The 72,089-nt window shown below is 33.3% G+C and overlaps 1 protein-coding gene and 1 long non-coding RNA gene across 3 annotated transcripts; both read right to left on the bottom strand.

Moving 5' to 3' along the window:
- Nucleotides 1-1,510: 1,510 nt before the first annotated feature.
- Nucleotides 1,511-1,985, bottom strand: LOC142225400 (uncharacterized). Its single transcript, XR_012719264.1, has 2 exons — nucleotides 1,766-1,985; nucleotides 1,511-1,708 (listed from the first exon to the last, which is right to left on the bottom strand). It is a non-coding gene; the product is annotated as an uncharacterized LOC142225400 (long non-coding RNA).
- Nucleotides 1,986-39,843: 37,858 nt separating this feature from the next.
- Nucleotides 39,844-71,871, bottom strand: LOC142227429 (T-box protein H15-like). Of its 2 annotated transcripts, none has more exons than XM_075297981.1 (6): nucleotides 70,101-71,871; nucleotides 57,589-57,884; nucleotides 57,397-57,527; nucleotides 44,276-44,561; nucleotides 43,141-43,385; nucleotides 39,844-41,563 (listed from the first exon to the last, which is right to left on the bottom strand). In XM_075297981.1, exons 1-6 carry the CDS (start codon nucleotides 70,489-70,491, stop codon nucleotides 41,026-41,028), a joined length of 1,887 nt encoding a protein of 628 aa, XP_075154096.1. In that variant the 5' UTR covers nucleotides 70,492-71,871; the 3' UTR covers nucleotides 39,844-41,025. The 2 variants fall into 2 exon arrangements, with proteins under 2 accessions (XP_075154096.1, XP_075154097.1); XM_075297982.1 differs by having other exon boundaries at nucleotides 57,601-57,884; nucleotides 70,101-71,870.
- Nucleotides 71,872-72,089: the final 218 nt, after the last annotated feature.

The following is a 72,089-nucleotide window of genomic DNA, read 5'->3' as shown; positions in this document are numbered from 1 at the left end:
TGTGAAAGGTAAGGATTACATTTCCAAGCAAATAACCAATTCCTCCTAAGCACGGTTCTAGATCTGTAGTTTGTGATATCAAAACGTACTTATTCACCGGCTGTTGGTACGGGAGGAGGGCCTCCTGAAATAAGTCATTAGCAAATTACAATCAAATTGCACCAACACCACAAACCACACGTAATTATAAATATATTACAAAACGATAAAAGTCAATGTCAAGCAGCATTGGACTCCTCCCGCTGTTGTGGTGCAGATGTTAGTCCAGTGGTTGGTATTCCCACTATTGGTGGCAACGTATGTAGGCATAGTGGCCGCAATAACAACAGGGCGAGTAGCCTAAAATGCGTCCAGATAAAAATCTCCCCCAATATATGATGGATGGCTTGAATGGTTGTGGAATATTAAATATTCCCATATTAAATATTCCTATTAAAATAAAACAAACACCGTTGGTCGGGGTCGGGACTTGTTTAGCCAAATAGCAATGGGATTGGGGTCTTCGTTTTTTGTTTGCATTTCAGTTTCAGCAGGATACCAAAAACACAAAGAAACATATCTGGCAGACAATAATTCGAAAACAAAGCCAAATGGTCATTTGGTAATTTTCAGGTGTTTTGTTTTCTGAACTGACCCCCTCCTCCATTGGGCATAGAATCCGCTTCTAATTAAGACAGCTAACTATGACCTTACTTTGACAACAAATGTAAGAGCCTTGGCCAAGAGACCATTAAAATGTTTGTGTGCTTACGAAGTAGCCCATGTCTTAGCCAGTGGGTATCGTTTTCGCTTGATCTTTATCGTTGATATGAACTAGGCAGAATTACACGGAAGTTCCTGTACTTGGAGTTAATTGAAAAGCAATTAGATTTGGATTGTAATAACAAATTAACGTCCGCTGAATGATGTGAATTTAGTCAAATATTGAAATTCACTAGGGACTTCACTCCTAGAGCTCATCTATAATAAAATCATTAGTAATTCGAAGATCAGTGTATACACGGATGAAAAAGACTGTTTTTCATATGTTTGGCTATAAACATTATATGTTTGGAACACAAATTTTTAAACACAATATTTTTGAGTGCAAGCATATAATGTTCATAAACTAGCATAACATGTTTGGGACATATATGTTAATATGTTAGAACATATTATGTTTGGGACATAAAATGTTTGTAAATATAATATGCTTCGATGCAAACATATATTAATTTAGAAATAGCCTATAAACATATACCCTGCCAACATTTTTTGAATTTGGGGACTCTTTTGAGAATCCCCACTACGTCAAAAACAATCATATACGACATCAAAAACTCGTCGGAAAAGCGCCGTCACTATTGAGAAGTTGTACCACGCCAAGTTACTACAAAAATGTTTCGCATGAGTGCAATTATTAGGTGCCTTTATAGATCAATTTAGAACGACGCCAATAAGGGACCCTCCAAACAATCAGAAAAAGTGCATTTTAAGATAGTTGTAAAAGAATCATTGTGGTCGAGTAAAATACGTTTGTTTAGATATTTATTAATTTGATTAAACATTTACAAATTCTTAAAAATATAACATTTATACCACTATCACATTACATTTAACATAATTTTTGGCATTAATGATGATGTTGAGTTACAAGTAGCGAGTTACATGTTGCTGCGTCTATCAACCAGTGTTTTTATTCCATGGAGGCAGCGTGTCTGTAAAATATCTGAAAAACAATCACTTTATTCCATTTGGAAAATCACCAAATTGTTCACCAATATACCTTTCACAATTTTAAGCGTATAATCTATGTTTTCAGAACTTTATTTTCGTTTTTATTTAATTAAAATATAACAAGCTGGTTGCGCTTGGCGTTTCACAAAAAAAATGGCTTTTTTAACAGTAGGGATGGCAAATTACTTGCATGTACTTTTTGATGTACCTTTTCATGATGGTTGAAGTAACATTTACGAGTCTGTGGTAACGATGAGGTTGAAATGGAACTTTGAAATGCTGGCAGGGTATGTGTTTAGTAGCTTGGAGCGCTATTTAACAGGGAGCGATATTGAATTAAGTTGGTGGTTGTTGCTTGTTATTACAAAATTAACATTTTATTTTCCCTTGGGCAATTGATCAGCTACTTCTTTGATCCTTACAAACTGTGTGGTCCGCTGTTCGAATCCCCGTCCGGCAAAAGGTAAAATTAAAATAAAAAAAAAATCATAAAATTGAATAATTTCTTCTACAATGTTTGTATTACAGAAAAAGGTGCTAAGAACTAAAAAATCTCGTGGAAGTGAGAAAGATGTCGGGGAATATACAATTGGGCAGAAACAAAATTGTGAGCATTCAGGTTGAAAACCTATGATGTTAGCACCTATATTACCTGTTTATTTTCATAATTCATTATGATTGTAAATATATAAATAAATAAATAAAATTTTGAGCACAATATTGCTTGGGAGAATTTTTTTTAAGCATATAATATTTTTGGGTGCAAAATGCTTCCAAACATATTATATGGTCACATAATAACATATTGTTTTTTGGAAGACAACATTATTGAATTTGGATGCAAAAATACAAAATGTTTGGAACTTAGACTACCCAAACATATATTGTTTAGACCAATATGCTTTCAAACATATTATATATTGGTAGAGATCAAACATATAAATGTTTGGGCAATACCCAAAAATGTATATGCTTGAAGCAAAATATGTTTGGGAGTATATGTTACAGAAGTGATTTTTTGTGAGGGTGTATGAGTCGATAAAAACATCCTCAGAATGCCAGTTTATGTTTGACAAGTAAATACAAACGTCGACAGTATGATCACCGTATAATTATTCAAATCTGTATCAAGATGTGCCTATTGTAAATATGGGTTCTGGAAACCAGATTATACATAGCGAACAATTCTAGCTTTAGTTGACCATCCATTATTGTAATCTTTTGATCCCCATGGCAGTGTTACCAGTATTTTTCTGGCTCTTGTCCCAAATTATGATGTTTTCGTCCCCAAAAATCCCCAATTTAAATTTACATACATACATTTTTGACAATTTTTTTGAAAACAAAAATAAAGCCAAAGATAATTGAGAATAACAAGATTAAGCCTTGTGCTCTTATAAAGAGAAAACAAATGGCAAGATGTAAAGGGCTATGAGAAAAAAAATTGTTTTATTTGTCAATTTTTTCCAAGGCAGCTCTGCCCAGTAATAAATTAAAGCAGCAATATTCACATAAAACCATAATAAATATTCGCTTTAACATACACATGCGTTTGATTTTAATTTTCTATAATCGTTTTGGTATTGCTTTTAGGGGTTTTAATTCAGAAATGTATGAAAAACACAAATGTTATGATATTTTCCGACGCAAACGGCAGTATATTTGAGAGACACGTCGACGCAAACTTCATGATATTTTGTTGGCAGAGTCCTCTGGTGCTTCAGTTTTGCAATGAGAAGACTGCGTCTTCTTCTAATTTGTCTATGATAAAGCATATACTTAGGGATGCCAGACGTGCTCTTTTAAAGAGCACATGTCTCTTTTTTACAAAATGTGCTCTTAAAACAAGTTATGTTAGTTAAGTACTCTTTTTGTGCTCTTTGTATGCATCTCAACAAATATTACTCCAACGCGATTCAATAAATGGTAAAAGTAAACTGAACATACACTGAAAAAAATATTGTCGTGAGGTCAAAGACTTCATGTCTTTAAAATACGAATGCAAATTTTGCTTAGCATAGAAGACGCATTTCTCTAGTATAAAGTTTTTTTCCTTGACCAAAGGTCGATAAACTTTTCAATGAAGTCGTATTGTCCTTATAATTAAGTGATTTGATTTTAAAATGGATATCATAACATGAAAGAAAAAATATTTGGGCTTTAAATTTGTTGTCTTTTTGCATCTTGACTACAAAGCAAAAATTCGTTCAAATATAGGACATGTTTTTCAACACTTTATTTTAAAGACGTTTTTTACTTGAAACACAGCATAATTTCTACTAGAAGTCGAGTCTTAATTTGGAAAATAAAGTCGTCGTTAACTTGTTTTTAAAGGACTTTGATAGCATACGAAGAAAAAAAGCTGAAAAAGCGAAAAATTAAAATTTGCTTCCTAGAAGCAAGTACACAAAAACCGATTTTAAAAGAGAATTGTGTCTTAAAAGTATCCTTACTTGTATTCTCCGCTTCTTTGGCTCGGAATCAATACCAAATTTTTTAAAGTAAAGACAAAATCTTTGGAACCGGATATGCTTTTTTTTCAGTGTACGTAAATGTCACACTACGAGATTTTCCTACGACGTTAATTTCTAATTTTTGTTTAACTTTATATATCAGAGTCGAAGAAGTGCACGCCGATGTTGCTTCTTCACTTTGTACTCTGTTCTAAATGTAAACAAACTTCTTTCAATAAAATTTTTTAACAAAAACAACAAAAAAAATGACAAAGTATTGTAAGAAAATTAGCTTGAGTTGAAAGTGGTTTAGTTTATGTAACCTTTTTATGTTTAAATTAATTATTATGGAATTAAATCTTTTTATTTTATTTTAAAAAGTGTGCTCTTTTTTTCGTATGTGCTTTTTTTATAAACTGAATGTGCTCTTTTTGGCCCTTCAAAATCTGGCATCCCTAATTAAGCTACACTTGTAGTTTAGTCAATGCATGGTTTTAAGCTGAAATAAAAAAAAAAAATAAAAAACACAGCAACAATGATTAAAGAAAAAAAACCAACAGTAACAAAACAAAACGAATGAAAAAAAAATTCTATAGAAATAAAAATTTGACAAAATTTTCTATAGAAATAAAATTTTGATAAAATTTCCTAAAGAAAAAACATTTTGTTAAAAAAGATTAAAACGATTTCTGGAAAAATCCCCACAAAAATTCCCAAATTTATGGAAATTCCCCATCAAGTCCCCAACTCAAACATTTCGTCCCCCATATCCCCAATTTGGGGGAAAATCCCCAATACTGGCAACACTGCCCCATGGAATTCGATTTGAACGATTAATGGAAAATCGAAAATCGGATATACAATTTTCGCCAAACATTTTACATGTCCAAAAATAGCATTTTGCTCTTGAAAGATTCTAGACGGCACACTGAAATAAGAAATATTTGCGTGTGCCTAACTAAAGTCCAAGACAGTTTCATCCAAATTTTGTGACCTACGAAATAAATAAAAGTTGGATAAAAGTTGGATTTGCAACTGTTAAAACTTTGCATTATTGCAACTTTAAATGTATTATTCAAAATTATTTATGCATGGAATATGATGCCAAATATGTCCATAAATGTAATGCGACTTGTTTTCAAATACAAAACATTTTGACTTGTATATATTGATAACAAAAACAGCCTAGACCTTATCAAAACAGGAGCAGATAATTAGTCCATCGTATAGCGACGCTAACGACACTCCTAACTAGGAAAACGATTTTAATTTGTTTTGAAATAATTTCTAAAAAGTTGACTAAAACAAAGTTGAGAAAGATCTTAAAACACATGAGCAAATATTTTTCTTTTCCCTGATGATTTCGAAACCAGTAAAGTGAGTGTATCTTAAGCCATGGTCAATGCTCTGCATCATCCCATGGGAATGGTTTTGCCCTCTACTGTGATTATTCACGTCCAAGATGCGCTATAAAAATCACATTAACTATGGTTGAGATTGAATTCAATTGAAATTAATTTAATTAAAATGTAATTGCATCCATATAAGCACCACCATTCCATTGCAACAATCACCAGTGTAAGTGTAAGATGTGGATGATAATGAGCATGATGATCCACGCTTGGAAATTTCATGCGTGTCAGCATCACATTCTGCCATAAAAAGACATTTGGTTGGTTTGGGTGGGTGCCACATAATCCAAAAACATCTCCATCTCAAATTGGCCAGCAAGCTTACATCAACCTTCAGACAACAATAAAAATTAGCACAATGCAGTGTAGGGTGTAATACGTTTAATAGCAATGCAATCGCACACCCGCCCTTTCAATTTGTTTGATTTCCACGAAAGTACGGGAGGAGGAGGCTATAAAAGTTGTAGAGTAATGGTAACATTAGATCGACACGTGTCTGACCTTTTCTTCTGGGCCATTGTCGCAAGCTCCAACCTGTATAGCAAGATACCTCCGCTTTTGCTGGTAACAAGATGACACCGTAACAGTTGCCGCCACGTGCTGACTGCTGTACGAATCCTGACGTCTAACAAATGACAAAAATTCAGGCGTTCTTCGATGGGCCGTGTAAATGTCTTTACTCCACTTTGTTAACTAATTGAATTCTTTGTTCTTTAGTTTGGACTTGGTCAAAAGATCTCCAAAATTTCAGCTGTTTTTGTTTGTTTGTTGTATCATCAGGGAAACTGCAGGGACCCCTTGTGGATTTTTCCTAAAAATCGTGCGCGTTAAGACCAGAAGGAAGAGCCACAATGTAAATGCCAACATAAATATTTTTCATTCCATTCGATGGAAGACAAATTGATTAATGATTCGATTGAATTGAATAATGCTCCGTATGTGGATATTTCCACCACCAGAGACAACTACCCACTTAGCCATTTTGCTCCTATAAATGACAGATTTCACCTGTCCTTCATATAAGGGATAGAGAGGAAGGGAAGTATCTTTTTATCTCTTAGCTGAAGGAGATTATTTAATTAGAATCCTATTAAAACTTAATACAATGCACCACGTACAGCCTCATATGTAAATGGCTTGAAAGTGATCACATGTGATCGAGTTTCCATTACCATGTTGTATGTCACCAAAACCATCATGATGGGCTAATAGGGTTGTCACTTATTCCATTTTTTATTTTCTTGTATAAATGCTCGGAAAACTCCATAATGCAAAGTCATATTGATTGATTTCATGGAATCTCGAGTATAGTTCGGGCTACACACATTTCATTTGTTCGGACTACAAAACTTTTTACAAATATTGGAAAAGTCCTCTTTTTTTCAACTTTTCCAAAACTAATGCCAAGATTTGATTTGGGACAAATCGACAATTCGCACTTTTACAAATTTAGAAAAATCGACTTTTCGACATTTTAAAAATTTTGAGCAGTGGTTAAAATGGATAATTTTACACATTCAACTGTTTGTATATACACGCAGAGAAGGAATATGATCACCCCAAGCATGTTCCAAGAGCAAAATGTTACTTTTTCACGGAAAACATGTAACGTGTTTGTCGAAACCATGTTCTTTTCTCGGAAATTATGTATCTGTTCTCGGAAAGCATTTTATGTTTGACGAGAAAAGAATATTTTTGCGACAGAAATGATACATGGTCGCTGTGAAAAAGTAACATGGTGCTCTTGAAACATGTTTGAGGTGATCATATTCCTTTTCTTGGTGTACACAAAAAAAATGTTGCCCTAATATGAACAACAATGCTACCTAAATTTTTGTGCACGTAATTTCACAATGTTAGAGATACATTTTTTTCATAAAAAAAACAAAAAAAATATATATATATAAGGTTTGCTATATTCAAATTCATAAAATAAAGTTCATAGTCGTTTTTTAATGTAGGACACAAATCTTTGAAATTTGCGTCCCTCCTAAAAAGTCGTATGAATTTGAATATAGCAAACCTTAAAGTAAAGAAAATCTTTGAATGAAAGGTATAAAAACGTCATATATTGGCTAAGACTAATTTTAAGAATTTTGAATCTTTGGTTTATAATTTGTTTGAAATTAAGAAAACATTTTTGACTTTGAAGTGTATATTAAAATTTGGATTTTTAATCTGACAATTATACGAACATGAAAAACTTTGTTAATCACGTTGTTAATCAAGAGAATGAAATTATGTACCCTAATTTGTATATTATAGAGCGAGATTTAAAGTTAAATTTATCCGTAAAGAAGGGATACGTTCAGTACACTTTTTTGTGTGTGCATGTTGTCATTTTAAAATAAAAGATAACGTCAAAAATCATTTTAAAATAAATGACTTCATTATGCTCCCTGTCCATCCAATGTCAACTTTTCCACTTTTTTGTTAAAATTCGATTATTTGCAGTTTTATGTGAGTACAAAGTTCGAGTTTAGCCGCTAAAGTGAAAACTAAATCAGAAAAAGGCATACAATTATACATATTTGTTGCAAATTTTATTATAACTTGATGGGGATAGCCCAAAGCTAATGGATTATAGTAAAAGAGAGATAATGAAAAGTAATCGTGAAAAAATTACTATTTTAGCGGCTAAAAGTTATGTACCAGTAATTACCCTATTATTAGTGCATTGTACAATTCTACACTTCATTCCTGATACCATCATCGCTTGTCCATACATTTTCTTTGTTGTTGTTGTTTATTGTCTCAATTCTTGTATTTGCGTATACTAATCATATATATATGTTTGTATGTCAATGCTGTTTGGTCTAAGTAATTAAACCACGTACAAGCATGATCACTGTCGAAGTCATTGATAATTTAACTTACTCCCATACGAACAACAACGTATGGAGACTTAAGTACGAAAGAGTAATATCTCTACACAATGTGCCTTTATGTATTGTTGTTGTTGGCTTTGGGAGTTGTAGGTGTCGAATTCTGCCAAAGTTATCAATGAAGTAGTTGGTTTTGAGTAATGAATGGAATTGCATTGAGCAATCAATCAGTTAGACAGCGAGAACATTCTGAGTTGTAAAAACATGTGCTCAATGAAAAACTAAATGTTTCAACAAAATATTATTAATAAACAATATATTAAATAAAGTGAATACTGTGTTTCATTAAAATATATAATTGTTGGTATTTTAATAGTAAAAATACTATTAAGAACTTATTTGCTAAACTCGAACTTAATACCCACCTTTTGGGTCAACATCAAGAGTCTACATATAAGTCGATATTCAAAAATATCCAATGTCGATTAGTAGAATTTGAAAATAACAGAAAGTCGACTTCGTTTTTGGTATCCCAACACTGACCCTATAGAAAAACTCTTTATCCACACGCAGAGTAGGATTATATTCCTTCTCCTGTAACATGTGTCAAGAGAAAATGTTATTTTTGGATGGTGACCATGTAACATGTTTGTCGCAAACATGTTGTTTTCTCGCCAAACATAACATGCTTGCCAAAATCAAATATATACTTTCCGAGAAAATAACATGATTGAGACAAACATGCTACATGGTCACCATCCAAAATTAATTAATCTTGAAACAAGTTTGAGGTAATCATACTCCTTCTCTGAGTGCATGAAAAATTGAATGATTTGTTGTAAATCCCTCATATCGTTCAATTCAAGAAAATGAGAAGCCCTACATCCTTTCTCTCAGCAACTGTGTGAGCTACATACTCTACTAGCAAGTCTTGGGTGGCCAACATTTGAATTTGTTTATTATTCTTCGGAACTGGAAAGAATCTTTCAAATTCCTTTTTGATTTTTGATAAATGATGCTACCACCCGTCCGACACATATTTAGAGACTTAATGAGAGCGTTGAAATTTATGTTATTTAGCGTTGTGAGTTTTATAGGTTCCCGAGAAGTTTTGACACATTTTGCATTTAAGCAGAAAATGATTCTCACCACCACCACCACCGTCGCTGCCACCATATGTTATTCCTCCCTAACATCCATGTTGTCGATAACACAGTTTCCCCCTTCTCATGTGTTGTAGGGACAGCACACAGGAACTTCTGAAATATGTGTCAGACATGTGTCATAAACATTAAAATTGTCAAATATTCGGCGACATACAATAAATTATGTCATTCCGTTCGCTTGCTTTGCTTTCTCGAGTATGAGACCGAGGATAAGTTACTTAAATGGCGCCAAACTCTCAAAACAAAATTCTTCAGGACGATCTGAAATTTCTTCGAACAATATAATTAATATCGAACACTCCCCCTTAGTCAGAGAGGCTAAATACAATTGGAGCATTTAGCCATGCCGGGAATGTCGTCGGGCAGCGAGTTGTGTGGCCCCATATGCAGGGCAGGGCAATGCCACACAAAGTATATCGATCGGATATTATTCTGTCATGTATTGCAGTTTTATGGGTTTTTGGTATCGTTGAAATCAATGGCTGTAAATTTGTCCCCTCATTAGGAAAAAAACACTGGAAAGTGAGAAAGTTTCTCATTCAGCTAATAATTGATTCTTGTAATCTGACTAGGGAAGGGGAGTCTTTTAAGCTTTAAATCGCCATCAAATAATGATCCAAAACACACACATTAAGAGAAAGGAAATTGACTTTCAAATTCAACTCATGTTTAAATTATCATTAAAATTGAGATAAAAGTCAAATTTGTGAACATTTTAATAATAACAATGCCACTTAAGTTCCAAGTGACTAAATAAATTACAATCTTACTAATGTTATTTTACTACGGTTATGATCAACTACGGATGTAAAGAACCAAACATCCCAAAAAGAAAATTTTCTCTCATTTTTCAACTTTATTTCAAAAATGTGGTATTAACTTGAAGCGAAAACGTATTTCTTTCTAGGCGTTAAAAAAAATCATGTTGGGATAATATCCCAACAGAGATGACAAATAACATAGTTGAAGTTGTACCAAATTACCTTAGAAAAAGGACTTTTCTAAGTCATCCTTGGGATAGTAATACCCGCATAATGCTAGAGATGGTAAAGAGGGCCTCTTTTAGGCAGAGATGGTACGAATTTTTTGTATTTTCGATAATTTTGCTTCAGTTGGAGACGATCAAATTAGTCTCGATTCCATATCTTGTCTCTGAATCGAATTTATGAAATTAAAGAACCTTGAAAATGGTTCCAAATATGTTGACTTGTACTTTATTTACTAAAAAAATTGTCAATTTTACGAATTTGTGTCCCAGTTGCTTGCCACTAAATTGCAAATATTGAATATTTATGCTTATTTCATTTCGATCGCAATAAGTATGTACCAGACGTTGAAAGGTAAAAGAAAGGCTTTATTAATTAAGTACTAGACCCAATTATAGTAAGACAACCATAATGTAGTCTCCGTATTAAGTTTTGCCAGTAACTTTTTACATAACTCTATTTTTGAAGCTTTTTTAATAATTAGTCTGAAAATTCTAATTCCTGTTGTACATTTGCTTTGCAAAGATTTTGGCGGTGACGGTGACAAAAATACGTTACTTTATCTCTCTTTTAGGTTAAAAATTTTCAGTGCTCACCATTCATGTGTGGCACAATTTGACTGTAGATTTGTAGTTCTTCGCTATGCTAAACTTAAAATCGAGTTGCACTCATTGATGTGAGAGCATCCTTTTTTGACGCAATGAGGTGTTCGCGAGAGGAATGTATGATAATGTTTCCTTCATTCGTTTACTTTATTTTCTTTCACAAGAACTAAATTAAATGCAGCTATTGAAGATTTTGCTAAATGCATTTACTTAGTTTATCTAAAAATATGCATTATAGCACGTGTGCAGAAATCTTTACCATATTTAATTCAAATCAGTTAATCAATGAAATACTCCATTAAACCTTTGCCATATATATGGTCATCCTTCGGAAATTTTGTGGGTTGTGTCCAACCCTCGCATTCAGCGCATCATATTCATTGTGTTGTATGTCTGTTCACATTCATATTCCCGATAAAGTGATTCTGGCTGAAGTGAAATGTCACGATGTTAATTCGGGTAGGCTTAATTGACACAATCACTGACATGTGCACGTTCGCCCGTCCCGTGATAACCTTGCTGTGATGTTGTAATGATTGTAAGTACAACACTTGTAAATTAGTGATATTGAAGTGTTACAACCCACCTCCCCTGCTTGTCAAGAGAGTGCAGTAAGTGGATGCTGTATTGTTGGCACTAAAAGTGAATCTGCTAAATGAGAAAAACAATGGCTGGCGTTGATTTTTCGTTTCACATTCTGCTGTTGCTGCGACAGCAACATGTACGCGACTCTGAAGTTGAGCGACAGAAATGTCAACAGTAATCATAGGCAGCCCAGAACCATTGAGAGTTGCCAGGATTTCGTTTCATTTTGTAAAATATTTTCATTACCGCCAACCTCGTCCCGCTCAGCAACCACCAACCCACCAATGCGAGGACATCACATTAATAAGTAAAAATTATCCAAAACCATCTGTGGAGGATGTGGTACAATGTATGTATTCTGGCAATGGCAGACATGTATATGTACGAGTGCCAGTATATAAAATACATGGCCCTTGTCCAGTACATAATTAAGGAACTGGTACAGAAATTCCCACAAAATGAAAAATGGGACATTCTTTGGCAGCGATTCAAAGAACATTCTTCGAAAGCAGATGTCAAGAAAGGCAACCAGAAGCAAAGTAAACACTTCGTCACTCGGCACATGCCACCCAAGCTGAGGAAAGTGACAATTTGCGAAATGCACGTCCCGCATGAATCATTGCAATGTAAATTCCAATTGTTATCCCAATATTCGATGCACCATCGGAAACATTTAAATGGCAAGTATTTCCCAAACTGATTATTTATATACAACTATTTACGGCAAATAAATAAACTTTTTATGTATGATAAACAAAGTGAATGAAAAAGGGGGACAAGTAGCATGTTAAGATTTAAGTTTCATTTATATCTGTAAATAAAGACTCTACAATAAATGCCTCAAGTAAACATTGTGCTGAGTTAAGCCGGCCCAAAGGTTATGAAGGATTTGAATCGTGCGAATCTACCGCAGAATATTTTAAAGCGGATTGAAAGTGTTTGATGAATCGAAATAAAATGGCGATTCCTTCTACGTGTAGGAAGAATATGATCACCCCAAACATATTTCAACATTTACGCCGCAAACATTTTGTGTTCTCAAAACAAGCATATACATGCACACAACAAAACATGGTTGCGACAAAGATGTTTCATATTCCCCGTCCAAAAATAACATTTTGCTCTTGAAACATGTCTGGAGAGATCATATTCCTTCTCTGGGTGTATAAATAAAATCAAATCGTGGTACCAACTTTTATAGGAGCGACATCAAAGCATGTTTCCATGAACTGTTTAGGGTAGGTATAGTAGTAGGTAGCAAATATTTGACCAAAATCAGTGTCAGGTTTTTTTTCAGGAGCTTTTTCCAAATAGCAGAATAACAGTTGTGGAATATTCTCCTGCAATAACATTAAATACCCAATATGAGATACAAATTGTTAATTATTTGACTGGGAAGGCAAATTCCAAATTTGCCCAGTGTGACCGTACCGATGAACTATTCAGCAGCGTTCCCAGAATTGTTTCACCAAAAACCGCTAGATTTGCCCAAAAAATAGCTAAAAAAAGCTAAAAAATACTAAAAATAGCTAGAAAAAAAGCTAAATTTTTTTGTATCAAAAGTCGCATTTTTGATTGAAATTTAACAAACTTAAAGGCTTTATTTCACTTACAATGCATATTATTTTCATTTTAGTTCCATTTCTGTGAGACTGTAACAATATCTAAGGCATATTAGCTCTGTTTGCGTATTCGATACATTTTGATACTATTACAAATTTTTTACTGGAAGTCCTTCGTTTTGTGGGAGCTACCTTCCCAACACCTCTATTTTATTTACTTGTTATTTTAAAATAATAAATGATCTAAGCATGCTTTGGATTTGGTAAAAAAATGATTTGTCATTTTTTTAAATAAAATTTTAGTTTGGATTTGAAATTGTGAAAAATTCGAAATACATTACTTTTATTTAAATTGTAGAAAATACTATCAAAGTGTCTATCAAAGTGCTTTAAAAACGTGCTAACGCCAACTTAAATTTCCAAATTCAGACTCGACTTCAAGTAGAAATTATTGTATATATACGTTTTTAAAATAAAGTGTTGAAAAACATCTTCTATTTTTGAACGCTATTTTGGTTTGTGGTTAAGATGCAAAAACTCCTCACATTTAAAGACTATTTCATTAATTCTTCCTTCTTTCATGAAAACATACCCATTTTTAAGTTGAATCACTTAATTATAAGGACAAAACGACTTTATCGTCTTTTGGACAAGGAAAACATAAAAGAAATTCACAAATGCTATTATAACCAAAATTCGCGTTCGTATTTTAAGGAGACGACAATATTTTTCAGTGCACAAAGCTATTCACATCTACTATTTTAATTTAGTAATATCGTAATAACTTTAGAATATTATAATAACATAAAAAGGATAAACGAGTCAAATGATAATATTCCCAATAATTTACTGACAGTTTATCTAACAAATTTGTATGGTAATAGTAGATTTAAAGTTTACGATAACTTTTATGTATATAATGAAAAAACTTTACAACAAGGTGTATTTGCTACAAAAATGCCCGCATAATGGCTGGACTCATTATTAATGTTTCAACTGTGCTTTGAAATATGTGGAAACCCTTATACTTGCAGCAAGGCTTAGATAAAAACGACGATTTATCCATATTTCAATAGAAACATGTCGAAAATAAAAAAGCCAAAAATAGCGAAAAGGGTCATGAAAAAAAGCCAGAAAAAAAGCTAAAAGCTAAATGCATTTTTTTCCCGGTAAACGTCTTCAAAAAAAGCCAAATCTAGCGGGAAAAAAGCTAAATTGGCAACGCTGCTATTCAGTCCGTTGTGAAGCCAAAGGTATTTTACTTCTCTCTTATCAATGACAACCACCCGATTCTACGTACATGGATATAGCCCATTTTTATTTTTGTTCTCCCTGCAGACAAAAGATGATCCGGCGCTAAATTGCACAATGGACTGAATAGTCTAAGTGAGTCTGAAACTTAACAGGGCTGCCACTTAAACTTTTTGCAGAACAATATATCAATTAAGAAAGGTTACACATAAACAAAAATCTTATTACATTTGAGATAAGGATTTTCTTTTTTTCATTTCAATTAAAACCAGGAAAATATTCGTTTTGAGTTTGCATTTATCCTGCTACTAAATATAGGCGTAATTCTCTTGTGATATTAATTTTCAAATGTATGTAAATGGAGACCATATGACTATTCCTCGTTGACTTAGATTCGTTAATACAATGTAGATATACGTTAACGCAACACAATTTTCCGTTAATACAACGAAACCAATCATTGACGGTGTTTATACAAATTTCATCAACCGTTATATTTACGAAATTATGTTCACTAATGCTAATATTTGTTTTTGATAGTGTCAAGAAAATTGTTGGAAAATTCATCTTATTTCCAAAAACAAGAGGTTTGTGGTCTACTTCTTCAACTATTTTCTGGTGGTTGGAAGTTTCACTCACGAAAATCTTACATTACATACCATGAACAAATTATACGTTAATATCGACCGGTATTTTTCGATTATGATTTGAAACAAATTATTTTTGCAAAAATGCATAGTAATTGTAAAAAGCAGTTATGTGTGATCTTGAAGAGAACGTTTTTTGCAAAGATTAAAAATGACACTAGTTTACACTGAAAATGTACACTTGATGAGAGTCAACTTTTCTGATCTGCTGAATTAAAAAAAAAATGTTTAAAACTTTGTCATTTTTCGGTCGCTTTTCTTCTACGACCATGGAGAGAAATCCTACGTTTTTTCCAATCGTTTATACTTTTTTGGTGGAAAAGGTCCATTGTAAAATTTGGCCTTTTCGCATCAATATTGAACCAATTAATTTATCACAGATCCAATAATACACGATTATTCGTCATCTTAATACCTTTCATTTAAGTACAAACAACGATACAATCGGACATTTCTAACTCGAAATATAATTTCTTTAGTGAAAAAAGAGTGAAAAACTAAAAATAACGGGATATCTCAAAAACGGTTCCATACAAAAATTGTTTCGAATTCAGCAGATCAAAAAAAAGTTGCCTCTCATTAAGTGTACATGATTTTTTTTGTAAACTAGTGTTATTATTATTTTGATTTCAGGCTAAAACCATGCTTTACAAGAGTAGCTTACTCAACAGAGGATAAGTACGATTGCCAAATTTATTTGGGCAAAGCCCTTTATACTGCAAGATGGTCGGATGGACGGCTGTTTCGGAACTACCTCTTTTTTCTTCTTACTGGCAAACTATCAACCAATTATCAAATAAATTAAAAATATTTTTATTTTTTGTCTGCAAAAAAGTTAATTTTCTAATAAATATAAGCTTTGCTAACATTGAAACTATCAAATAAAATTATAAACAAATCCATTGAGTATTAATTTTTTAGTTATTCCTTATCTTGGAAGCAACTCCACACAATTGTTTATGCGTCCTCTGTTGATGTGGCGAAACATTTTATTGGTTGGAAGCTGTCAATTAAACAAACTTGTTGCCAATTTAATGAAAATTGTGAAGAAATATGCAACCGCATACATGCACACACACACACATGCACCCATGTATATACAGCTACCCTTGCTCATACGTCTTGCAGATTGTTGGCTGACATACTCGTTTCGAGCTGGAGATGCTTGGAGCCCACAACGTCAGCAACATCGTCATTTTCATCATCATTATCGTCATCAGCGTCAGCGACTCTTTTACTCTATGAGTGGACGACAGCCATTGTTGCAAGTAAACGCCTTTCGCTGAAACCTTCCTTTTTTCTTCAATGGTTCCCTGGCTGGGATGGTGATTCCGAGATGTTTCCTTTTGTTGTGAGGACTGGAGTATTTTGAGTGTTACTTTGCCTCAGTTTGAATGCTCTTTGCGCAGGGAGACTTGGTATTGGTTTACAGATATGGCCACCAAACATTCGTTTAGTGGGTCGAAATACGCCTTGTCTCTCCTCTCGATTTTGGCCAAAATGGCTGCTTGTTCAGACTTGAGATACTTTGTTTTGAGCCACTTTAAACCGGTCAATGGGAAGGGGGATAAACTTGATGCGATGCCAATGTAGCAAGTTTTGTCAGTTTTCTTTTACTTTATATTCGCACTCAATGCCAGATGTGGTGCTGGCGGAAAAGTGGAAAATTTTTATTTTCGTTTAAAGTGTAAAATTGGCTAGAAAAATAAATGTGTTGCTTGGTTGACGGTGCTAGTGGCCATGATTAAAACGAATCTCACACCCAATTAAGAATTATTTCACACGTGATTAATTTTCGAATTCAACGGCCAGTCTGACACTAATGAGCAACGAGACTGGGCTATACATCATGGCTGTTTTCAAAATTCACACATTTTATTAATCCCATTCACCTACCCACACACCGTTGGCCCGGTCGAATGGAATTTATTCGCGCGACTCATGGACAGTGAGCATTTAGCATTAAAACAAAGGTCTATTCTCTGGAAGGTGGCAGTATTTTTGGCTTACCTCACTACCACTTCGCATATCTCTCTTTACCAGATACGTTTGCAAATCATCACATGAACATTTTCATAAATGTTCGCTTTATTTGAGGACTGATGGAAAACATCAGTGTGTGTCTGAATATACTATGTAAAATGTCTATGTATATATCTATACATATACACTCACAAGTATATTTGTGTGTGTGTATGAATAAAATCTGCTTGCAAATGTGTCGACATTGCCTTAATGTAAATGAAAAACAAGGTGGAAAATCCAATATGTGGAGATGGATAACAACACACTGACAATCCATTCTGGAACCGGACTATCAACATGTAATTACAAAAAAGAAAAAGTAAATCAGTCACCAGTTGCCACCCACTTATATATCTTGCAAATGCAAGCGACATAATGTGCACAGTGTCGTTCCAAAATATTATCACGACTGTTATGGAAATTAATGAGTTGCAATAACGATTGACGAATTCAAAAACATATTTCAATAGGATACTTGAAAAGAAATTTGTTCGTATAAACATAGAAAAAATACTTTCTTCCGGAACAAAATTTTAGGCTTTTTAAAAGCAAACATAAATCAAAATTTATGACAAACTATGTAACGACAATCTTTAGTGTGTTTTATTTGATCCGAAAGGAATGTTTATTGTTTGTCAAAAATTTCGTTACTCAGAAAGTGTAAGTTTTCTCTCCGTGTAAACAAACACAGATATCTTCTAAAACAGCAATACTCGTAATGGTGAAGACTAAAAAATTTGGCATAAAAGTGTTTTTGGTGCAATGACGATTACTATAGAATTAAAACAAATACGTTGTTTTGCGAAAATTTATATTTTATATTATGCCGTAATACTTGCTCTATCATAGACAGTTAATGGCTTCTGTGCTCTTATCATGATTGTCCCTCCCAACATTTCCATTCACACCATTGGAATATTTTCTAATCCACCTCATTCTTGCGTTAGCACTCCGTTGATCTCCATTTCATTGTCTATTTTGTGTGTGTGTGTGTTTTTTTTCTTGTCTAGTGTCCCTGGCTTTATTGTACAAGTGGTTAAGAGAGTTTTCGTTAACTGAGTACTCTACTCCAACATGGAATGTATTATTAGTTACATAATATTTTCAAAAGAATATTCATACATGGCATGGACATTTTTCTCCCACTTTTCCTCTGTTGGTTAAGCTACACTTGTAGTTTAGCCAATGCATGGTTTTAAGCTGAAATCAAAAACAACAATGATTAAAGAAAAAAAACCAACAATAACAAAACAAAACGAATTTAAATTTTGGTTAAAATATGTTAAAGATTTTTAATACCACTTGAAGAAAAAACGAATAGATTCGAGTTTTTTTCCACACCCAGTACGCAAAACTTATATTGCATTTTAAATGCAATGAAAAATTAATTAGCTTAATAAAAAACAATATTAAAGATATAAACAAATTCTTTCGATCTAAAGGTAGTTCAATTGAAATTAATGATAATAAATTCTGTTTTAAAGATATTTTCATTAAACTAAGATATTTGCCTTTATTTGAGTCCTTCCGTTGAAGTTGCATGTTGCAAATATCAAGGTTTATGTTAAGATTAGGTGGCAGCCCGATATATCAGGCTCACTTAGACTATTCAGTCCATTGTGATACCACATTGGTGAACTTCTCTCTTATCACTGAGTGCACGCACAGAAAAACCATGTTTCGACATGGTTGCCGCATCCATTTAATGCTTATCTAGAGCATATAATTGCCGCGAAAACCATGTATTTTGTCTTTGTAAAAATAGTTTTCGAGCGGAGAAAAATGTATGGTGGCAATAAGCATTTGAATGGTTCTCAAATACCGCAAACATGTTCTATCATTTAAATGATAGAATTTGAGACTATTAAATGGTCGGGAAAATCATGTACCTGACCATTCAATTTTTTTACTTTTTTACAGGGAAAAATGTATTTTTATAGGTTAAGTATAGATATGTCTAGAACCATTACATGGCCATAAAGACCATTTACATTTTTTTCGTGACCATTTAATTTTTTAACTTTTTTGCAGCGAAAAGAATTTTATAAAAACATTGAGCAGGTACACACGATTTTCATTTTGCGCGTCAGTCATGTGTTGATTGTTTCTTGGAATGGACGGAGAATACGGATTTACTGTGTTTTGTGTTAATTTAGTTATTCATAAGTGGCACGTGGTTTTATGTGAACACAAAAAAGGAAAGTGTAATTGAAAAATATACCTGTTTTTTGTTCTGAATTTTGCTATATGGATCATTTATTTTTATTTGCAGTTACATGATGTCTGCGTTTGTACATTTGATGGGCACACGATGTAAATATGGAATTATTACTTATTGTTGAAATTGAAATAAAATAGTGTGTGTAAAAATATGTGATGTTTGCTTGCACGACATTATAAATACAAACAAACAATGAATTAGTTTATAAATAAATAAAAACAAATAAATAAAGTTAATTTTGTGTTTTTTTTTCTCAAGTGGTGTCCTTTTTTCGACGATGAAAAAAGTTTTTTCATAAAGATCAAAACATTTTAGGTTGTGACCATGTTCTTTTAACTAGAAGAAAAACATTTTGAATGAATACCATAACATTTTAAATCGTGACCATTGTATTTTCATTCAAACAAAATTCTTTTTATCAATATAATAACATTTTAGATGAGGACAAATATATTTTTCTTAGAACCATGTTCACTGATCCAACATGGTTGCAGGTTAAAATGTTACATGGTCGCCGCAAAAATAGCTCCTATCATATTATTTTGCTCTTCGAATATGATTGTGACAATCATGTTTCTTCTCTGCGTGTGCTGCCCTATTCCATGTTAAGCTCAATGACAAGGGATCTCCTTTTTATAGCCGAGTCCGAACGGCGTTCCACATTGCAGTGAAACCACTAAGAGAGAAGTTTTGAAACCCTCAGAAATATGACCAGCATTACGGAGGTGGGATAATCCACCGCTGAAAAACTATTTGGTGTTCGGTCGAAGCAGGAATCGAACCCACGACCTTGTGTATGCAAGGCGGGCTTGCTAACCATTGCACCACGGTGGCTCCCTGCAAATATCAAAGATTCGTGCCCGAAATTTAAAGAATAACAAAGACTATGAACTTTCTTTCAGCTAAGATTCTTAATTTAAAACAAGTATATACGGCCGTAAGTTCGGCCAGGCCGAATCTTATGTACCCTCCACCATGGATTGCGTAGAAACTTCTACGAAAGACTGTCATCCACAAATTTCAACTAACTCGGATGAAATTTGCTCCTCCAAGAGGCTCCAAAACCAAATCTCGGGATTGGTTTATATGGGGGCTATAAATGATTATGGACTGATATGGACCACTTTTGGCATGGTTGTTAAATATCATATACCAGCAGCACGTACCAAATTTCAACCAGATCGGATGAATTTTGCTTCTCCAAAAGGCACCGGAGGTCAAATCTGGCGATCGGTTTATATGGGAGCTATATATAATTATGGACTGATAGGAACCAATTCCTGCATGATTGTTGGATACTAACATCACGTACCAAATTTCAACCGAATGGGAAGAACTTTGCTCTTCCAAGATGCTCCGGAGGTTAAATCTGGGGATCGGTTTATATGGGGTCTATATGTAATGATGGACCGATATCGACCAATTTTTGCATGGGTGTTTGAGGCCATATATAAAAATGAGGTACCAAATTTCAACTGAATCAGATGAATTTTGGTCTTCCAAGAGGCTCCGGAGGTTAAATCTGGTGATCGGTTTATATGGGGGCTATTATAATTATGGACCGATATGGACCAATTTTTGCATGATCATTAGAGACCATATACTATCATCATGTACCAAATTTCAGCCGGATCGGATGAAATTTGTTTCTCTTAGAGGCTCTGCAAGCCAAATCGGGGGATCGGTTTATATGGGGGCTATACGTAAAAGTGGACCGATGTCGACCAATTTGTGCATGGTTGTTAGAGACCATATACTAACACCATGTACAAAATTTCAGCCGGATCGGATGAAATTTGCTTCTCTTAGAGGCCTCGCAAGCCAAATCGGGGGATCGGTTTATATGGGGGGATATATTATTATGGACCGATGTGGACCAATTTTTGCATGGTTGTTAGAGACCATATACTAACACCATGTACCAAATTTCAGCCAAATCGGGGGATCGGTTTATATGGGGGCTATATATAATTATGGACCGATGCACGCAGAGAAGAAACATGATTGTCACAATCATATTCGAAGAGGAAAATAATATGATAGGAGCTATTTTTGCGGCGACCATGTAACATTTCCACCTGCAACCATGTTGGCTCAGTGAACATGGTTCTAAGAAAAATAAAATTGTCCTCATCTAAAATGTTTTTATATTGATAAAAAATTTTGTTTCCATTAAAAGACAATGGTCAGGATCTATAATGTTATGGTATTCGTCAAAAAAGTTTTTCTTCCAGTTAAAAGAACATGGTCACAACCTAAAATGTTTTGATCTTTATGAAAAAACTGTTTTCGTCGTCGAGAAAAGGACGCCACTTGAGAAAAGAAAACACAAAATTAACTTTATTTATTTATAAACTAATTCATTGTTTATTTGTATTTATAATGTCGTGCAAGCGAACATCACATATTTTTAAACACTCTATTTTTGTTCAATTTCAACAATAAGTAATCATTCCATATTTATTTCGTGTCCATCAAATCTACCAACGCAGACATCATGTAACTACAAATAAAAATAAATTATACCATATATCAAAAAGCAGAACAAAAAACAGGTACATTTTTTTCAATTACACTTCCCTTTTTTGTGTTCATATAAAACAACGTGCCACTTCTGAATAAATAAATTAACACAAAACACAGTAATTCCATATTCTCCGTCCATTCCAAGAAACAATCAACACACGACTAACGGGCAAAATGAAAATCGTGTGTACCTGCTCAATGGTTTTATGAAATTCTTTTCGCTGCAAAAAAGTTAAAAAATTAAATGGTCACGAAAAAATGTACATGTAATGGTTCTAGGCATGTCTATACGTAACCCATAAAAATACTTTTTTCCCTGCAAAAAAGTAAACAAATTGGATGGTCAGGTACATGATTTTCCCGACCATGTAATGGTCTCAAATTCTATCATTTATATATTAGAACATGTTTGCGGCATTTGAGAACCATTTAAAGCTTATTGCCAACATATATTTTTCTTCGCTCGAAAATTATTTTTACAAAGACAAAATACATGGTTTTCGCGACAATTACACACTCTAGATAAGCGTTAAATGGATGCGGCAACCATGTCCAAACAGGTTTTTTCTGTGCGTGTGTGGACCAATTTTTGCATGGTTGTTAGAGACCATATACTAACACCATGTACCAAATTTCAGCCGGATCGGATGAAATTTGCTTCTCTTAGAGGCCTCGCAAGCCAAATTTGGGGGTCCGTTTATATGGGGGCTATACGTAAAAGTGGACCGATATGGCCCATTTGCAATACCATCCGACCTACATCAATAACAACTACTTGTGCCAAGTTTCAAGTCGATAGCTTGTTTCGTTCGGAAGTTAGCGTGATTTCAACAGACGGACGGACGGACGGACGGACATGCTCAGATCGACTCAGAATTTCACCACGACCCAGAATATATATACTTTATGGGGTCTTAGATCAATATTTCGATGTGTTACAAACGGAAAGACAAAGTTAATATACTCCTATGGTGGAGGTTATAAAAAACTTGTCCTTAATATTGTTTAAATAGCTTTTTCGAAAAGTTAAATTGCACGATCTTTCATATATTAGGTCTATACTTTTTTCAGTATAAGATAAATTTTCTAAATATTAAATATCTAATATTTAATATTCAGGAAAACAAGTAGACTTTAATTCAGATGATTCCCCTTCAAAAAGTCCTAGTTCACCTTACATTTCGAGTGATCGATGTCGAATTGTCGAACTTAACAGAATAGTATAATCGCTTGTTACTTCTTACACAGAGCCAGATATCAAGTGGGTGGACTGGACGTGACAGTATCCCATTTTTCTTAGATTCTATACCTCTGGCTCACAGTATGACGACAACATGAGCGAGTTTGTAAATGTGCAATTCATCGCTTGGATGGATGCAAAAGTCCATTCCTGCAACAAAAGCAAAAATTAACTACAAATTTCTCAATTGTCAACACAGTAGACACAAAATAGCAGCACATGCCATCTCAACAATGGAAAAGAGAAATAAAGGGCAAAGGAAGCTCATTTTAAATAAGCAAAATATAGCACATGTTCCGAAAGGAAATTTTAGTAAGAGTGCCCAGAAAAATTTAATCTACACATCTAATTTATGACAAGTTTTGTACTTCAATTTAGTTATTTATATATACTTATACCCATATATATACTTCTACCCAGTTAGCTCAATAATTATTATTTTGAACTCTTTTGTACTTCATGCGACTGCTTAAAGTTAGTAACAAATTTTACTTAAAGGGGGTACTCTTTTATAGTTTGAAATTACAGTTTTTCGTGCCAGTAACGAAATTTGTACTTATAGATATTACAAACTGTTTTCATATCAGTCAGTTCAATTTTATAAAAATGAGTTATGGTTTTTCTTTAATGGTAGCAAACATGGCCATGATTTGGCCCTTAAGACAGCTTTACAGTCAGAAGTTGATTTTTTTACTACGATGCACGAAATTTCAACCAATTTTAAAGAAATGTTCTACGGTTAAGTAAAATAAAAATAAAAGTTCATAGTTTGGAAGAAAAAATTTGAATTAAAACATTTTAAAATGTCTTTAGCGCTTTATCAAGTTCTAGACAGACATAATTTAAGTTAGATTTACTCATTTGAGAAACTTATGAACTCAATTTCAGCAAACTTCAACCATATTAGGAAAATATGAACTCTTTTCATATTTAGTAAAATTGTGTACTTCATTTGTACAAAACTTTACTTCACATTTTTAGTTAACGCTAACTAAAGTTAGCAAAAAATAATTCAAATAAGAAAAATGTTCTCACATTTGGCAAAATTGAACTAAAATCAACTAATTTTCATGAACTAAAATAAAGTTAAATCAGCTTTAAAAATTTCATTGTATTTTTTCTGGGGGATAATTTCTTTTTGTCATAACTAATTTATGTTAATAGAAAAAGTGTTTTATTATTTTAGTAAATTATACATTTCGAAGTTCAATTCAATTGATACTAGGAAACAATGTGTCCTCAACTTTCATTTCATTTTTTATTTATTTATTTTGGTTTCCTTATACAAAAGATATGTATGTTATAATGAGTGTTAGAATCAGTAAGATAATAATAATAATAATAATAATAATAATAATAATAATAATAATAATAATAATAATAATAATAATAATAATAATAATAATAATAATAATAATAATAATAATAATAATAATAATAATAATAATAATAATAATAATAATAATAATAATAATAATAATAATAATAATAATAATAATAATAATAATAATAATAATAATAATAATAATAGTAATAATAATAATAATAATAATAATAATAATAATAATAATAATAATGAATAGGGATTACATATAATATGATACTAAATTAGATATTAATATTGTTTTTTTTTATACATAATTTTTTTTTATTTAATTGCCCTGAATTAGATATTTGTTAGCTTCATCTTGAACTACGCTGTGTTGTTGATTGTGTAACTGATTCCAGAGATGTGTCAGATATATATATATATATATATATATATATATATATATATATATATATATATATATATATATATATATATATATATATATATATATATATATATATATATATATATATATATATATATATATATATATATATATATATATATATATATATATATATATATATATATATATATATATATATATATATATATATATATATATATATATATATATATATATATATATATATATATATATATATATATATATATATATATATATAAAACTGCCGCTCAGATAACTGACTTCTATATCGAGTCTGTATCAAATTGTTACCACGGTTGGATCTAGGTTATATTAATCGTTCGTAGAGGTATGATGGTTCCTTTGTGTGTATAATTTTTTTGGAGGAATATCAGTTCTGAGTTGAACGCATTTGTCAAACGGGATACCAAAAATGTGTCAAACCTTTGGCCTCACGACTATATATTTCCACTGCAGTTTATGTCTACATCCTTAAACGAATACTCAATCAAAGAGAAAAACTGTCAAGGTACTTTGCATTGCAACTTGCACGAAAAGAAACAAATACTTTCCTCAGGCGGAAAAAATATTGCCTAAAGACACATATATCTTGTCTTTAAAATATGAATACGATTTTTGCATAGCTTCGAAGACGCGTTTCCTTGATACAAGAAATTTTACTTAACCAAAAGTTGATAAAGTTGTCATTGAAGTAGTTTTAATTTGGAATTAACCGTGGTTAACACGGTTATGAAGTACTTTTATACTAAATTATGAAAAAAAAAAAAACGGAACAAACGAAAAACTTCAAAGTTTGTTTCCCCGCATAAAGTGTGCAGAAAATAGTTGCAAAAGTGAGTTGCGTCTTGAGTGCATTCTAAGGGAAATTTCTCGATTCGTTGGCTCGGAATTAATACAAATTGTTAAATAAAAGACAATATCTTTGGAAGTACACAAGGGGAAGTGTCGACAATATATCTCTCTGCAATAATTGTCTTTGAGTTGTTCATTGTATCCAAATTTCATGTTTGAGGGTTTTATTATATATTTTTTTATAATATAGATCTATATAAGAGTAAAACTTTGAATAAATTTGTTGAAAAAAAACATTTATCGTTGTGCCTTACGTCTTTGTCTCAAAATGTACTTTCCAACCATTAAAACACTACTGGATCTCGAGTTATTTTAAGTGCAGGTAAATCATGTCGATTGTGAAAACTCAAAACTTCGATTTTTTAAAAACTTTAGCAGCTGTCTTAATATATCGCCGAAATTGTCCTTGCAAGAAAAACTTCATAGACAGATAGGAATATTCATTCGAAATTTCGTTGCGAATTAGATTTAATTTTTATTCATTTCACTTTCAACACACTATACAGGCATTCATTCATCATTGGATTTGTTGAATATTTCCATATTTTAATGTGCTATTCCAAAATATTTGTTAAATTAATTACGCAGTCGATCCATCGATCATTTCCATCAACCATATTCATATACGTGTATAAATATCCGCGGCAATATATTATTAGCTGCCAAATTAGAGCCATTACTGAGAGTCTGCGATTTACAAAACTAATTTTCTCACACTATTTCTATTAATGGCCCAAAGACCTTTGATAATTACATGGGAGGAGAGACTTAAGTAAGTTTTAGCAAACATTTAACTCTCAATTTTTTAACTCTCAATTTGGGCATCAAGAAAATTGCTATGTGCGTTTTGGGGCTTAATCACAATAATCAGCTTCATCCACCCGGTTATTACAACCCCTCGGAACATTAGGTGATTTATGAATTATAAAGTGGATATATTATTTGATTTGCCATTTGGACTGGATATTGATTTTGTTCCCATGGAACAAGAGAAATTGATGATGTACAGCATGTTTACAATGGTATTGAAGCAAGGTTTTATTGTTCTAGTAAAGCTTAAAAGTTTTCAAATGTCTGGAAATCTCACAGTTAAATTTTATATTTTTTAATAAAAAAATATTAAAATAAGTACATGTTAATTATTTCCCATTACCATGAACCAAATCTTATGTGTGGTTTGAATGTATTGCAGGGATGCACATTGAAGGGCTTTGCCTTTTGAAGCCTTATACTACAAACAAGCTAAAACACAATTTCAGCAATTTGAAACTTCCTTACAAGATAGCAAGTCATTTATATGTCGCAAGAACAAGAGGTTGTACAAAAAAGGTATTTATATTGGATAAAACCACACACAATTTTTTCCTATTTCAATCATGAAATTAATTGATCCAATTAATTTTTTAATCACGAAAATGATAGTAACAATAACAGTTTTTTTTTTGGTATAAAAACTACTTGATTAAAAAAATTAATTGATTTTATTAGCAAATTTCAAGTAATTTTGTAATTGATTAAATTACAAATTTAATTGATGTTGATTGCAAAACTCAATTAATTTCTTAATTAAAAACGTAAATATTTTCAATTACTTTATTAACGGACTAGTGTTTTTAGTTTGATTCGACAATTGATTGTTTGAAATAAATTTTTAATTAAAAAATTTTCCATCACTTTTTTTAAGTTAGTCTTCCGTGTGTGAAACAATTTGAAAAATCTGTCTGGACCCTAGAAATATTACGTAGTAAATCAATATTAGATTTGTTTAGTAGCCACAGATGTGCGTACATCTGTTTAGTATAATCACTTCAGCACTTATCAAGAAAATAGAAAATACCAAATTGGCAAAACCCATTCATTCAAAAAAACACCACTGCACTTTTATTTTAGCATAAACAAATCAAGAATATTCATTAATATTCGAATATAATATTGTATACGAATTTACTATTCTGTCGTCTGCCAAAAACTTCTTGGTATACACTATTTAAGTTACGCTCACGCACACTCACGATGGAAAAATCTTACTCACGCACGATATTTTTTGGTAGGACTCACGCACACTCACGCACGAAATGTCGGGTCTCACGAAAAATACCGTGACTCACGAAAAATGTCGTGACTCACGAATAAGTTTATGACTAATTTACTTTACCGACGTGTTTGAAAATATGAGCATGATTAAAATCGAGAGCGTTATTAAACTCTTAACATCCCAGGTGTCACTAAAATTGTAAATGAATTCATCTCGTAAGCGTTTTATGTCCGTGGGCATGATTTTTTTCGAAATTCGTTGCTCACGCACACTCACGAAGAAATTATTTCCGTGACTCACGCTCACGCACGACTTTTGGTTTGTTAATCACGCTCACGCACACTCACGCCGTTCCCATCAGCGTGACTCACGACTCACGCGTGAGTCACGAAATTTTTCATGATTCACGACAATTTCGTGTCACGTACACACCTCTAGTACACACACGTCTAAAAATTACCAATGTTCATTTTTTAGAATATGTTTGTCAAAGATTTCGTTTGACAAACACTGCTTGCTGCAATCGATTAACGGGAATGAAAAACAATTCACTAAAAGGAACATGTTTGTCGCAAAAATAACATTTTGCTCTTGAAAAATGTTTGGGGCGGTCATATTCCTTCTTAGAAAAGACACACGAAGATAATGAAATTAAAATTTTATTAAATACGGTGTTCAAGAAACAACGGTACAAAAAGCAGTACAATTGCTAAAAACCACTACGTAAACAAAAAAAATGTCACTAAACGTTTTTCAAATAAAATTTGAATTGATTTTTAAAAAACATTCAATTAATAACACTAGTTTACAAAATTACTTTTTTTCATGTACATTTGATGAGATGTGACTTTTATGTATTTTGATCTGCTGAATTTAAAAAAAAAATTGATTTTTTTACGGAACAGTTTTTGAGATATTCCGTTATTTTTAGTTTTTCGCTCTTTTTTCACTAAGCAAATTATATCTCGAGTTAGAAATGTCCGTTTATATCATTGTTGGTAGTTAAATGAAAGGTATTGTATTCAAAAACACACAAAAAAATATCAATTAATTTGATTGTCAATACAATTAAAATTATGTCTAAATTTGAGCTAACAACGTAATTTGTAAATACAATTACGTTTTTGGTCACTTTAGCAATCAAATTTTGTTATATCAACAAACATTTTGTTATATCAACAAAAATTTTGTTGAACTTAAAAATTTTCTGTAACAACAATTTATAGTTAGCTCAAAAATTATAATATTATTTTCTGTGAAGGGCAAATTTAAAAAAAAAAAATCTTGTGTTGCAGTGACCCTTCTCCGCCGGAAAGGAACAAACCTAGTTTCAGCAGATCAAAATAAATAAGAAAAGTCACCTTTCATCAAATTTACATTTTTAGCGTAAACTGGTGTACGATAATTTAATTGGTTCAACAAATTGTTTAATTGAAACAAAAATCAATCACAAAAATTAATTGTATCAATTAATTTTTTAATTGACTTTGGTGATTGATACTATCATTTCTGAGATTGAAGACATTTCAATTAAAATTTAATTGGATCCATTTATTTTGTGATTGAGGACAAAAAACATTTTTTTTTGTGTATGCTGGTTACACCGCCATATCGTGCAAGACTACAAGAAACAGTCCCTCAATGGCATTATTCTTTTTATATATTATATCTTGAGCATGTGTTTTCATCCGAATTGCCCGAAATTTAAACTATGCCATTACGGTAACAAATAAGAAAAAGAATTATCATCACTTGTTCGATACATTGGTATTAACTTCTTCGTTCTGAAAATAGTTCGCTATATTTTTATATTTAAAAATGGCCTTAGGGAAAGGCGCTCTCTCACTATTTCCCACCAATGGAAAATATATATGCTCATACATGATTACATACACTTACATATCTCCACTCCATATTTATAATTGTACAATTTAAATTTTTCGACACTAATTGCTGGTTTTATGACGAAAAAAGAAACAGGGAACATATTAAGATACCAAAAACCATCCCCATTCACATCCACAAATATGGTGCATGTGGTATTGAGGTGTTTATTATTAGGACAACTAAACAGCAGCTGGGTGTGGGGGCAACCGGGCCAATGGACTGGCTGGATGACTGGTTGGCCAATACCCGAGTCCATTCTTCCATTTCATGATGATGATTGACTCATGTGAAGAAACTGTGATTTTGCTCTCTGTTAACAGCAATTTCGGCTGCTCCATTTGATGTGGAATTATGGCAAAGGACTGACTATCACACCAGCCAAGTGTTGCGGTTTCTGTTTCATGTTGACTGCTTGCATGATGATTATTTTTCTTGCCTTTAATTCTGAATCAGTTGGAAAAAGAAAATAAAGAACTAAGCTAACTAAGAAAAAAAAAACTTTTACATTCAAGTGTAGTTGGAAAGTAAATTGCAGGCTTGTTTTTTTTCTGCCCTTACTTCAAGAGCTGTTTGCAGTACTTTTAATGATCGAAAAAGTTTCAACAATTTTCACAAATGCAATGCTGAAAACAAAGTTTACTACTAGCACACACACTCTCTCATGCGCATAGCACACTGTGCAATAGTCCTGAAACACACTTATATTTAGCAGATAGGCTATTCATATGTGTTTGTGTTGGTACATGCTCACGTTAAGAGAACAAGTGAAGCCTACATTACACTTCAACAGCAATCAAGAGTTTTTCATCGGCCACTTTGAAAGAAAGGACTACGTCGGCCGACGACGGTGGCATTAGCCACACATCTAAGCTTTTAGTGAATAACTTGAACTTATTGTTGCCATATAATTACGATAACATTAAAATGCGTTAATAAATCATTCAAATGAGAATGCCCATCGGAGCCATCAGCTAATAAAAAATATTTACGTAATATTAAATATTACGCAACTTAAATTTTAGGAAATAAGGTTTATAATCTTTGATTCAAGTTTTTTTTTATTAATTTTGGGCTCAAATGTCGTAAGTCTTTAAAATAAGGCAAATTTTCCTTAAAATAAAGAAACGCATTTTTGATTTAAAGAGATTGTCCTTAAATTAACCGAAACATTGAATCTTCATATTTAAGAGAAAAACGCTGCAAATATGGGCCAAGACTTAATTTAAGGATTTAACATATTTGGTTTAAAGTAAGGTCGCTAAAAATGTCTTCATCAATACCAAAATCCTTAAGGGAAGGTCAAAATATTTGGATAAGTCATGTAGTACTTTCATCGATGAGTCCTATAATTATGAATACATTAGTTAGTTAAAAATGCATTCAGATAATGCAATTTAATTTTTTCCATTAATATGTCACATTTCAGTGTGAATTAATTCAAACACAAACTCAATTTCATTAATAATTCAAAATTTTTTTAAATTATTTTTTTTGAAATAATTTTTGATACAATTAAAATAAATTGACGGAATTTAATTTATTTTTGATGAATTTAATTTTATTATCTACAGAGAGAGGCGATATAAATATAAACTGGGTCATTTATATAACTAATAGGTCAAACTTCTACAAATTCATAAATCACGAATAATCATATGCCCTCACCGAGAAGCCCTTTAATAATTAATTTAATTAAATTCTAATAAATTAAAAATACATTATATTACACTTAAAAATTAAACGTAATAATAAGCATTGTAATTAATCTAATTTACCCCCATTTTCAGGAAGCTACGTTAGCTAACGAACTTTTAAAACGTACTATGAACATGTCTGTCATCTTGGCTATATATTACATATTAAATGGTTTATACTTTTCTGGCGGAGACCTTCTCCATTGTAAAATACGATTTTTTTTGAAAATTTTGAATTTTCGCATTGATATTTTTTGAACCACTTAACTTATCACAGATCCAATTACACACGATTATTCGTCATCTTACTACCTTTCATTTAAGTGCAAACAACGTTATCGGACATTTCTAACTCGAGATATATTGTGTTTAGTGAAAAAAGAGCGAAAATTTAAAACTAACGGGATATCTCAAAAACTGTTCCATACAAAATTTTTAAACATTTTTTTTCGAATTCAGCAGCTCAAAATACATAAGAAAAGTTGATTTTCATCAAGTGTACATTTTGAGTGTAAACTAGTGTAATTATTATATTTAAATTTGGTTTCTAGTACAGTACAAAATGATGGCAACAATGTCGAGACATGGTACAAATGAATCAAAGAACATTCCATTGTAGTATATCATGACTACGGGAGCTTACCAGATTCACCCAGATTCACACATGTATTGCACTTCTTCCGGTTCTTTACACTCGATGGAAAATAATCATCATTGTGGTTGCCGTAGTCGTTTTGCCGTAAACTGCCTTTCATCCATCCGTCGTTCATTATTTCGTTGGAGTATATTAAAAATTTGCATGTTCCAAGGATATAGCATTTTGCATGCTTGTACAACATAATAAGCACGTTGTTGTAGACCACCACCACCACCTCAAGAACAAATACTCATGGGTGCACATAGCTTCCCCTTTCATCTAGCTCTTTATTTCAATATCCTTTGTGAGAATATTGGTAGACGTAACATGAACATTGCCTTAACGGCCATAACTCAACTCTTGGCCAACGGCAATAATTAATTGTAGCTACTCGACTAGAACATGCCCCCAAAGGAAATGCTGCATCGACAACCACTTGGGTGTTCAATAGAACAATTTCGATACTTCAAAGTGTTCCATTGCCTCCTATTAATTTCCAAAATAACCAAAATTCCCATTAACCCTTTCTAGTCGTTATGTGCATCGTCCTTTGGCTTTCAACCTTAAGGATCCGACAGACAGTGGCCATGGCAACCATCAGGCCAGCACTAAAACTCTTCACTTAATTAGTTCGTCGCCGTTGGTCTGCTGAAACGTTCCGTATTATCACTCAATTCGGGCCAACCCCTTCATTAGAAGGGGCCAGTCATAATTTATTGAAAAGGCTTCAATTTCTGGACAGGGCTTCAATTCTGTCTAATGCAGAGGTAATGTTCAAACTGTCAATCATTAGGACTTCCCAAACGGAAACGCATTACTTATGACCACGAAAGGGACTGGAAGCCCCATAGCTTGAACTCATTTAACACATGGTACACACCAATAAAATATAAATAATGTATTGATTAGAAGTGAAATGGTAATTAAAGCGAATTTTTATTGTCACTAGACAAGAACATTATGACACAACTCTAATGACCCCCCGCCCCAAGGCCTAGGATACCCAGACAGCGATACTTACACGGTGGATGTTAGTCAATGTGTTAGTGTGTGTGTCCCACTTTTATTAAAAATCTATTACAAAATATAATGACTTAATTTGGTAGAAGAAAAGACCAGAAAGGACTTTGGTAAGCTCAGTGGGAAAACCTCCAGGTTTAGGATGAAAATCAGAGTCGCATGTGATAATTAAAAAAACATTTAGGAATCAAATGCCCTACGCTTATCCGAAAATGACTTCATTAATTTGGATATCAGTTCGGTGAAAGCATAGCATGTGACAAATTTCACTTGGCTGGCACTAAGGGGAAGCTTCCACCAAGGTGCTTATTAAAAAGAAGTTAATGCAAAACAAATATCCATACACCTCCCTATTTTAAGTAATAAATATTTTCTGTTTTGTATTATCTGCCTCAAAGAAAACGGAGATATTTACTCAAAATTAAATAACAAAGAGAATATATCTTTCTTGTATTTTATATTGGGCGAACAATTTGGAAAAAGGACCTTTTTAAAAAATATTATTTTGATTTAAGTTATTAAGTAAACTAATGGACTTTTATAGAACAGAAATTGTTATAAAAGATTTGTTTGCATTAATCTTGCACACAAATAAATGTTTTCTATTAACCGTAACTGTTACTTAAAAATATAGATTCACACAAAATAAACATTTCAAATGATATATATATATATATATATATATATATATATATATATATATATATATATATATATATATATATATATATATATATATATATATATATATATATATATATATATATATATATATATATATATATATATATATATATATATATATATATATATATATATATATATATTTACAAAATTTTGTTTGAACAAACCATAATATGATTAGGACCACTTGGAAGCATTTGTTGGTATGACTACTTTTTTAAAATTTTAAGAAAATATATTAGTACTGTTAAGCAAAATCATGTGTGTCACGATCAGATATGGTCCCAGTACCAAGGAAAACGTCGTATTGCAGTATTTTATAAGAATAATTTTTTGAAACTTTTACTCAAAAACAGTTTGCAGACATATGAAAAGCGTATGAATTCTTTTCAAATTGCTGAACTGTGCTGTGGCGAAATGCGTATTTAAATTTATTAATAAACCCGATTTTAATGCGGTTGCGTGAAATCTAAATGGCGGTAATTTCTTACTATTTCTTTTATAAGGAAACGCATTCTCAAATGAAGTAAGATCTAAATGGTGGTTAAAATTTCAAGGGCCGATGTTGATATTGAATAAAACACAAACTATTTAGGAAATTATTGTAATTTTATTTTATTATTATATATTGGTATTACTCAATTATGTATGGAACAAAATATCGGCCAAATGGTCGCCGCGACCTCGGTAGCACACCTTCATCCGATGGTCCAAATTTTCGATGACGCTGAGGCATAATGGAGGTTCTATGCCGTTAATGTGCCGAATTATCTCATCCTTTAGCTCTTGAATTGTTGCTGGCTTATCGACGTACACCTTTTCTTTCAAATAACCCCAAAGAAAAAAGTCCAACGGTGTCAAATCAAATGATCTTGGCGGCCAATTGGCATCGCCATTACGTGAGATAACACGGCCATTGAATTTTTGCGCAAAAGAGCCATTGTTTCGTTAGCTGTGTGGCAAGTGGCACCGTCCTGCTGAAACCACATATCGTCCACATCCATATCTTTCAATTCGGGCCATAAAAAGTTCGTTATCATCTCACGATAGCGAACACCATTCACAGTAACTGCCTGACCGGCCTCATTTTGGAAAAAATACGGCCCGATGATGCCGCCAGCCCATAAACCGCACCAAACAGTCACTCTTTGTGGGTGCATTGGTTTTTCGACAATCACTCTTGGATTCTCATTCGCCCAAATGCGGCAATTCTGTTTATTGACGAATCCACTGAGGTGAAAATGTTCCTCATCACTGAAGATGATTTTCTTCGAAAATGGATCATCCACTGTTGCCATTTCTTGGAACCATTCTGCCCATTCACGACGTACATGGTTCAAATTGAATAAGTCTGAAATAGAGAAATGTCAAATAAAATTCGGAAAAAACTTGGCGTTTAGGTGTGTTTCACATTCAACATCGGCCCTTACAATTTAACCAATTTAAGTGGTTCTAAAAACCTTATACTGTACAAATTCTTATATTGTCTAAAACTACTCTCATAAAATGCAATACACTCAAAAAATTACGAGAACAGACTCCGCCATAAGTCGAACGAATTCGTTAGCAGTCTTAACTGTTAAAAGTTGGTTGAATTCTACACTGAAAAAACAGTGAACCCACCAGGAAAGAAAATTTTAGTTAGTTTTAGAAAAAATATATAACATTTTAGATGCTCACACATATACAGGGATATCGTTATAAAAAGCAGAGATCGACAACGAAAGTTAGTCAGTAAGGTGTCATAAAACAGTAAAGTGCAATTCACACTTGTTTTATTTAATGTAATTATTACACACTTAAATGTTTGTAATGTTAAAATAAAAATGTGATATTTTTGTTATATATTTGTTTAGTACCTGGCCCTGATGAAGATTGACGATGTCAAATCGAAATATTGGCTTCAATAAAGTAAAACTCAAATAAAAAACATCTGGAGTTTTTTCATTAATGACCTTGAGCTGGACAAAAACCAAAAATATAGTTAAACACAGGTCAACAATCCAAATAAATAATTTTAGAAATTTTTAACAAAACTGTATTAGAAGCGCAGATGTCACGCCGATTTCACAAAACTAAGTAAATAATTTTCGATAAATTCAAGAAAATTTATTAGACATAATTTATTTTCTCATTTGTCAAAGAAAATTTCAAAGTTTGGAGGAAAAAATGGAGTTAAATATTGCAAAAATGGTCTTTAGTACCATACGAAGTTCATGATGGACTCATTACTGGTAAAATTTACAAATTTTAAGAAATTTTGAACGATTTTATGGGAGACCCGAATTTAGTTAATTTTTATGCTTCATTTGTGTATAATTTTTTCTTTTATTTTAGTTATTTTAACTAAAGTACGCAAAAAATTATTAACGTCATAGAAACTTTCTTAAAACGCAAAAAATCCCATGAACTTAAATTAAACTAAATCAGCTTTAGTGAAATATAGAGTTCACTTTTTTTTGAGTGTATGTGCACATAAGTTTCATTTATTAGAATTTTAATATTAAAAAAAAATCTGTTCTTAATTTTTTATAAATTTTGGGAAGGTAACAAAATATTTTTAAGTTAAACACACGTACATACACGCAAAGAAAAAAAAACGTTTGGAAAACGTGTACCGAAAACGTTTTTCTTTTGTTAGAGTTTTTTGAATTGCTTCGAAAATTTTAAACTTTTATCACCAAAAAAATTCGTTTGTTACAAAATTTTTATTTTTCCAATAAAAAAGATATTTTTGAATCAACAACACAGTCCATTTCGTTTATATCAAGCGCTGTTCTTTTCTGACTTTAAGTCTTTAAATAAGACATATTTTATAGTTCGTAGTGAAAATTTAATATAGTAGAGTGTAATGTTGAACATCTTTTCGGAATCTTCCGAACATATCTGGTATATGTGTAAAAAAAAAAAACAAAAATAATTTTGTGTTGTTCGGTCGAAGCAGGGATCGAACCCACGACCCTTGACATGCAAGGCGGACGTAGCTATCACTGCTCCACGGTGTCCAACTAAATGTAAGTTTCTGTTAAATAAAGTTTGTTTAATCGGCTCGTGGGCGCCACAAGCTATGCTATATAAATATAACTTATATGGATTATTGTGTATTGATGACAATAACAGCTACACAGCCCAAAGGACAGTGTGTTGGCTTAGAAATTGCATGGTCCGCGGTTCAATTCTCCGTCCAGGCGAAAGGTAAAATTTAAAATATTTATAAAATCGAATAATTTCTTCTACATTGTTTGTATTACAGGAAAGGTGCTAAAAACTAAAAAACCTCGTGGAAGTGAGAAAGATGTGAGGGAAAATGCAATTGGTCAGAAAATATTGTTTTTTTTTTGTTAGTCTTTATGAAATTGTTTTTACCTCCTGGAAAAGAATAAACGTTTATCACAAAAAGAATATACTTTTCTTCCAAATAAACTTCCTTACAGCGAAAAGCAAATAAGAAACGAACTTTGTTTGTCTAAAATTTCGTTTGGGAGGAAAGACTTATTTTTGCGTGTACGATTTCCCTTGAAATATTGAAGTTAGTATTCTCGTAACCTCACATGTGAGATGTGAGATTTGACTCCTGAAGGACATTCTTTTATTTTATTATGTTTATGCTGAGCTATGTCATTTCTAGTCCATTTTTGCAAAATTTTAAATTCTCCCATCTCTTATAATGACTTCAATGTTTTAATGCATTTATTACTTCCCATTCATGGTCGTTGTTTTATTATTTTGCATTCTCCTGTCTATCTGGCGAAATGTTCATATCCTTACTTTCCATCCCTTTTTGGTAGACTTTTGGCCACAAGAGGGTGTGAAATAATTTGTTAAATGCCAACAACCAACTAACCAACAAATTATTGTTTAGATAAACGCGCGCATATTTTGTCGAGAGGATACCAAAAATGTTGTTCCCAAAACAAAACAAAAAACAAAAGAAAAAAATCGTTTCAACATTCTATGGGCTACCATTCAACCTGTCCCGAACTGCCCGTGCCTCAGTAGTCCCTATGCCCCAACAGAATCAACGAGAATTTTAAATGCTCACACTTAACTGAGAATTGCGTGCAGATAAGAAAGGAAACCCCAAAAAAAGGTAGCAGCAGCAGGCTACTAGGACAACTCGGCACTGATGAACCACACATAAAACAACGAGTATGTGTGTACTACTAAAGGTGCCTCCGCCTGAATCACACTGATGATGATGAAAATGAAGCCGTTTGCATAGCGATAAAGTCCAAGCCCTCCTCATGGGGTAGATGGAGGAACGCAACGTGTGGTGATGGGACGTTAACGTCTATGACCATTATTATTAGTTCGTATTCTTCATCTTGCTCATCGCCAGACCGTTCGGCATTCCGACAATGGCTAACATTGTGTGTTGGACCATTAGACAGTTGGTGCCCAAGCTTCTAGCTCAGGTATCTTTGGCTGTGTCCACCGGTGGTGGTGGTGGATGCGAATGCGGATGAAAATGTAAAAAAGATCGGTTACTTGAGATAAAGAAGGAATGATATTTATGTTTGAAATTAGGCGTTTTACTGCCACGATAAGTAATTTGTATATGAGCCCTCATTCCTTCTAATTTCCTGGCTGCTATCATTTTCTGGGCTGTAATAGACAAGTGTGATGATGATATGATTCTGGCAATTATGCCATTTAAAAGGGACCAAGGGTACACACGGCCATTTCATTCTGTTTACAGAGTAATTTTCTGTTCAATTTGCATAACACACACAGAGCGCAACCCAACACAAAAAGTGAATTACAGACAAAAGGTACTAAGTAAAAATTTAAGAAGCATTATGGCGGAGGGACTTTAATTATGGTCATCACACGTAGAATTATGAAAGCTATTACATTAGTGCTGATTATTAAATGTGCACTTTGATTTATGACTGTTACAGCTTTAGCCTTCTGGATTTTGTGTTGTCCTCAAATAGTAGTGAAACAATTTAGTTGCCATTAGGTCTGTTTGCATACTTTTCCAGTAAAAAAAATATCCAGTAAAAACTACACCCAAAGAAAAAATACCTTTCGTCAGGAACGAAATTTTAGACAAACGAAATTCTACTTTCTTGTAAAGTATTTTCTTTTAGTCCAAACAAACCTAAATTTATGATATGAAATTCAACCATTGCCTCCAATTCTTCTTATTTGCCTTTAAAGAAAATTCTTTAACGTGAAAAGAAAACTTTACATGTCTAAAACGTCGTTCCTATGAAAAGAAAACTCTTCATTCAGTGTAGCAAGGGAGTAAGAGTGTATTTTACTCTCTTTACTTAGAATTGATGAAAAGTAATGGAGCGGCATCCGGTAACTTTTTGCAAAATTTCAACTTGTAAAACATTAAAAACAAACAAACAAACGAATCCTGTTTTTTAACTTCCTATTCTAGTTGTGGAACACGTACATTGTTATCAAGATTTTACTAGAAAAAAAAAAGATTTTACTGGAAAAAAGTCTCTAGCAAAAATTGCAATTTCTCTATCTGATAACTGTCAAATATAGTCTCTCTACGGCTCTCTTTTACTGGCCTTTTGGTGTAAACGAACGACTTCCAGAAAAAATTTGTGATAACATATTTATCAAAAATTATCGGGTTCTCGAACGGAGCTATTGTCACATACAATGTGGAACAGGTGGCACTTTAAACCAATACATTTACTATGTCTTTGAAATTGCAAAATCACGAAGGTACATACCTAGCTATAATTTAGATTTGGCCACTATATTGAAGTAGGGGGTTCTACTTTAAAATCTGTATATATAAGCTGGCCGTCCAAAAATATTTTGCTCTTGAAACATGTTTGGGGTGATCATATTCCTTTTGTGCGAGTAACCTTCGAGTAATTTCCAGCTTCTCTGCTTGGAATTAAAACCAAAGGAATTAAGGAAAAGACAAAATATTTGGAACTGAGTAAGGTATCTCTTCAGTACGTGCAATAGGACAAACAATTAGAATCGGCAACAAAAAACGAAACGCATATGTGTATATTCCAAGAATCAGTTTTATTATTATTTAATTTTGATTGAAATAAATTACTATTCTCTCTATTATAGGCCCTAATTGATTATTAAAAAATTAAATAAATTCTAAATAAATTTCTTTTTAATTTACTTATAATTATCAAATTGATTATGCAACATATACATGTACTAAGCAATTCATTCTTAATCATATTATTATCTAAAATACATATTATTTGTTTCATTTTACAATTAGGAACAATACATACATACATTAACAGATATATGCGTACATTACATATAACACACACACATATACACATCTAATGCAACAAAAATGTAGGCGCAAATCTGTGGACTAATGACAAAAAACCTAAGTCTTATTTTCAGCGAAATAACTGTTTTTATGGATTTTTTTTAGAAAATATATGTTTTTTTCATATGAATGAACTTATGTTGTTTTTCCAAAAGTCCACAGAAATTTTAATAATAAGGAATCAATAGGCAAATAGGAAATAAGAATAATTATTCTAATGGAAAAGAAAAATCCAGCAATCCTGGATAAGTTAGGCATGGAAATAGTTCCACTTTCTCCTGTTTATATAAAGCGCTATGTTGAATAACATCGCAGCAAAAACTTGGTAAGTAGTCGAGGTGAAAAACTCTTTACCAAGAGCACTTGAGCCCTACTCCCAGCAATACCGTATGCTTGGGAATAATGACTTACCATACATAAGATATTCATTAGCAGCCAATAAATTTGCTGTTTATTTCAAACTGCATTATCTGCTCAAATCTCATTCACGCTTCAAATTTAGCCCTGGCTCAAGTAAACAAGATTTCCATTTAATGGCTTTCCAAGTCTGGACGAAGTTACTTCCAAGATTAATTGGCAAAGAGAGTTTTGGCTGGGATGACACATTTAGTGGTGTAAGGAAAAAAATTTTCTTGGTGAAGTCAACCATTTTGAATGCAATTCATACATACTTTGTTTGGGGTTCATTCAAGTTTTAGTTGACTTAGTATTCTGCAAATGATTTCAACGCTTCAGAAACTGATCTAGGGGCTATCTACACTTGAGATTGACAATTACTTAGGACTATAGTTACGGAATTATGCATATGTACAATTTAATGTTAGCAATTTTTTTTACATCACAAAATATCTGATTTCGCTATTCAACTAATACTGGGCTCAAATAATGTTCTACATAATTTCAAATTTATTTAGGATTGCACTTGCTGGCCGTAGCGTATCCAACATAGATTCAAATCAGTTCGGCGGACTTCTGGAGGCAGGAGGAGGCTGAGACGATGAATGGTGTTGGGGTTGCTGCTGCTGCTGGGGCACCGTATAGGGACTGAAACGATGAAAGTTCTTTGTTCTCAAATCTGGAGAAGCAGATCCCGATGAAGAAGGTGTCGTAGCTGGCGGTGGAGGATTTAATGGCGGAGGAGTCCTTCGTGAAGCTGCGGCGGCAACGGCCGCAGCATTTGCAGCCGCCTGGGCCGCCGCAGCCTGTTGATTGGCTAAGAAACCTGCAGTAAGCTGGGGCCACTGTTGCTGCCACATTCCCAAATTGAAGGCATTCAAGGCGGCAGCTGTCGGCGGGCGTTGATACAAATGAGGTAAAATCATTTCGGTATAGGGTGAACGGCCAAACATTTGCAAATGCTGGCGGGCCTTCTCCAGGAAGGCCAGAGATGCCGCATCAGCCTCCTGAGGGGACATCTGCTGCATTAGAGGATCGGGAAAGAATCTGAGAGGTGACCGAAAGTGCTGTTCAAACAAATAGGAGTCCATGGGATCCCTGCGAAATAAAAAATCAATGGGAGAAGATTAAAAATTGTTCTTAATACGTTTGTGGTCTAATTATTATTCTAAATTCTGTAACCAAACTATACTGCATATTGTAGTGGGTTCCATGATAATTGCAGTGGAAAACCGAACTGCAAAATTAGCAACATGGGCAGGGGTAATGTTGGCAGCAGCAGCAATAAATGTTGTTCGACATTTACTCATTATTATCGTGTTTTCGTGTACGTATTAGCTTCAAAGTTAAATATGCCGACCTATAATTTTCGCCACTTAAAACACTGCCGCCGACACTGCTGCAACCAACACCACCATTGACTTCCATCATTCACAGAACCATGCTGCCTTCAATTCTTTGATGGAAAGAGGAATGTGGTAGATCTTCTGAAATGCCAAAGAACCTAACTACCACCAAGACCTAAGCAGTTATTTCAAACTGTGGTTACGCCTAATTCTGGCACATTTCTCTTTGTTTAATGCTTTTTGCGTTTTATAAAAAAAAATCTACTGGTACAATTCATGCAGCCAACAATCTATGAAGCAAAAGGGTCCAAACTCTGCCAACATACTAACTCTGGTTCACACCTGCCATGCACACTGATATCATTGAGTTGGATTTAATCTTTGAATTACAATTCTTAGATTGTCGTCTGCTACTTGTTAGTTGCCTCATGGCAACTTTGGGTCTCATGCCATTCTTCTTATGTTTAACCACTGTCTGTTGCCCAAGTGTCTGATACATTTCATTTATGTTTTCATTTTCGTCAAATTCACAAATTTTATGAATATGCGGGTATATTGGCACTTGTATCATTGCCACTCTTCCATCAACGGATGCCTGGGAATATTGGCTGTACTACACGCTACCAACGCTACCGATTTCGAAATATACAACTTTAAAAGCCTTGTGTTTTTTTTTTTTTTTTTGAAGAAGAAGGAAGTGAAGAGCTTGAAAATATTGCATTGCAACAATCAATTGTCCTTCTGCGGATAATAAACTTGTTTTGTTTTTTCGTTAAACCAGTGCATTTTCTTTGATAGATGTCACAGTCGATTGAATTTTAGTTCCGTCGAAAAGCTATTTAAATTTAAAAATTGTGACTAAACATGCTAGTGTGTATTAACTGCGTTTAATTCGTTTCGGAATGCTATTGTAGATTTGGGTTAGGTTAGGTTAGGTTATGTGGCAGCCCGATGTATCAAGCTCACTTAGACTATTCAGTCCATTGTGATACCACAGTGGTGAACTTCTCTCTTATCACTGAGTGCTGCCCGATTCCATGTTAAGCTCAATGACAAGGGACCTCCTTTTTATAGCCGAGTCCGAACGGCGTTCCACATTCCAGTGAAACCACTTAGAGAAGCTTTGAAACCCTCAGAAATGTCACCAGCATTACTGAGGTGGGATAATCCACCGCTGAAAAACTTTTTGGTGTTCGGTCGTAGCAGGAATCGAACCCACGACCTTGTGTATGCAAGGCGGGCATGCTAACCATTGCACCACGGTGGCTCCCAGTTTTGGGTTACAAGAGCCACAATTTCGTTACAAATAAAAAAAGGGGTTGAACTTACCTATCAAAGTCTGTCAACCGGGAGGAATCGCGGAATCCTTTTGCGAATGGATTGGAATCGATCTTCAGCTTGGTGATCAATTGATTTTGGTATGCTGTTACAGCAGTAAAAACAGTCTCTGGGAAAACGAAGGTTTTATGGTCCATCTCCTGTAAGTCTTTGGGTGTATTGGGTATACTCTGGCCATGACTTAGGCGTACCAGATGTATGCGAGGCTGATACCGATGCATTGAATTAAGTACAATCTGAAATTAAAAAAGCATACAAATAAGTTGTTGTAAGTAAATATAAATAATGAGTAAATATGTACATAAATATATAAGCAAATACTATATATTCGCACTGAAAAACAGTGAACCCACCAGGAAAGAAAATTTTAATTAATTTTTGAAAAACTAAATTAATTTTAGAAAATTTTAACTAAACTGTATTAGAAACGCAGATGTCACACCGATTTCACAAACATAAGTAAATAATTTTCGACAAATTCAAGAAAATTTATTCAACAAAATTCATTTTTTTCGCTTGTTAAAGAAAATGTCCATGTTTGAAGGAAAAAATTGGAGTTCAAAATTGCAAAAATCTCTTCAATACCATACGAAGTTCATGATGGGCTCATTATTGGTAAAATTTACAAGTTTTAAGAAATTCTGAATTATTTTGGGGAGACATGAATTTAGTTAATCTTTATGCTTCATTTGTGTATAATTTTTTCTCTGTTTTTGCTAATTTTACTAACGTACACAAAAAAATATTAAAGTCATGAAAACTTTCTTAAAACGTAATAATTCCATGAACTAAAATAGAATTTAGTGAAATATAGGGTTCACTTTTTTTGAGTGCGGTTATGGCATATACTCGTAAAGTAATATTGTAGAGCTTTTTTCACAAAGAGGTTCGCATGCTCCGAGTATATTTTGAGTATAATTGAAGGTGGCCATTTGTACAGAGAATTCACGAATTCTTCGGAAAATTAAGAAGACACCAACAATAATAAAATGAACAGATCGATTTAAATTAATTGACCGATTTCGAACTCGTTTTAAAGAGTTTGGTTGGACACAGTTAGAGAAGAAACACCCTGTATGATTTCATGGAATATATTTAAACTTTCTTGAAATCGAATTCGACTTACCTGTCCACTTTTATCCATTTCATTGTTGGTCAATTTAACTTTTTCGAAGGAAACCACCTGCTTTCTCAAAGCATCCACACTAATGGGACTATCCGGATGGGCATATAAGCGTGCAGGAGGTGGTGGATCGGCCTTTCCGGCTACCAGCCATGAGGAACGATGATAAGCATAACGATATCGTCTGGAATCCATGGGAACGATATCTATGAGAACAGCGTAGCGATCTGGAGGTTGCATATGCCTCAAAGGACCTGAAAAGCTCACCCTGACCGTAGGGAACATTCGTCTACAAAACAAGAAGAAATAGTTCATTTAAACAACACTGAAAAATAGAAAGGGGTTCGGCGTTTTTTAATAACTATGCTATGCTGTTAATATAACATAAGTCAATTCATTATTCTCCAATTGACCCAGTTAATTATCATTAATTATTGTTTGATTGATTGTTTGTTGTTTCGATTAAAAAAAAACTAATTGTACCAAATAATCTTTCCTTTTAGTGGGAGCCTGATATTGAAACAAATGAGTTTCGTCTAAATGCATGATCGAACAATACCTTGTTTGTTTAGTCAACAACAATTTAGTGTTATAACTTATTGAAAACGGTTTTAAGGAAGAAACAAGATTAGTAGCGTTTTTCTTTTTCGATTTTACGACGGGCTCTTCGTTGCTTATTACTTTTCTTGTTAGCTTGCATTGATTTGTATCTGACTGTTTCTTAATCGTCTTTGATCATAATGCTAAATTAATAATTATAAATAAAATCATTCTTAATTTTTTTATTGGTTTTATTTATATTGTTTTTTTTTTGCCAGTGTAAGTCATATTTTAATCTTCTTATGTAAAGGGTGATTCTTTTGAGGTTAGGATTTTCATGCATTAGTATTTGACAGATCACGTGGGATTTCAGACATGGTGTCAAAGAGAAAGATGCTCAGTATGCTTTGACATTTCATCATGAATAGCCGAACGATCTGCCACAACGTCGAATTTTCAGTGAATGGGCCCTAGAAAAGTTGGCAGAAAATCCGCTTTTTTATCGACAAATTTTGTTCAGCGATGAGGCTCATTTCTGGTTGAATGGCTACGTAAATAAGCAAAATTGCCGCATTTGGAGTGAAGAGCAACCAGAAGCCGTTCAAGAACTGCCCATGCATCCCGAAAAATGCACTGTTTGGTGTGGTTTGATGCTGTTGGACGCAACGTTACGGTGAATGGCGATCGCTATCGTTCGATGCTAACAAACTTTTTGTTGCCAAAAATGGAAGAACTGAACTTGGTTGACATGTGGTTTCAACAAGATGGCGCTACATGCCACACAGCTCGCGATTCTATGGCCATTTTGAGGGAAAACTTCGGAGAACAATTCATCTCAAGAAATGGACCGGTAAGTTGGCCACCAAGATCATGCGATTTGACGCCTTTAGACTATTTTTTGTGGGGCTACGTCAAGTCTAAAGTCTACAGAAATAAGCCAGCAACTATTCCAGCTTTGGAAGACAACATTTCCGAAGAAATTCGGGCTATTCCGGCCGAAATGCTCGAAAAAGTTGCCCAAAATTGGACTTTCCGAATGGACCACCTAAGACGCAGCCGCGGTCAACATTTAAATGAAATTATCTTCAAAAAGTAAATGTCATGGACCAATCTAACGTTTCAAATAAAGAACCGATGAGATTTTGCAAATTTTATGCGTTTTTTTTTTTAAAAAGTTATCAAGCTCTTAACAAATCACCCTTTATTAGTTAACTGAATTTGCACTTTATTCTTGATAGCCAATTACATTTGAAATATCCAATATTTTGCAAGTAATTTACACCATTTTTGAACAGTGATATTTGTGATGAAGTACAACTCAACGCAGATTTGCGTTCGTAACACCATCGACAGGCAACCCGCGTCTTTTGCAGTTGCAACAACAACACCCAATAACGAGCTACAATAACAGAGCAAACGACAAGCATTCAAATGTCAGAACTTCAAATTGAGAGTAAATAAAATGCTGACATGTAACAAAACAACAGTAACAAGTTTCAACAACAAAATCGCTCATAGGAAAACGGCCGTCGTTACTGTAACAACAATCGGCATTATAGCAATGCCACATAAAACATGGCAAACGAAGTGTTGACATAGATTGATATCGAAATGAAACGCAATGCAATGCTACACCGAATTGCATGTGCGACATGACAGCTTCTCCAAATGACGACTTAGCCGGCTGGTTCTGCTTTTTCTTCGGAACTTTTTTTTTTTTTTTGCAATGGAAAACCATCACTGTGTGGAAAACAGCGGCAAGACTCTGTTAATTACAGGGCTACATTACATTACGCTCTTGTCCAGTTGTAAAGCAATAATACAGTTTGAAAAGGGGGATGTAAAAAAGCTTTATGAAAGTAGACAATTAAAATTGAAAATTCAAGAGAATCCATTGGTACCGATGTTTGTTGATCATATACGTGAAGCAATATTATACTTTTGGCAATCCGGTTTTCAAAATCCAACATCACACACAGAATTTTTTTCTGATTCAATCACGAAATTTATTTTTTATTGAAATGTTTTCAATCACAAAAGAGATAGTATCAATCACAGTTTTAATTGGACATAAAACAAAATTCAATTAAGTTTTTAATTGATTCAATTAAAAATTAAATGATGTTGATGGCAAAACTTAATTAATTTTTTAATTAAAAAGGTAAATATTTTTAATTAATTTTTTAACTGACTTTTTGTTGTCCGTTTTGTTAAAAAATTGATTGTTTGAAATAAAATTCCATCAGTTTTTTAAATGACTTGGTCTTCCGAATTTGATTAAAAAGTTAATTGTATTAATCAATTTTTTAATCAAATATTTAAATATTTTCAATCATTGACTTAATTAACTCAATGTTTCTATCTCATTTAATTTATTAATTTAAAAAAATTCAACTTTAATCAACCTTTTAATTGGAAATATTTTGCTGATATTTTTTTCTGTGATATGTTGATAACAGCAAAATTTGAATATGTACAATTTTATAGCTGCCAGTTTCAATCCGCATATATTATTTGAAATGTAGCTCTATTCAGTATTTTATCATCATTTTGACATCTTTTATGACTTAGAACTCAAAATTGATGGTTTATAAAAAAAAACTTTTTAATATTTAAAAGAAGAAGGTATATAAACTCAAATAATTCAGATTTTTTGAGTGGTACGTACTGTGGCAATAATGTTGAATATTTTGTTTCATTTGTGATATAAGTGAAATTTTTGTGAGTATTTTCAATATTTTTTTAATAAGATGGTGTCGTATTGACAGCACACTGTCCTTCCATACTAAGGGTCATATGTTCAATCCCAGTTTCGAACGAACATCAAAAATTTCATCTCTGTAATGCTGGTGACATTTTAGAGTGTTTCAAAACTTCTCAAAGCAATGTGAAGCGCCTTTCGGACTCGCCAATAAAAAGGAGATTCCTTCTCCTTGAGCTAAACATGGAATCGGACAGCACTGTGTCATAAGAGAGATGTTCACCCCTGTGGTATCCCAATGGACACAATGCTATAAGAAGCCTGACGGGCTGCCCCTATACCTAAGCGAACACTTTTAATCCGACCTTGATACAATGCAATGAAATGTTTCTTCTTAATCTCGCGATGCTGAAGAGGGTCCCATCTGTATCTTTTTTGCGAACCGAAAACCATAACTATGCACTACTCAAATTCGTGAGCCATTAAGGTTTGTTTTTATAATTTCAGAATAGTTTCCCCTAAAATTCCATAATAAAGTGAAGTTTTCTTTTAAAGTTTTTCTTTAGAATAGGAAGTTTAAGTAGGACATAGTTTTACGTATTAAAGATACTCGTCACTACTATCTGTCTCATCCTGTGCCAATAGGTAATATCTTCTTCTCAAAGTCATGGTAAAAGTCAGCCATAAATCATGGCATTGAAAGCTAAAATGCTTCACTTTAGTAAATACCGACTACAAACAAACGGCAGATGTAGTTAAATATTAGAGTAAGACCTCATTTCCCTCCACACCACATGTTCGGCACCAAACATTGTTTTATTTTTATCCAAGTGTTAACTTGTCTTAAAATATGTGCGAGTTTTCTCTGTGCAGAACAGTAAAAGTGTTAAAATGAAATTGGAATACGTTTCGTTACGACAAAACAAACGTGGCCATAAAATAATAGAGGGTCGGCCACAGGGAGAAAGGCGGTGGAACCATAAAGCCAGGGGGATGTGGAACAGTAAAACGGAAGATCGTAAATCATATTTTCCTCGAGAATAATTTACATAAGAATCGCTTATGTATAACATGAGGACTACCTACCCAGGCTGCATTGGATTAGAAGCATTTGTTTCTCTCCCACCCTTGAACAGGGTTGGCATGGGAATGCCTGGTTCTAGAGTAGGCTTTCGTAATATGAGATAAGTGTGATAAGAACGCGAAGAGAAATAAAAATGTGAAAGAATTTTAAGTCTGCTGCCTCCGCGACCGATATAGCCATTAATGGTCAAGATAGTGTAACGAACCATAATTGCAGTGAAAATGAAAGTGTCGTAAATTCCATGTAACGAACCAAAATTACAACAAGCCATGGTCTCATTATTGGACAAATGATAAATAGTAAAATCAAAGCGAACTACTTAGGTTAGGTTAGGTGGCAGCACGATGTATCAGGCTCACTTAGACTATTCAGTCCATTGTGATACCACATTGGTGAACTTCTCTCTTATCACTGAGTGCTGCCCGATTTCAAGTTAAGCTCAATGACAAGGGACCTCTTTTTTATAGCCGAGTCCGAACGGCGTTCCACATTGCAGTGAAACCACTTAGAGAAGCTTTGAAACCCTCAGAAATGTCACCAGCATTACTGAGCGAACTACTTACTCACATGCTGATTCTGTTTAACTACGTCAATTTTGTTCGCTTTACAAGGACTAGTACCATGACTCGTTCGATTGTAAAGAAACGTACGCTATTGAATTTGGAAAACAACCGGCTTCAAATTTAAATATAGCAGGCAAATAAATGTATAAACATTATCATGTTATTCCCATATCATGAACGGCCGTAATAAAATTTGGTACAAAATTTTGTATGGATCATTGCACAGAAAAAAATTCACGAAAATGTTTCCAATTAAAGTCTTAATTGAGTTTTAAAAAATATTTAATTAAACATTTAATTGATTCAACAATTTTTTTAATTGAAACAAAAATTAATAGTATCAATACAATTGAACTTGTTTTGTGTTGATTTGAAATTTATAGCAAATTAAATTAGTAATTTGAGGTCGCTGAATACAAATCTGCACTTGTTTTTTTTTTATCAGCTCGATTTTTCGAGACATACCGTTATGTTCAAAATTAAGGCACTTCTGCTACATATATTGGAATAACTTGAAAACGGTTCAACATATTAAATTAAAAAATATCAGAAAATTCCTAACAATATTCTCTTTAAGGTGTCTTTACATTGATTTTCAATTTTCCAAGTAGTTTTAGAGATATCGTTCAAGTTTTAAAATTTTTAACAAAAAATGTTTATTTTTGTTCTTGAAAAATTCCTAAAAAATAAAAATGGGACAAAAATCACAGGTTTGTTTCAAGAACAAAAAAAAATATTGTTAAACATTTCAAAACTTGAACGATATCTCTATAACTACCTGGAAAATTTAAAAACAATGTAAAGACGGCTTAAAGAGAATATTGTTAGGGATTTTCTGATGTTTTTTTTTAATTTCATATGTTGAACCGTTTTAGAGTTATTCCAATATATGTAGCGGAAGTGCCTTAATTTTGGACATAACGGTATATCTCGAAAAATCGAGCTGATAGAAAAACACCAAGTGCAGATTTGGATTCAGCGTCCCACATAACCTTAAAAACAATATTCAGTTCTTAATCAACAGAACCACTGTTCCCCTGTGTTATTGTTTAATTGGATCAATTAATTTTTTAATTGATACTATCATTTCTGTGATTGAAGACATTTCAATTAAAAAATTAATTGAATCAATTAATTTCGCGATTGAATCAGATTTTTTTTTGCTTTCTGTGTGTGACATCTATAGCTTTACTTCAAAGTAAAAGGTTTTTCTCTATAGCCATATTGAAATTTGTTACAAGATATTCTGCTACGTTACTTCTCGTGAGTGCAAAGGATTATTCAATTTTGGCGAATATTAACTAACAAATCTTTTAATAATTAAATGTGCCAATGATGGACATCATCATATAGTAGCCGAGTCCGATCGATGTTACATTCGTCCTACTTGTTCATTAATTAATCGGCATATTCTACAATTCTGAATACACGAATCGATTTCTACATGGGCAAAGTTGATTCATAAACTGATATTGCCACCCTCGTTGTGGACAGGAAAAACCATTTTGTCTATAGGTAGCCGGAGTCGTACAAGTGTGGATTTTATGTGTTTGTTTATGGGGAAATTAGGCAAATTAAGCTCCAAAGAAATTATGGCATACAACAGTCCAAGAAGTGTCTACTGGTGTTGATTTGAGAAAATATTAACTAAGCAAAAATTGCTCTACAAAACGGAAGAGGATTATGTTAATTAAATATTTTTTGTTTTTGAAAATTAACATTTGCTGTAGCTACATGGACATTCGGTAAGACGAACGAGCTGACAAACTGGCTCACCGGCACTGACCAACGTTTGAATGGCTATTACTGCGCTATCCGACCACTCATCCCATTAGGCTGTGCTATTTGCTCTCCTAATACAATTGTCAAAGTTTTCTTGTGGAGGGGAGCGTGTAAATTAGAATTTTCCTCGCCTTACCATTGAAATGAGAAATGTTGCACCAATTGTTTGCTTCTGTCGGCTAACATTTGAGCTGTGGAAAACTCTTTGTACTATCCCAGACGTTTCTTGGAAAGACCAATTCATGTGGTTTTGTTATCAAGCCAAAATCAAATGTTGACAAATATTTACAGCTTCTGCTTGCAAACAGTCCTGCTAAGCGTATCGGCATCAATTAGAGTCAGCATTCACTGCTTTCGCCAAGGAGTGACTACCAGGTCAATGTGTATGCTGTGATACGATGGTAGAGGCATGGGTAACTCCTATTTCATATTAGTGCGCACTGACAGCGTAACAAACCCGTTGACCACGTGATATTTTATCTCAATGACCGCAAATATGGTTTGCAATGCCCACCGAGAACAACAGGCAGACGGATGTCATTGTTTGAGAAAATGCTATCGTTTTTTGCTCTTTTCTTTCTCTTCCACTGGTCACACAACACAAAGGACACCTTGATGGACTATGGACGGTGAATGTTGGAACAATGCAAGACGAGAAGTCATTTTTCAAAATTGAGATGCAACCGACCTCAATTTTTCACGTACTTGGGTATATGTGTCACAACTCTACCTACCTGTCTACCGCTGGCCTTTTGTTACCTGCGGTAAACAGGCAAAGCGCATACAATGCACATCGAACTCTAGCATGCATCGTCTTGGAACCCTTAGGTTTGGTCACAAATTAACATATCATAGTAAAGGACAATGGAGAATAAGGTCCCTCTTCAAGGCTTAATTAATTAATAATTTTAATATTGCATATCCAATGTTAATCGTGAAACGCCCAGCCGGATCCTTCGGCTATCGAAGCATGGAAAAACATTAATGAGAATAGTTTGCTTGTCTTCTCATCTAGCTAAAGGCATATTTTCTTACAGGTGGTGGTGCCTGGTAAGTCGTTTGGACTATCAAAATGAAAACTGTGAAGGAGTTGGCAATAAAAGAGCTCCGATTGCATAAATTCTCTATTCAAATTCAATTAAGCTTCATTGAAAAAAAAGAACAAGTTGCTATTCAGCAGGTTCCTAAATTAAAGACTCGAATACAAATTTTTGGAAGCTATAAAAAATAACATCTATTTCTATATATCAAGTAGGAAGGATCGTTTTCCTATTTTTATACATCCCTTTCTAGTAAGAGGTTTGAGATTGCGTTGGCGATGTCCATATATTCAGCCCTACTTTTCACCATTCTCTCAGTTTTACTTATTTAACAGCGCAACGATGAATTTTAGATTGAGCTGTAGCTTACACGTTCACATGATTTAGATTTGGAATATTTTTGTTAAATCATAAAACTAAGAGATTGGACTAAACGCACAAACAAAACTTTTGGGAAACTGATATTGCTAATGATGTGCGTAATGTTTTAAATAATAAATAAAAAAATTTTTATCTCAAAAAACTATATTGCTACAACTACACCAAACAAAGTGAACCCGCCAGTAAAGAAAATTTAGGAAATGTAACTAACGGATACAAAAACCTTGGGAAATTTTAACTAAAGCATATTAAAATTCATGAACGAAAATAAAGGTAAACTGTCTTCATAGCCCTACAGGGTTCACCCTTTTAATTTTTCATTTATCAAATCATAAACGGCCATAATCATATTTGGTTGCAATATTCTTAATACTTAATACTACAAAACGAAATGATTAAATTTTCTTTAATATATTTTTGCAACTCGGACGATACATATATATGTGATAGCTGTAGCTGTAGCCCCTTGGTCCTTGTGCCGTCCGACAGCTGGACAACCATTTTTAAATATTTGTGCTAGGAGCATTTTCGCGCAGTTGAAAGTTATTATACCACGACAACTTTGGGGTTTAAGGAGTAAAGAATGCTATATCAACTATTAAGCTAAACTATTTAAATTTAATAAACTAATATACATACATTTATTTGAAGTAATAAAAAACATGAAAATAAATTAAACAACAACTAATTGCACGCCCTGGGAGAAAACTTTTCGTAATATTAAAGTAATCTGTCATTAAATGTGAACCCATTTATCAAAAATACAATTAAAGTGTTCGTTATTGTAATGATGTTGCTATTAACCCTAGAATGCTAAGCATATTTTTAGCCTTATTATGATAAATTTCGTCTGGGAGGCGACTTTTATAAAATGCCTACATTTCAAAACACATTGTAAAACAAAAACAAGTTTATTACACATTAAAGGGTGATACAGTCACAATTTGGTCAATATAAACTTGACGTATTTCTTTCAATTTTGCATTTAAAAAACCTGAACACCCCTCATTTTGAAGGTGTGTGTGTGTGTAGAATGTTGCTCCTATTTTGATTTTGGAATTCACTCTTCAGTTGTCAAAATGCCGTCCAAGCAAGAAGAGCAGCGTATCAAAATTTTGTTCGCGCATCGCGAAAATCCGAGCTACTCGCACGCAAAGCTGGCAAAATCGCTAAAAGTTGCCAAATCAACCGTTACAAATGTAATTAAAGTGTTTGGGGAACGTTTGTCGACAGCCAGGAAGTCTGGATCGGGGGGAAATCGAAAACCGGAAGCCGCTGAGACGACAAAGAGAGTTGCCGGTAGTTTCAAGCGAAACCCTAACCTCCGCAAATAAGCTGGGTGTATCGTCTACAACCGTGCATCGAGCCAAAAAACGAGCCAGACTATCGACTTACAAGAAGGTAGTGACTCCAAATCGCGATGATAAACAAAATACGACGTCCAAAGCGCGATCCGGGAGGCTGTATACGACAATGCTGACGAGGTTGGACTGCGTTGTAATGGACGACGAAACCTACGTCAAAGCCGACTACAAGCAGCTTCCGGGACAGGAGTTTTATACGGCAAAAGGAAGGGGAAAGGTAGCAGATATTTTCAAGTACATAAAACTGTCAAAGTTCGCAAAGAAATATCTGGTTTGGCCAGCCATCTGTACCTGTGGCTTGAAAAGCATCTTTTTCATAGCTTCCGGGACTGTCAACCGAGAAATCTACGTGAAAGAGTGTCTGAATAAACGTCTGCTGCCTTTCCTGAAGAAACACGGTTGTTCCGTACTGTTTTGGCTGGATTTGGAATCTTGCCATTACGGTAAAAAGGCCATGTAGTGGTACGCCGCCAACAACGTGCAGGTGGTTCCCAAAGACAAGAACCCTCCCAACACGCCAGAGCTCCGCCCAATTGAGAAATACTGGGCTATTGTCAAGCGGAACCTAAAGAAGACCAAAAAAACTGCGAAGGACGAGCAGCAGTTCAAGGCAAACTGGCTTTCTGCGGCGAAGAAGGTGGACAAGGTGGCTGTACAAAATCTGATGGCAGGTGTCAAGCGTGAGGCCCGGCAATTCGGATTTGGAAAAGCGAAAGCCCAACTGAATATTTTTCCTGAATTTTATACTAATTGAACTTGAAAAAGAAATTTAATTTGATTTTTTATATAAACGATTTCACCGATTTAACCGCGTTTTCCCTTGACCAAATTTTGACCGTATCACCCTTTAAAAAGGGTGATACAATTCATTTTTTATATGTACATTAGATATACTGAAGGCACATTTGCAGATCTGACAATCAGGAAATATCACAAAAAAAATGCTCCGCTTCAATGGTTCTATTTTCTATGGTTAAATAACGAAACATTGCATACTATCAATGGACATTTTTGTTGTCCTAATGAAGAATTCTCAATTCATTAACTTAGTTTTAGTAAAATTTAGTTTAGTTTAGTAAAATTTTAATTAAATAGATTTAAATCCGAATCACCGATTATTATTTAAAACAATAATAAATCTTAATTGAACATTATTTATAGGTGTGTTCCTTTACTTTACTCGTAGTAAAAAGTAGTAAAAGAGAGAAATATTGAAAATCCTCTCAGATTTGTATATTTGTTAAATGTACAGGAACGAAAATATAGTAAAAATTTTAAAAATGTCAAATAAAAAACAAAAGAAGCATTGTGATTTGAATAAATATTTTCAAAACATGTAGGTAAATTAAATACTTTTATATCGAAATTTTTTTGACAAATGGCAGATTTTTTGCAGGAAACTTTGAAATCCTTATTACGATAGAAAGAAGGTTTTTACTTTGTTATAAAAAGTACTCCTTTTGCAAAATTTTAAATCAAAGTAAAACTCTGACTTCTGGGCTATAAAGTAGAGTAATAGCGCATATTATCAGTATCTTATAAGGTGGGGTTTTTCATTCCGTTTGTAACACATACAAATAACGAATTCTGACTATAGAAAGTATATATAGTCTTAATCAGGGAGAAATTATAAGACGATGTCTCCCTGTCTGGCTATCTGTTGTAATCAGGCTACTTCCTTCAATAATGAACCTATAGTGCTGAAATTTTACCAGACACGTTTTTCTTCTACATGCAGGTCAATTTTGAAGATGTAGTCCCATCTTCGGCCTAAGTTTCGATTTTGCTTCCATATGAACCGACCCCCCAATTGGGGTCTTAATGACATAGACATTAAAACTTTTATCCGATTTGCATGAAATTCAAAACGTAGAGGTACTTTTGGTCCATTAAAGGGTGTGCCGAATTTGGTCGGTCAATGTTTTGGTACTTTTTTTCGAAACAAGTGGTATTGGTTCGGCATTGTTTTGAAATTCCAAATTGTGGAGTCTACACGTTAAATCTAAAGCACAAAGGTGCACAAAATTTTCCTCCGGAATACGTAGAATTTTATAAGGAATGTAGTCCTTCTCGACTCAAAATACAGACCCCACTTTGTTCAAATTTTGCAAAAAAATAAATTATATTAAAAATAAATTATATATAAAAAAATAAATTATAAATTATATCTCGCAAATATTAGATATATTCGCACACATACACAATCTTTTTATGGTAGTTTATAAGTTCTATCCAGCAAAGCAAAAATCATGAAAATCGGTGCATAATTGCGCGTTTGCCAAGTAACACTAAATTTCATACATCCGAGGTGTCCAACTTCCAACGTCTATAGACCAGCCCGTGAATCCACTAGGGACCTACAAACCTCTATATATAGAGAAAAACATTTCAGCTTTGGCACAAAGAAAAAATTATGATGATTTCTTAATCCATTAAAAAGTTACAGAATTATTTAAAAAAAAAAGCTATTTGGAACTACTTTAGTTTGGAAAATTTGAAAACAAATAATTATTTCTGTCATGACATATCAACAACTTTTACTCGAAAGAATTTGTCGAGTAACTTGTAGTAAAAAAATTTTAAAAGAGACATGAATTTTGACATTGTTCTCTTAAAATTGTTTACTACTTTTACTATCTTTTGGGGTTGAGGAACGGTTTCTAGTAAAAACTAGTAAAAGTAGTAACTAGTAGTACGTAAAAGAACACAACTTATATTACTTACGGCCATTTTCTTGTAACTCCGTTAGGCTTTAACTGCCAGTTAACAGAAAGTAAGTTGCAAATATCTTCTCTCCGGTTAACTTTAACTGAAAAATTTTCAGCAGTTAAATTTCTAACTGGCATGTGGAATATATATAGGCAAGATGACAGATATGTCCATGGTACGGTTTAAAAGTTCGTTAGCTAACGGAGCACTAACGGAGCTTCATGAAAATGGGGGTTAAAGTTAAATGTGTTTCAATTGCCATAAATCAATGGAAAATAATGGAAATTCTTATTATTTTACACTTTAGAGAATATTAAATTGTGTGCACACAGAAAAATATTTTTTTGGCAGTTTTGAGAAAATTATTTTTTTTTTGTGAGAAATAAGAAAAATTTGGTATCTCTGTGGATATGACTTTCGGAACACATTATCAAATTCGTGTTGAAGACAATTTTTCATTTGTGATAAAAACACATGAAATACCAAACTTATTCCACAATTCGCCACAAAACTAATTGTGACTGTGAGTGAGGAAAGGTTGCCTCTATTTGCTCTCGTGCTTACATTATTTGTGTGCTTCAACAATCAAACTAGCGAAGCTTGTAAACTTGAAAAGCATTCTGCCTATTCTTGTTGTGAGGGGAGTTGATGGAAATGTTTTCGACTGAGTTATCATGATGAGTTATTTGCGGTGTATTTGTTCCAATTAAAATTCACATAAACAACCTACTCGGTAATGGAAATGTGTCTCACTTTTATGACCATTGTTAATGTACTTTGGTATTGTAGGACTTCCTTGCCTTCTTCCCTACCATGTGACACGCATATGATGTCAGTGTGAAAATGAATGAACTTCAGATGGAGTAACGTTAGTACATCCAATATAGTTATGTGTAATATAAATGTCCACAATTTTTCAACATCCAATATGTACCATCCATGGTGGAATAATAAACTTACCTTCCTGTTTTGGTTATTATCATTTCTGTGCCCAATTCATGGAATTTATCCCATAGTTCTTTGGTCTCCAAATGACATTGGATGGGCAGAAGTTCATCGCAATTGCAGGAGCCAACAATTTTCGGAGAAGACTATAAAGAAACAGTGATTAGTCTACGATGTTACTCTGATTACTCGAAGGGATTTGCTAACTTTGCGTTTTACCTTCGCTGGCTCTGGGGATAGACGGTCATCTTCACTACGACCGGGACTTTGTGGTGAGGCTCTCCCTCGGCTACTGTTTGAACTGTTGTTGTGATTGCTGCTTCCATTGCCACTGTCATTGCTGTAATTTACGCGGTGTTTGTAGGCGGACTTTTGCATATGCTGCGGAATACCATGTCGCGAGATACGAGAAGCCGCTGCTGCCGATTCAGAGTCACTGCAGTCGACTACATCCACATCGCCATCATCTTCACCATCCGGAAAGCGTTCAAGTGACAAGGGACCTGACCAAAACGACAAAAGCAAAGAAATCATGATCTTAATGATTGCTCGAATGAATTTTTCATGTTAAGAAATTTGTATCTTTCCTTTGTCTCTGCCATGAAAATCAAAAATCACAAACGTTGAAGTGTGAAAATTTTTTAATTGCTTCTAATGTATTCACAATGAATATATACTACAAAGATCACTGCCAAAAAAAAACTTAATTTATTTGCACACCCCCAATCTTATCTACATTGGTAGAGTTTAGCTGTGATGGATGTACTCATTTATCGTTTCACTTGTGTCCTCGCCAATATTCAACTTTGGCGAATTTCAACAGTGTCTAGTTTTTAGAATTTCCTCAAATTCATCGATATATATTGTCCATGTAAACAAAATATGTGTATGTCTGTTTTGGTCGTTAAACTTAATTTTTTGGGCATACTCGTAACCGATTAAGCCAATCAATGGTACGGTTTCTATATATTAGTGCCTTCAGTCCCTACACGCAGAGAAGAAACATAATTGTCACAATCATTTTCGAAGAGCAAAATAATATGATAGGAGCTATTTTTGTGGCGACCATGTAACATTTTCACCTGCAACCATGTTGGCTCAGTGTACATGGTTCTAAGAAAAATAAAATTGTCCTAATCTAAAATGTTTTTATATTGATAAAAAGAATTTTGTTTCCATTAAAAGACAATGGTCACGATCTAAATTGTTATGATATTCGTCAAAAATGTTTTTCTTCCAAATAAAAGAACATGGTCACAACCTAAAATGTTTTGATCTTTATGAAAAAACTTTTTTTTCGTCGTCGAAAAAAGGACGCCACTTGAGAAAAGAAAACACAAAATTAACTTTTTTTATTTGTTTTTATTTATTTATAAACTAATTCATTGTTATTTGTATTTATAATGTCGTGCAATAAGTAACAATAAGTAATCATTCCATATTTACTTCGTGCCCATCAAATGTACCAACGCAGATATCATGTAACTGCAAATAAAAATAAACGATATCATATAACAAAATACAGAATAAAAAATAGGCACATTTTCAATTAAACTTTCCTTTTTTGTGTTCACATAAAACCACGTGCCACTTCTGAATAAATAAATTAACACAAAACACAGGAATTTCGTATTCTCCGACCATTCAAAAAAACAATCAACACACGACTGACGCGCAAAATGAAAATCGTGAAAATCAATGTTTTTATAAAATTATTTTCGCTGCAAAAAAGTTAAAAAAATTAAATGGTCACGAAAACAATGTACATGGTCTTTATAGCCATGAAATGGTTCTAGACGTGTCTATACGTAACCTATAAAAATACTTTTTTCTCTGCAAAAAAGAATGGTCAGAATGGTACATGATTTTCCCGACCATGTAATGGTCTCAAATTCTATCATTTAAATAATAGAACATGTTTGCGGCATTTGAGAACCATTTAAATGCTTATTGTCAACATATATTTTTCTCAGCTCGAAAATTATTTTTACAAAGACAAAATACATGGTTTTCGCGACAATTACATACTCTAGATAAGCATTAAATGGATGCGACAACCATGCCCAAACATGTTTTTTCTGTGCGTGTAAAAAAGAAGGAAATATAACCTGAGGAGGGAAATATAACCAAAAATTTCTTATTTTGAAGTGCAATAAAATTAAATTTTCTGATTTTTACATCCATAGAAAAAATCATGAACGTGAATCTACACACATGTGTTTTCAAACTGAGAGCAGACGGGATCAATCTGACAACGTTAAATTGACGAATTATATTTATATTTGGTCACTCTATTTTGCTGGGAAGTCTTGGGAACTAAATAAATAATGAGGAAATTTACAAAAAATATTTCGAGTGTGTCTCCACTACTTTTCTTTTCACATCCTATAAAATATGTTAACCGTTAACAACTAAAGTTATATTTTCTTCTTCCAAACAACCTTTTTTAGCGGAAGGAATACTGCAAACGATATTCGTTGATCTACAATTCCATTTGGGAGGAAATAAGTATGTTTCTGAGTGACGTACAATTTGGAGATCACCTATATAAAAAATGGACGACTGCCAACCATCTTTAGCTCATCTATATCCATAAATTGAAAAGAAAACACATCAGATACAATTTTGGACATCTACATTTTTACAAAATAGAACCGAATGATCGTGCTACACCAACGTACAAATCGGATACTTCACCAAATCAGATCAAATACAACCCCAAGTTTCAAGTAAATCAAATATTTGTGACATCGAATATCGGAAGTTCCGACCAAAATTCTATATGTTCGAAATAAATCGGAGAAATCATTTTCTACTTCCACTTCATCTACGACTCAAATAAATTTCATCCATTTACAACGAGATGGATCATCATTCAAAAGCTAATGGGATTGTTAATGCATCAGTGGCATGTTAGTAGAAAACTTTCAAATGAATGACTCTATTATGCAAATATCGGACGCTGACTTCTTCCAAATGTTCATGTTTGTGGGCTGTTTTGCCTCTCTCTATCGAAAGCCCGCATGTTTAGCAGACATTGGAAGACCAGTGATAAATGCAGCAGCAACAGCAAATAATTGTTAAAAAAAAATTAATGGAAAACTGAAAACGAAACAGAACCCACGATGGCTAGAAGGAGATATAAAGCATTTATGCATTTTAAAAATATATTAATTATTACTATATTTCTGCTTTTGTTTTTGCTTCTTCTGCTGTCTGGTTTCAGTTGTTAATTTGCTTGTAATTAATGAATGGATGGCATCCATATTCGTTTATTGAAGAAATTCTGCTTTTCAGCGATGTGAACATTTGCATGTATTTAATTAAGTAAAGTAACCTAACTAACCAGCACAATGGGGTAAGGTGAAATTATATAGTGGAAAATTCGTAGTGATGAAGTAGCATTTTGTTCAATTGCCAATAAAAAGAAATTTGACTTTAAACATGAAGCGGTATAGATTATATTCTGCAGGTATAATGAACACCACAGATGATTACTAGGTGCGAAAACGAGACTGAATGACTAATGATGGCATTATGGTCACATTTTTATTATATCAGTCGAAATATGCACACTAGTCTTGGACAAAATCGTTCACCATTGTGATTCGGACTCGCCGTTCCTTTTGTACAAAGGAACTAGTTCCTTCAAATCGTTCCATCGCTCCTTTTCGTTCCAGCTTTTTATATTTGTCATCACTGTCATCTACTAAAGGCAGAGATAACATTGTTTACTATTTGCAACGAAGTTCGTGGTCAAATATTAAAAATTGAGTAAAATTACTTAAAATAGTTTATAGAAATATAGGAAGAAAAAATAATGAATGGAAAATTTAAAGAAGTAACTAAACTCATTGCAAGAAATTAAGATTTTTTTGTATATTGTGAAGAGCCTGAGATGGAACTATTGAATAGCAGCATACCAATCAATGATTTAATATTCGACCCTCACTGCAGTCGGTTCTTCGTACCGGGGTCGACACAAGGACCACGTCCTTGTCCAAGGACTGCAACCTCCCCATGGGAAATCAAGTATGGGAAATCAAGTATGATTTAATATTCATACGCGCCAAAATGAATAAATTGTCATATAGCTCAAACAAAAGTCAAAAAATCAAATTGCGATCCGCGGAACTATGGAGCGTAAGTTGAATATAAAACTTAATTACGAAAGTTACGATGTGGACAAAAGAGATGGAACTAGTGACAATCGTTCCTTTTAGTGAACCGTTCATTGGAACTAGTTCGTTCCGGAACGACACAAGACTAATGCACACACCCAAAAAAGAGAAGAAAATTTATTAACAAATTCCTATTGTTTAAGAAAATTTTATACTTTAAAGAAGAAATGGAGTATAAAATTGTTAAAATGTCTAGCGTTATACGAAGTTTAAATCAGATAAAATTTACTCGTTTTACAAAAAATAAGCTATTTTGTGCATATTTCGAATTAGATAAAATTGGGTGAATTTTTAGTTCATGTCATTAAGTAAGCAATGTACCAACATTTAACTAAACTCGATTACTTTTTATTAACTAAATAAATAGCAATCAGCTAAAGGAATTTTCGTTTTCTGAGGGTATATAGAAGTCGTTATTGTGCTATAGAACTTCCCTATACGAAATTTCAAGAAGGTTGGAGCGAAGACATAGGATGGACTCTTCTGAATCGATCAGTAAATAGGTAAGAAGTTTCATGTAGCAAATTTCAAGCAAATCCGCTGAAAAACTGGCTAAAGAATTAAAATCTGGGGATAAGTTGAAATGGAGCCAAACGTATAGCCAAATATGGATCGCTGTGGTGAATACTAACGCCAAATTCCGTAGTTATGATTACGATACACTGTCCCTCTTTCTAAACACATATACATGTTTACATGTTTATAGACAATTTCTAAATTAATATATGTTTGCATCCACTGTAGTTATGAAAATGTTATGTCCAAAACATAATATGTTCTAACATATTAACATGGGAGCAACCGTGGTGCAATGGTTAGCATGCCCGCCTTGTACACACAAGGTCGTGGATTCGATTCCTGCTTCGACCTAACACCAAAAAGTTTTTCAGCGGTGGGTTAGTTGTTAGAGTGCTTTGAAACAAATCTCTAAATGGTTTCACTGTAGAACGCCGTTCGGACTCGTCTATAAAAAGGAGGCCCCTTGAGCTTAACATGGAATCGGGCAGCACTCAGTGATAACAGAGAAATTCACAAATGTAATATCACAATGAAATGAATAGTCTAAGTGAACCTGATACATCGAGCTGCCACCTATCCTAACTTAACGTCCCTATGGGAAATGGATCAACCACAGGATCGGTACAGGACTAGTCCCTGGTGTGTATGAAAGGGACCAGCCACTTTAACATGGGTTTGTCATTGACGGGGTAAATTTTCACTTTAGGACACGTCTTGGACTCATTTTAAAGGACACGTCCTGGGACAATTTAGCAGGAGCATTCCATAGACAGGTCCTCAGGAACCAGACTCTTAGAAATCTGTTTTATTTTGGATAACCGCATCGCATTCGAAATAAAAAACTTTTGAAATATGTCGAACAATAGGTTACATTGATAATTTTATTTCACTAAATTTGTAGATCCAATAAGATTTTAATCGGAAATCAATAAATTACGACTATTTAAAAATTGCAACTAACTGGAGCACCGGTACCAGTTCTGTGATAGGTCCGTCGGTGGCAATTTGCACCAATTTCCCGTAGGAGTATTAACATATATCTCGCAAACATTTTATGTTTATGAAAATTATATCCTTGCACTTAAAATTAATGGGCTAAAAATTTGAGTTCCAAACATTTGTGTATATGGAAAGGGGTTCGATTTAAAAAATACGAATTTGGCACTCAAAATTTTTGTTTTTTTTTTTTTAACATATTCAAGCATATAATGTTTATAAAGTAGTATAAAATTTCTGAGACATACATATATGTTATAACATGTTAGGTTAGGTTAGGTGCACTGAAAAAAATATTGTCGTGAGGTCAAAGATTTCATGTCTTTAAAATACGAATACAAATTTTGCTTGGCATAGAAGACGCATTTTTCTAAAATAAAGTTATTTTCCTTGTCCAAAAGTCGATAAACTTTTCAATGAAGTCGTATTGTCCTTATAATTAAGTGATTTGACTTAAAAATGGGTATCTTAACATGAAAGAAAAAATTTATAGGCTAAGGTCAACTTGACTTTAATAATTCAGAAAAATTCTTTAAATTTAATGAAATTGTCTTTAAATTTGTTGTCTTTTTGCATCTTGACTACAAAGCAAAAAATCGTTCAAATATAGGACATGTTTTTCAAAACTTTATTTTAAAGAAGTTTTTTACTTCAAACATAGCATAATTTCTACTGGAAGTCGAGTCCTAATTTGGAAAATAAAGTTGCCGTTAACTCCTTTTTAAAGGACTTTGATAGCATATGAAGAAAAAAAGCTGAGAAAGCGAAAAATTAAAATTTGCTTCCTAGAAGCAAGTACACAAAACCTAAATTTAAAAGAGAATTGTGTCTTAAAAGTATCCTTAATTGTATTCTCCGCTTCTTTGGCTCGGAATCAATACCAAATTTTTTAAAGTAAAGACAAAATCTTTGAAACCGAGTATGCTTTTTTTTCAGTGTGGCAGCCCGATATATCAGGCTCACTTAGACTATTCATTGTGAACAATTTTTGGTGTCCGGTCGGAGCAGGAATCGAACCCACGACCTTGTGTATGCAAGGCGCGCATGCGAACCATTGCACCATTCCCATACATAACATGTTATGTATGGGATATAAAACTTTCTCCAATAACATAAAATATGTGTACATGCAGACATTATTAATGTTTAAATTTCGTACAAACATGTGCTTATTTAGAAATAACAGAGAGAGATAAAGTTGACGACCGATATTTCTTACGAAAGATTGATGAAAGTATCAAATGAGAGCAATCAGTTATTGCAAATTTGTTGTAGAGAAATATGCTTGTATGTTAATGTTTAAGCCTAAACACATTCAATTTCATATTCGGAAAAAAGAAAATACCCACATAGATAAAAAATAAATATCAATCAAAAAATATTTAAAAGAAAATCAAAATATTTTTTGGTATTGGCAATCGCTTTTTGTATGAGTATGTGTCATGTCAATTTTTACATAGCATTTCTCGCGCTTTGCCCTTAGAGTTAGGTTATTCGACAACTTGGTTTTAATAAATCTTAAATGGTGTAATTTATACCTGAAGGCGAGTTCGAATTTGGTGTTTTATGTTACGATTGACGAATACTGACAAAAAACCGAATAATTTGAGATTTGTGTCCTACTATCATGTAGGCAAAACTTTAATTGAATAGTGAATTGCGTCTTAAATATACCGTCACTTCTTTGGCTGAGAATCAATACCAACCTAATTTAAAAAAAGACAAACTATTGTAAGACTTTTTGTAAGTGTACGAAATTATAAAAACAAGCAAGTAAGAAATTAGTTAAGAAATTTATTTAAAATTATGTTTATTTGTTTTTTGGTGGCGTCTTTCTTTCACCGATGAAAAATTTGTTTTTTTATTTATACAATATTTTAGACGATGTTCTTTTAATTGGGATTTCCAACAAGATCATAATATGGTAGATAACAACTATGCTATTTTTATGAGCACTACGCTCACTGGGGAAAATGTTGCGTTATCGCCGGAAATGATGGTGACAACAATGTTTCTGCTTGTATGAACACATTTTTGTAATCGTCTCACAGCAAACTTTTGCCATAAATATTAATTTAATTGGCGATAAGTCAATATATTTGATATGTAACGTCTTTATTCGTTTGTCTGTAATGCGTTTGTGTTTTGCAAAATTGGTATGAGATTAAGTGTTTTTAGATATTCTCTAGTTTAATTCTCTCCACTTAATTTAAATCACCGCTGCAACACTCTGAAAAAAATCGGAATCCAAATTTTAAGCTCGTTTATATAGCCCATTTCAGTTATATACATTATTTAAAGCCATACGACTTTAAAGGAAAAATTAATATTTCAAAATACCCATAAATGTAATGAAAAACTTAAAAATATTTATATTAAAAATTTCCTTTGAATTAAAATTTCTCTATTTTTAAGAAATTTGTGTTTCATACACCCTTAAAAAAATCGCTTCTGTAACATATACCCCAAACACATTTTACTTCAAGCATATATATTTTCTGGATTGGTGCAAACAAAATATTGTTTGTATAGTTCAAACATATTATGTTTCACCTTAGGGCATACACTGGTAGTAAAGAATTTTAATGAAATTTTATTTGTGTGGATATATTTTTAAGGCGCCAATTGGTTACTTCCATTATTTTACTTGCAGCATACTCTCTATGTCTCTCTTTCTACACACATAACATATATGTTTACAGGCTATTTCCAAATTAATTTATGTTTGCATCTAAGCATATTATATTTACACACATTTTATGTTCCAAACATAATATGTTCTAACATATTAACATATATGTCCCAAACATGTTATGCTAGTTTATGAACATTATATGCTTGCACTTAAAAATATTGTGTTAAAAAATTTGAAATCCAAACATATACACCCAAACATATGAAAAACACTATTTTTCGTCCGTGTATATATCATAGGTCAATATGAAAGATATTGTAACTAAACTAAATTTTATAAAGATTTATTTTTATATTTTAATAGGTTTCAACTAAAGTTGTATGCCTTTAAAATAAAGCAAAATTGTCAATAAAAGTGGAAAAATTGATTTCCGAAAATTAAAATAGTTGGAAAGATGAGCTTTTGACAAGGCTCCCTTTCAGTGTACGTATTTCACTCAATCCGTACAGTTTTGAAATTTGATAGGGATGAACTCTTTTACACTTAAATAATGAAACTTAATTCTATTTTAGTCTCTATGATATTGGTTCTTATTATAGGGGAATCAAAGGGTATCACCCGGAGTGAGTCAACACTTGTACACAAGTTGTGCAAATCGAGAATATTGAGGAATGTATGTAATGAAGGACTAAACCAATCCAACAGTGAAAACTGGTTTTTATTATTACCGGGATTGAACCCGTGACTATTTGCTTTGTGCATAAATTCATTGCGCAATGATGGCTACTGCGGTAGTGATATTAGTTTAACCCAAAAGAAAAATCTCTCTACACTGAAAAAACAGTGAACCCACCAGGAAGAAAATTTTTGCATCACGCCGATATCACAAAAATAAGTAAATATTTTTGACAAATTCAAGAAAATTTATTTATATGAAGGAAAAAATTGGAGTTGCAAATTGCAAAAATGTCTTTAGTGACATACAAAGTTCATGATGGACACATTTGCAGTAAAAGTTACAAATTCAAAGAAATAATAAACTATTTTGTGAGAAATACAAATTTAGTAAATCTTTATACTTAACTTGTGTATAATTTTTTCCCGTTTTTTAGTTAATTTAACTAATGTACGCAAAAAATGATTAGATTGAAGGAAACTTTCCCCAAACATAATAATTCCATGAACTAAAATAAAGTTAAATTGGCTTTTGTGAAATAGAGAGTTCACTTTTTTTGAGTGTATATTTCTTAATTCTCAACTCAAGTTGTGTCTTTAAATTAAGTTAACAGAGAAAAAATATTTTATGATTCAATCACAAAATTAATTGATCCAATTAATTTTTTAATTAAAATAGCTTGAATTACGAAAATGATAGTTTCAATCCTAAAATTGTTTAGAAGTAAAATACATACTTGGGACGTTCAATTAATCGAAAAACCGTTTTTTTTTTTAAATGAGGCAATCAAATATTTATTTATTATTATTTTTCTTGAAATGAAATAATTTTCTTGTAATGTAAGAGTTTATACTTTTCGAGTTTTTCGATTAAAACTATAGTTGGATTTTTCTTTAGATTTGAGTCAAACTTAAAAGAACAAATGAATAGTGCACGGACGAAAAAGACTGTTTTTCATATGTTTGGGTGTAAAAATTATATGTTTGGAACTCAAATTATTTAACACAATATTTTTAAGTGCAAGCGTACAATGTTCATAAACTAGCATAACATGTTTGGACATATATGTTAATATGTTGCAATATATTATGTTTGGGGCATACAATTTCTGTAACTATAATATGTTTATATGCAAACATATATTAATTTAGAAATAGCCTATAAACATATATGTGTTTAGAAAGAGAGACTTAGAGGTTATGCTGCAAGTAAAAGAATGTAAGTAGTGTATGCTTAAAGTGAAACATAATATCTTTGGACAATACAAACAATATTTTGTTTGAACCAATCCTGAAAATATATATTTGAAGCAAAATGTGTTTGGGGTATATGTTACAGAAATGTTTTTATTGAGGGTGTGGAAAATAGTTATTTTCAAATAAAATGTTCAATTAATTTTATATTTGAAGATATTTTTTTATTTAATTTAAATGTAAATCATTTCGAAATGTTATGTGTTCATTTCAATAACGTAACAAAACCAATTCCTTAATCGTCATATCAAAATTGTAAAACACACAAAAAAATTTTCTGATTCAATCACGAAATTAATTGATCCAATTAATTGTTTAATTGAAATGATGATCACAGAAATGATAGTATCAATTAAAAAAATAATTGAAAGTCAATTAAAAAACTAATTGATACTATTAATTTTTGTGATTGATTTTTGTTTCAATTAAAAATTTTGTGAATCAATTAAATTTTTAATTGAATATTTTTTAAAACTCAATTAAGACTTTAGTTGGAAAAATGTTCGTGAAATTCTTTTCTGTGAATATGTTGAATAATTAATTTGGACAAAAAACTAGTTCGCCTTGATATCAGACTAACATAAAACTATTGAAATCGATCAAACGCCAAGAAAGTAGAAAAAATGTTCTTTTGGATCGGCAAGTGGTGCAAAATTGGCGCAGAAGCGATGAATTTAACGTCCCAGCAAAAAAATTTGGAAGTTCTTCCAAAGGCACAACTTTAAAAGCACTTCCAGAAGATGCACTCCCAATGATGTTCTTTTAATTCAATTTTTTATAACTTGTTTTTTTCATACTTTTAATGGGTAATTTTTTTGTTTCAAAAACAGAGTAAGAATTCATAAAATGGTACAAATCATTTAAATTTTGTCGATAAAAATACTAAATCCAATATGAAAAAATTGTGAATTTTTAAATGTTAAATTCATCGCTTCTGCGTCAATTTTGCACCACTTCCGGATCCATCTGGGATGGGCTTGTCAAGGAAGGATGTCCCCCATTTTAATAGCCGTTGCACTGAATTTGAATCACTTCTTAAGGAGTGATTTGAATTTAGTGTTTTGGATGTGAATAAAATAATTTTGTGATATTTTTCCAAATAGATAATTGTTATAATTTTTTACGCTTCTTAGTGCATTCTAATGCTTGTCTGAAACGTTTGACCTCATATTTTAAAAAAGTCACACTTTTTTTTAAGAATGAATGTAGCACGAGTTTTAAAAAATTAAGTTAAAATAACTTCATGAAAATTTTTGGGAGAACATCTTTGGAAGTGCTTTTATATTTGAATTTTTATCTAAAGATTCAATATATGAGCCAATTTGAGGACATTTTTAAAACTAAAATGATTTTCTTTACCTAAAGGAAAATGAACTTAAACTTCAAACTCACACGAACAAACAGGGCTACCCCGAGCCATATATATTGAGTGATCTCGCTGATCACTCACCCAGAAAAGGAATATGATCACCTCCGTAATGGTTGAAGAGCATAATGTATTATTGGAATAACATTGTCGTATCAATGTTATTTTCTCCCAAATTATGATCTGATTTCGTTAAGCATGTTTATGTTTGGCGAGAAACCCATATTTTTGTGACAAAAAAAAATTCCATTGTTCCCGTCCCAAAATAATATTGTGCTCTTGAAACATGTTTGGGATGATCGTTTTCCTTCTCTGCTTTTAAATAATGAATTCTCAATTATTATACCATATCATAAAACCCAAAACAGAGTTTAATTCTTAGAATATTTTTGCTATTGAATTTTGAAACTATTCGAAAAGTGTGTCTAACACAACACTTCATAGAATTGTCATGGATATGGATAAACTTTTTTTTTTTAGGGTACAAAATATTTTTCAAAATATTTTCAACGGTTAGTTGGTGAAGAATACTCGAAAATATTTTATATATTGCCATGTTCGTTTGCACAGTCTCGAGCCGCCGCCATTGCTATTCCAATTTCATTATTCATTTTATCGTTAAGTATCTTTATTTTGTATGAAATTTATTACCGCCCATAGTCCAACAGAAATGCAGCGCGAAATACCCTCCAAGGAAATGGAAGCTAATGGCCAAATGGGGAAATCGGTCAACGCATTTCGCACTCTTTACGCACCACATCTTAATTTATGGTCGTCGCTCTTAACCCAATCATAGATAATGGAATTTTCTCCCATTTCACTGGACAAGGAAGACTAACAACAGCCAATGATGACTGCCATGAAGTCCTTTAAGTCGTAAAAGTAAGTCATATAGTCTCGCACAGTCACTGAAAGCCCATAGACACAGTTCGTTTCTTAAGGCAATCGAAAAGGAAGGATTTTCTTTGCTTACAATAAGGATATTCAAATGAGTGCGTATATATGTATATGTGCGTTTGCTTGTGTGCGTGTGTGTATATCTCACTTGGTGTTTATGTTGTAAGAACGATTAAGTACACAGCCCATTACTCACTCAAACTCCTTTCCGATGGTTCGCGGCTCGAGGCATTTCCGCCTCTTGCCATTATCGCTGCTATTGAGAAATCCGTGGCGACGCCGATACAGGAACTGGAGCTCGTCCGGATGGTGTTAATGTTATGGCCTAAGAAGCAATGCTTGGCTTCTATGTTTTTACTATCGCAGCTCACAGTCTTGGTGGTGTGGTGAAGGTTTGAACTTTTGAATGGATGCAAATTAATTGTTGTCGAATTTTTACGCTTCAATTGGGGATTGTGGGACACTTTGTTCTTACTATGGAATCTGTTCAGCACTTCGAGACTATCACAGTTTTCGTTTGCGTAAGCACTTTCTTGACCATCGACCGTTTCTAATTCTTGTTTGAAATGTGATTGGCTAAAAAGCATTTTAACGGAACTCTATTTCCTTTGGAATAATATCCAATTTCTTTCAAACAGGCACTCACGTATGGTCCAGGATACTATTCTTCTTCATATATGAGCATTTTCTTTTTTCTTTCAAAAATATATTTTTGTTTTGTTTTTTTTTTTCGATAATTTTTGCGTGGGTTTTGCTTTGAGTTACACTTGAGAAATTTTTACGTATTTTTTATGGAACGACCGATGGTGTACTGGCATAGTTATGTTTTGGTTGCGGCGGCGATAGCTTTTGGGGACTTGCTTCCGTTATTGCGACAACAACCGTTCCATTGTCTGGCTGACCATTGAATGAAGATGCTAAGCGACGGCAGTTATCAGAATGTCAGGCAGGTGGCACGGCGCCCCTATGTGAACGCGTAAAGTTGCCAACTTTGTTGTTTGTTTGTTTGTTTGCCAACTTGGTGGCTTCGTATTCCACCGAACACAATCAGATGTCAGTTTGCTCGTTTGCCAGCCTAGCCTATTCCCTTGATGTGGGGGATCACCCAATTACCATGTTGTTGTTACTGCTTTTGGGGGAGGCAAGACTGTTATGAGGCTCTCGTTTTGTAATGGAATGCGCGCCGAACCTGCAGTAGTTACGCATGAAAATTCAACAGACAGAGCAAGCAAAACCAACACAAGAACGATGTAATGGTCAGCAGACAGCTAAACAGCTGATCTCTGCAACTGAGAGCTTTTCCTATTCCGATTAGTGTGTATGTGTATGCGACGACTATTCCTGTGAGTGCGTGTGAGTGTTCAGGTCGACAATTGCCTACACGACAATCGCACTCATTGCTTTGGTGAAAAGAAATCCGTCTTTTCAACACTTCATCATCGACCAACAAGAACAGCAACAACAATAAGAACCAGCTGCAGCAGCAAAACAAGAACACCAAACCGTCAAAATAGTCAACTACAGAGGAGAGCAATGATGTAAGTAGCAAAGCACCGGCATAGACGACAGAGAAACTCTTCCCAATATTGGAGTTATGTTCGCCGGATAAGTGAAATAACCGCGATCGAAGGAGTTTAGTCAGAGGTTAGGGAAGGGTAAAGGGGGAGGCCTTCAAATGACAATGCGAATTACACCAAACCGAGTCCATTGTGTTCCTCTGATTTTCATATCACTTCTCTAGATTCCCCAGCTTGAAGTCATGTGGCCACCATAATTCGTAAAGTTTATTGGCTGGTCTTATCCACGGTGATTGTCGTTTGCTTTGGTCAACTATTCGCGAAACAACACGCGGAGATACGAAGAGAATAAACAATTCACAATTCCGTTTTTCTCTTTTGCCGTCTTTAGCAACCGCTTACGGAACCTAACTGAAAACTCAGATACCTAGAGCACCTCGAAAGCGATATTTGAATGCTAAATGGCTTTTCGTGCTGTGGCGATTACAGTTGTATGCCTCCGTGCTGTTCTGGCAGCCACCAAATCAAGTCAACACAACCCCAATGTACGCCAAGCATCAGCGTCCGCATGGTGCATGTTATAAGAGGCATTTAGGGGGGACGGGGGTCATATACCATTGCAGAGTAAGCAAAAGAGAGCCGTTTGGCAGATGCATTGAAATGTGGGA

This window comes from Haematobia irritans, chromosome 2 (assembly GCF_050003625.1).
Source record: "Haematobia irritans isolate KBUSLIRL chromosome 2, ASM5000362v1, whole genome shotgun sequence".
Taxonomy (NCBI): Eukaryota; Metazoa; Arthropoda; class Insecta; order Diptera; family Muscidae; genus Haematobia; species Haematobia irritans.
The sequence above is the reverse complement of the archived record's forward strand: the minus strand, read 5'-3'. Positions and strand labels throughout refer to the sequence as shown.

Coding starts and splice junctions, on each gene's coding strand:
- LOC142227429 (XM_075297981.1), bottom strand. CDS start 70,491: ATGCTTTTTAGCCAATCACATTTCAAACAAGAATTAGAAACGGTCGAT. Junction 57,885..70,100: donor ACCATCGGAAAGGAGTTTGA/GTGAGTAATGGG, acceptor CGTTTTGGTCAG/GTCCCTTGTCACTTGAACGC. Junction 41,564..43,140: donor CGGTTGACAGACTTTGATAG/GTAAGTTCAACC, acceptor TTTATTTCGCAG/GGATCCCATGGACTCCTATT.